The sequence below is a fragment of the Castor canadensis genome, chromosome 13 (assembly GCF_047511655.1).
Source record: "Castor canadensis chromosome 13, mCasCan1.hap1v2, whole genome shotgun sequence".
Lineage (NCBI taxonomy): Eukaryota > Metazoa > Chordata > Mammalia > Rodentia > Castoridae > Castor > Castor canadensis.
In genome coordinates this window covers 29,491,526-29,563,614 of record NC_133398.1, presented here as the reverse complement: position 1 = coordinate 29,563,614, position 72,089 = coordinate 29,491,526, and the positions used below count along the sequence as shown (strand labels likewise).

The window sequence follows — 72,089 nt, the reverse complement described above, 5'->3', positions numbered from 1 at the left end:
CATGAGAATACTATCTGCTAGTAATAGGCATTTAAGAAAGTATAGCTATTATCTGCCTAAATAGGTGAAAATATAGTTTATGCTTCACTATAAAAGAACATATTTTAGATTTCATACAGTTTATCTTATTCTTCTAAATACATAAAGATATTCCCTAATATGTATTAAAGTGTGTGATGCATAGCAAGAAGTTATGTTTCCTCTCTCTCTCATATTTTTTGTTGGTACTGGGGTTTGAACTCAGGGCCTCACACTTTCCAAGCAGGAACTCTGCCACTTGAGCTGCTCTGCCAGCCTTTTGTGTGTGTGTGTGTGTGTGTGTGTGTGTGTGTATGTTTGTGTGTGTGTGTGTGTGTGTGTGTGCATGTGTGTTGGGTATTTTTGAAATAGGGTCCCCTGAGCTATTTGCCCAGGCTGCCCTCAAAATGGTATCCTCCTGATCTCTGCATCCTGAGTAGCTAGAATTATAGGCCTGAGCCATTGTTGCTGGTTCTTTCCTTTCTTTTATAACAAAGGACTTATCTGATCAATCAGAAACTACAGCTATATTGACCACAATTTTATCTTAGGAATTGACACTGCTGGGAATAAGCAAAAAAGTTAATTCTGTTCTGAGACAACCAATTATGTGGAAGCATTTAGATTATACATTCAATCACAACTTGGTCTTGAGTAATTCTATTTGTGTATGGATTACAGATCAGAAAAATGATAAGATACATAAAATATGACCCAGCTATATATAAAAGAACATTTCTCTATGAATATAAGCATATATATAATACATTATCATATATTTAAATTGAGAGAAAATATACTAGAAGGTTATGGCTTCTCCTTGGATTTTTTTCATATACTTTGGTACATTTTATGAATTTCTATAATGAATGATAATTACATAATCAGAAAGTTCTTAAATGAAAAATAAAGATATGCCTTCCTTCCTGTGTAAATTATTTATGTTTGGAATTAGGTATCTTTTCTAACTGATGACAAAGACATATATTTGAGTGTTCAATTTAGACTGACTCAGTACTACACAGAATGTCATGAATGAGGGTAAATTATTTCTGTTATTTCCTGGCTTGTTCCAGCTGTCTGGTGTCCCCTTTTCTCCTCTCACCTTCACCATACCACTATTGTCTTAAAGATAAAAACCAGTCTATATAGACCTATCTTGTTTCTCCTTCTAAATTATGACTTTTTATTAATTACCAAGAATTGACCACTCCTGTCTTTGTAGCACACTATAGCTTGAACATATTACTTGTCATAATCCCAAAAAAGTTGGTTGTTCTATAATTTTCCATGGACATGTTCAAACCTTGAGATAAGTGGCTGTATATAATTGTATGTATTTTCCTAGTAAAGAGAAGATGGGTGCTTGGTAAATATTTGTTGGACATATGAAGGGAAGAAGAGAGAAAAGAAAAGCCCAGGAGGGAAGGACAGGGAAAAAGAAAGAAGGGAAGGAAGGAGGAAACAACCAAATAAATGTTTAGTGTTACATAAAGGAATAGATAACATCTCATGTTGATTTAAAGTGTCATTTTGAAATTATTTGAAGCAAGTCTACAATTCATATTTTTTTCATTCATAGACATACTTGCACGAAATGCTGAATTATTAAAACTAAGGTTCTAGAAGAAAACAAGCCAAATCCAAAACATTGTGAAACTAATCATGGCACCTATGTATTGACATCTGTATGACATTTATAATTTTCACATCTACTTTCAGACTCAGTACTCTTCAAATTTCACCAAAATCCAATAACTTTAATATCACGAATCCCAGTTTAAAAATCAAGAAGTTCAGAAAGGTAAGATGACTTGTCTGAGTTCACACAGGTTTAAAAAAAGTGGCAATTTATATTTATTAACATTATCCCAAATCTGGGTAGTTTAATACAAATTATGGTTGTTTTTTTTCCCATTTTGTGTCAGTGACACACTGACAGAGAAGCCACTATCTCAAACATTGAGGACAAAACTCAGAAGAATTTTCACCAGTAAGGAAATGTTCTACTTCAGAGTGACACATGCTACTTCTGCTAACAAACGTATTGGTCAGAATTACTCACATAGCCTCACCCAACCACAAGAGGGTCAAGAAATACAATGCTACAAAGTGACTGGAAGTGGGAAGAATCGGCAATCTTTGGCAATGTTTCTACCACTACTAAGAACACAAGTACTCTCTTTATTCAAAATTAGAATTAACATGCACTTAGGATTTTTGAGTTGTGAAAGTCCTTAATACTCATATATAACAAAATAAAATTATTTCTGTGATTTAACTTGACTTATTCAAAGATATCAGAATATCCTGAAGCAAAAAAATGTGTGTATTTTAGTCCAGTCTGTGTGTGTTTAGTTCACTTCTACAGTTGGAATTAATACACGTACACATATTCTGACGAACTGGAGTCAATTTATAGAAAGGAACAATTGAGCTTCCATTCGAGAATTTTGTTTAAGGATGAAGGAATGGTATGAAAAGAAAATGGCCTCTTTCAACATTCAAGTTTTTAGTCGTATTCATGCTAACTCAGCTATGATTGTGCATAGATCCAGGGACAACAGGTGGGGTATGTGTCAATTTGTAGGACAGTTTCACTAGAATCAATCATGATTTGGGATCCAAATAACTCTGCTGTGGAATATATCTTTTTACAATAGAATATAGAATTTCTTAGGAGTGAAGGACTGTTCATGTTGGAAGCAGTGATGCTGGCTCAAGTTATCATAGATCAATGGAAATGGTATCTTTGGACATCAAAACTATTTTTCAGGCTAGCATCTGGGAAATCCCCACCAACCAGACTAATTACAACCATCATGACATAGCATATCTCAAATGGTGGCTGATAATACAATAAATATGAGTAGTGGCTGGGCACTGGTGGCTCCTAGCTACTCAGGAGGCAGAGCTCAGGAAGATCATGGGTCAAAGCCAGCCCCTGGGAAATAGTTTGCAAAAACCCACTATAAAAACAGGGCTGGTGGAATAGCTCAAGCAGTAAGAGCACCTGCCTAGCAAGCATAAGGTCTTGAGTTCAGATCCTAGTGCTACCAAATAATAAATAAATAAATAAAGGTAGTAGACATACACTAATTCCAAGGCTACAGAGGGCTATCTCTGCTTATATCAGAGATATATCTTCTTGAAGCATCACCTCTAAGAAATACTGAGGCCTGTGGAATCCTGAATTGCTTAATAGAATTAATTAATTTCCTCAAAGATCTGTTCATTATATACTTACTGAGTACCTATCTATGCAAGTTGTATACCTAAATTTTTCTAGGTGTTACACAAGACTAGTTAAACAAATGAATTTTCTCTTCTGATAGAACTAAAATTTAGTAAGAGGAAGTAGAAAATAATTAAGTAGATAAGTAAACAAAAATGCAATTTCAGGTATTAACATAGGATATGAAAGAAAGGAATTGGTTTTGCTTTTTTCTTTTTTATTGTTTATTCATTTATTCATATGTGCATACATTGTTAGAACCCTCTCTTCCCCCTGCCCCCACCCTCTCTCTCCCCCTAATTCCTTGCTTCCAGGCAGAACCTGTTCTGCTCTCTTCTCCAATTTTGTTGAAGAGAAAACATAAGAGATAATAAGAAAGACATAGCATTTTTGCTAGCTTGAAATAAAGATAGCTATACAGAGAGATTCCTAGCATTGCTTCCATGCACGTGTGTATTACAACCAGAATTGGTTCATCTCTACCAGACCTCTTCAACTACTTCCAGGTCACCTTCCCATAGTGGCCTCTGTCAGTTTAAGATTACTTTATTTGCTCCTCTACAGTGAACACATCAAACCTTTCACATTTTGGGTTTCCTACCTTTCCATATTCCTCCTTAACATGTTCTCCCCTTGCATGTTACCCATTTCCAATAATATTACTGCATTTGTTTTAGGTCTAAAGTCTGCATATGAGGGAGAACATATGAGTTTTGGCCTTCTGAGCCTGGCTAACATCGCTTAAGATGATGTTCTCCAGTTCCATCCATCTACTTGTGAATGACAAAATTTCATTGTTCTTTGTGGCTGAGTAAAATTCCATTGTGTATAAATACATTTTCTAATCCATTTGTTGGTAGTGGGGCATCTTGGCTATTTCCATAACTTGGCTATTGTGAATAATGCTGCAATAAACATGGATGTGCAGGTGCCTTTGAAATAACCTGAGTCGCATTCTTTTGGGTATATCCCTAGGAGTGGTATTGCTGGATCATATGGCAGATCTATGTTTAGTTTTTTAAGAAGCCTCCATATTGTTTTCCATGGTGGTTGTACCAGCTTACATTGCCACCAGCAGTGTATGAGGGTTCCTCCCCCCACATACACATCCTCATTAACATTTGTTGGTGGTGGTGGTTTTGATGATAATTTGACTATGGTATATGGAGCTGTGATCATTAATCTTGATTGCCAAATTGGTTGAATTGAGAAGCACCTGGAAAATTGATAAAGCACACCTTTTGGTGTGTCTGTGAAGACAAGTAGATCATGAGGGCTCCAACCTAATGAATTGTTTAATCCATTGATGGATCTGAATTTCAAATAGACTATTGGGAGATAGTGGAACTGTGAAAGTTGAATAGAGTTGGTAGGTCACTGGGGCCATGCCCTTGGGGGCTATATTGTGACCTGACCCCTTACTATTAGTATTCCCTTCTACTTTCTGGCTGCCATGAAGTAAATAATCTCCTCCACCACATTCTCCCTCAGCCAAGATGTTCTGTCTTACCATGGGTCCAGAATGAGTGGAATCATGAACTAGGGAATGAATCTCTGAAATTGTGATCTCTTATAAATAACTCCTCCCTTTAAGTTGTTTATGCCAGTTGTTGGTCACAGAATGATAAAACAGACTAGCGTGGTCTGGTGATCCCACTTTAATGAAGATCTTATGTCTTCAGTTGCTGGGAGTCCTTTTGGCAGACAACCTTCAGCTGTCACTACTCTCAGAGACTGACTCAGCCATTAAGAATCACCTTCTCAAGGTTATGGCACTTCTAGTAGTGGCCCACCTCAAATGACTGATCTATGTGGGAATGTACATGCTGGGGCATCTTTGCCTAACTTGACATCACTCTGCAGGGAACTCTAATGGTATCTACTTGTGAGGTTGACTGCCATTAGGTTTGTATCATGGCTCAGCTTCTCCTTCTGCCCAGTTCCACTGCTGTCCTCCCATTCACACTTTTTGATGCCAAGGTCAGTCATTAAGTCAGTTTTTTAAGAGAAATATTTTGCACATGAATCTCTATCTTGGCACCTGCTGTCCAGGGAACCCAACTCACAGCACAAAGACCAGTGTTATTTCTCAGCTTCATTATTTATTGTACAGATAGATAGATAGGTAGATAGATGGATGTGAAAATGTACCATCAAAAGTTTTTGATACTTCTATCAAAAGGTGGAGTTTCCACCCTGACCTTTGAAACTGTGTGAGCTTTTATTACTCCTTCAACAAACAAAGGGATATAATAGGATACTCTTCCATATAATATGAGGCCAGGGAGTAGATGACATGTGACTTCTGCTGGTTACCTTTGGGACACTCTGAGAGCCTTTTGTTGCCAGGTAAGCCTGATGCTGCCATCATGAGAAAACATGAGACCATATAGAGAACTATGTCTGAGGTGTTTCAACTTTTCTGGTCTCCACATGTTTGTATTATTCCACACCAGGCACCAAGCATGTAAATAAAGCCTTTGAGGTGACCTCAGTCCCAGCCATCACCTGCTTGCAACTGCATGAAGGACCCCAAGCAAAGACTGTCTAACTGAGCCCCAGCAGCCCTCAGGTGAGAATGAGTTATTTGTTCAAGCCATTATTTATGGTAATTTGTTTGCAGCAATAAACAATGGCAACAATACTTATAATATTTTACTTCCCTCATTCTCCATTTCTCCATCTATTATATGGAAATATTTTACTTAAAATCTCCTGAACCCCCCTTATTAGCATCTTGCAAAAATAACATTAATAATATATGTAAACTTGCTTTATAAGCTATAAGAGGTGCAATTTATTATAATTATCACCATAAATCCTCATTAGCTTGGAACAGATTGTATGGAATACTAAAAAAGCATAGTTGCTAATCTCAAGGAGCAATGATATTAGCTGTCAGTTTACAATAATTGATTCTAACCATAGAAATGTAAATAGAAGGGACTGGAATGGGAAAGGAAAAATGGAAAACAAGTGGATTTAAAAGCAATAATGTAGTATTTGTCTTTCTTGATCTACCTCTTCTGTACAGTTCAGATCAAATACTGAACTTGAAAAGAGTATTTTCAAGTATATTTGTAGAAAGCACTACTTTGTCCTTTCCAGCTTCAAACATGAAAACCTGGTACTTAATTCCTCCTTTTACACTCACTGAACATTCCCCTAAACCCCTTCTCTCTTCACTCTCTGGCTTATACATCTTGAATATTCATATTGCCAACTAGATATAAACATCTTTAAATAAACCACGCAGGAATTCTTCATAGCTTTTCCCTGAGAGTAACCATTATGGTATATTGTAAGTAGGAGACACCTAATACATGTTTATAAAGTAAATTTCAGGGTGCAAATATGATCTGAAAGATAACAAAGGATCAATAATTACCTATTAATAATTTTTAAACTTTTTTAGTTTATCTTATCAAAAACAAGCTAAAGCAAAAAGGACTGGGAGGCATGGCTCAGGTGGTAGAGAACAAGTGTGAGGCCCTGAATTCAATTCCCAGTACAGAAAGAAAGAGAGAGAGTGGGGGAGGGAGGTGGGGGGGAGGAAGGGTGGGAGGGAGGGAGGGAGGGAGGAAGGAAGGAAGGAAGGAAGGAAGGAAGGAAGGAAGGAAGGAAGGAAGGAAGGAGAGAAAATTGAGAATTCAACTACCAGCTTAACCTGATTTTTCTTTTTCTTTTTTCAATTTTCTAGGCTCCAAGATGTTTCCATGGTCTTTATTTCTGCAACCTGCCAAATATTCCAGATCCCCCCAGCTTCTACCCTTCCAGGCACATTTTGGGATTGAATTTCCTGGATCCCTTGTGAATAATTGCAATGAATTGTGAGTGTAGGTGATGAGTGTCACTTTGGGTAGAACATTGAAATTATGGATCCAGACCCTCCCAGAATTCTTGTTCCCTGTGGCAGAGATTTGCAGGATCCCAGGTAGTAGCTGCTCCATTATCCCGCCTTCCTTTGTGACTATAACTAGAAATACTTTCTCCCTTTTATGACCTGAAACAGAAATGTAACATCAAGAAGAAATAAACTATTATTGCTTTTTTAAGCCCTTGAGACTTGTTCCCTTCTTCCTACAGCATAACTTCCTGAAATAGCCTTTACTGATAGGCTCTACCCTTAGTGACCAGAACTGATTGATGAGTTTGGCAAAGTTTAAGAGCAGAAGAATCACAGCTCAGGTACAAGCTTTCTGCTTTCCAACTCTGTGGAATCTAAATCACTTTAGCAATTCAGCTTGTAAGTTGAGATGCCAAATTGTTACCATGGAGATCACAAGCAGGAACTTCTAATGACTGAGTCATAGGTACTATTCAGGTTTTCCAAACTCTGCTTTACATTAAAATTGTGTATGAAATTACATCTGGAGCTGTCTTAGGAGAGTTCCTCAGAGGAAAGACTGAGAGAAATTCGTATGCAGAAAGTTTGCTTTGGAGTGCTGTCCAGAACACTTCTGACCAGGTGTGGAAAATATAATTGGTCAGAGGGAGAAGCCGATAAAGTCAGAAAAAAGGACTTAGCTGATGGCATAGGGAACTGTTTAGAGAATCCTTTATAGCTGCTGTGTTCAAAGCAAAGGACCTGGCCTTTTGTGTCCCTGCATCAGTCATTGGATACCAGTGATCACAGGAGATGAGGTGAAGCTTTCAGGTAGGTAATTTCCCTCAGTGGAAGGCAATGCCCAAGGAAGGGATGCGGTGATAAGCTACCAGCAGCCAACACACCTCCCAATTGGAGGAACTTACATCTCTGTTGTGAAGGGGGATTCTGCACTGTCCAACACAGCTTCTACAATATGAGTAATATAAATTTCTAATAAAACAATTGACAAATTTCCACCATGTTATCTCCTATTAAAACCATTACTTCAGTTTTTGTTACCTTGATGGCCCACTTGGACTGATGTTTCTCTGTTTTTAACTATCAAAAGCATATTTTGCTTTAAGGATTCAGCTCAACCATCATCTAGAAAAATCATCCCAGGAAATATTTCTTCTCCTGGACATTTTCGGCACTCTACATCAATCCTGTTTCATAATTTTGCTTTGTTTGAGGAGAAGAGCCTCTAGGTGATGGCTGCTCCATAAACCTGAGACACAGAGATATTAAAATGGAAGATGGCAAAGGCAGGGGTGGGGTGCAATGGGGAGGGTAACTTGAGGTGTGCAAATAGGGACACTCTAGGTCTCATTTGTTTCTCTGGGGTCCCATGCAGAAAACATTAAAGTTGTGAGTTTCTGATTATTTTGAGGTCCTGTGTAGAGTTTTGTAAGCCAGATTCTTCTCCTTTTTCACTGAACTTGATGGAATGTTGCCCCATTATTCCTAAAGCTTTAGTAAAATATTGTTTACCAGTTCCATTCTTAACTTGATCTTGCACCAGAGATTTAAAGAGAACTGGAGAGTAAATTTCTTCTCAGACCTTTTGTCCCCATTCTTTACTCCATCCTCACCCATGGCTGAAGTCTGCATGGCAGTAGTGGCATTAGCTATTGAGAAACTTCACTAAGGTAGAAGGTAATAATAGGCAGAAGGATGTGAGATCTAACTATTCTTTTCCTAGTAGATATCTTCCCTATAGAGCCAACCTCTAATTATCTGCATTGAGTTTTATTTTTCAGGTAAGCAATGCCTTTATACTTGCAATTAAAGTTATTCATACACAAATTTTATTTCCTTATTAGACCTTAAGTTACCCAAGGTAAAAAGTAAATAGGGAAAATCACCAGAAGTCTTAATTTCCCCATTTGCAAAATAAGTGGCTATAATTCTTCAAGGGCCCCACCATCTGCAGAACTTGATAATTTTATATGTTTGTCTAAAATGATAGGATGTTGTGATTCTAGAAGGGCAGAGACTACCTTATCTGTGGCTTCCATATTAGTTTGTTGGCAGATATGCTGCCTACATCTTTTTTTTTCTTTACTGTACTGTCAGGTAAAACAATTGTTGTAGAACAGAGAGCAAGAATAACACAGAGAAAAACAAGGACGTTTCATAACAGCCATCATCAGGAACTCAGGGGCAATTTGACTTAAGCAGCTTGAAATTTTAAAAGAAAAACAGAAAACACAATATGTTTTCTCATTTTCTTCCTTCTTTAAACAAGTATATTCTATCTCCCCAAAGATTTTTCACCTAAACAGAAAACACATTGCACAGTTTGACCTGTAATTTAAATCACAATTAAGCTTTCAGTTAGAATGTATCTTTGTCATAAATCTACTGTAAATCCCCTGTGTTCTGTTAAATTTCCTTATCCTCTTAAACAATATGACCTCAGTTTTATTTTCCACAAACATAAAATACTGAATTATAGCTTATTTATGAGTTTCATGAAAAACACTAATTTGGTTTCCATTTGTAGAGAAATTTTCACCAGGTTATAATACTCCTACATCCCATTAACTAAGAAATATATACAAAAAATTACTACAAATTAGTCTTGCGAGCAAAATTGTTGTCACCAACCAGAACTAATAAGAACATTCCTCCCTGTCCCCTGCTCAGCACTGCTATCCATGCTAAATCCAATCTGCTTTTTGGAAGCACTTACAAATCTACCTTCCAGCCTGTTATGACTTTTATACCTAATGGACATTGCTTCTTCCACTAAGAATCATTCCCTACAAGCAGTGCTTACAGTGATTCATATTTTATGTTATTGACCTAAACTTAGGTACCTACTATAAATCTAATGTTTGTTAAGAATATCCAAGCAACTGGGGAAATGGGTCAGCTGGGATTTCAATGACTTGAAGGCTTCAGTAATCACATGGGAAAGTGAATTACTTCGTGTATTAAGACTGATAACTATTCCTAGCATAAAATTATTGTAAAAAGCTAGGCTTCAAATTAATAAGATCTGGTATCCACTGTAAGATGCATACAGAAGAAAATTTTAAGATTTTGTTCACTGACATTGTAAGAACTTAAATATTTGTTTGATGAATGAATAGGCTTTTATCCCTGCTCTGCTCTATGTTCAAAGTCTAATTTTAGGATCCAACTTCTTTGTCTGAAGAAAAAGATGATAATAACAAAATTGTATCTCATGAAGTAATTTAGAGAAAGTGGAACTTGTTACAAGTGTTAGGCAATATTTTAAGCAAAACAAAACTACCACTAATAATAATAATCTTAAATGATAACTCAAGCTACTTCTAAAGTAAAACATTATTTTAAATCTTTGAAGAGCAATGTTGAGGATAACTATAAAAACGGAAAGCACTGGAAGGTTTTTGGTCCTAAAATGTGAGCAATTAAACCTTCAGGCATATTAAATTTTTGTTTTCATAAAAACATCTGAATGGATATTCAAGTTTATACAAATGTAGAATAATAGTTCTGGTTGCAATAGAAACATTACAGACATGTAACCTGCTTGATTAATATCAGAACATATGATTTAATGTAGGAAGCTATAGTTTATTTCTTTTAAAAACACCATTTTATTCCGTATGTATGTGTCTATTCCATAGTAGGCCTGCATATTATTGCTTGTCCTTATAAAAGTGTGTTTTCCTCAGGTAGTTGCCCAAGGGAGATTGGGGACAGATGCTTAGAAAAGATTTGGAGATTTGGATGCAAAAAAGATTTGGAAACATAATCTTCACCCCTCTTGATAAGGGACATAAGGAGAACAACATTTGGATATCTGAAGCTTCACATGATAAATGCTAGTGTTTTTAAGAACAAAGAAAATTCTCAAATTCTTAGAACTATATTGGTGCCACACTATTCTGGCCTGAAGACCCTTGAAACCCAAATGTCAATATCACACCCTTACTAATGCGAGTGGGGTGTGAAGAATGGCATATAGGGAGAACGGAGATCAAAGGGTAACAAACAAAATTTATGGATTCCTATATATCACCCATGTAGTAGGATAGAGATGAGGTGGAAGTCAATAGTTGGAGATAAGTCCAGAATGGAAAAAGGAGAAGAGGTAGTGATAAAAGTAACACCCGAGCTTCCATACACATTATTGTTTGAAGGAGTAGGGAAATAATTGCTTAGGAACTTAAATATGGGTAAAATGGCAAAACAATGACCAACTTACATCTGAAAATGTGGAAAACAGAGAATGGTTGTTCTCTGATTTGGAGAGAATTACCAGCTTTATAATCTCTGTATACTCATGTAGTTCCTCGTCCATTGATAAACATTTAGAGCCAATTCTGTCAGGAACTTGTCTGGATGATAAATTTCCAGATATTACTAAGGTAAGATCACTGATGTCAACATACTCACAGCGTGGGGAGAATGAATAGATGTAAGAGGAGTCTGTGTATGTAATAAAGGAGCACAAAGCTTGGTAATTGTACATTGACAGAAACTTAGAAGTAATACTTGAATTTCATTTTTTCAGTCTGAAACCACAGTTATTTCTATAAAATAGCAGACACTTGTTTTTACTTTATAGGCCAGAAAAGCATGACCCATGGAAAACGATATGGTCCTGAGAGCTCTCTGAAGCATTGTGAATGTCACAATAGACACTGATATTATTACACAAATAGATTATTTTGCCACTAGCTAGTTTTTAAAAAGTCTTCAATGTGAGATCAATGAGAAATGATTACCATTAATTTTCTCTACCTGAAAATACTATTTTATGGACTATATTTTATAGTCTAGTGTTCAGTGTTTTTCAAGTCTTTTTTCCTTTTTAAACTATTCTTTACTACAATGAGAAAGCAGCAAATGAACCTCCTAAACTTGTTCACATCTAATCAATGTTTATTGAATGGTACTATGAGTTATGCATGGAGGTATACCACAAAGGTATATGACAACAGGAATAGAAAACAGACGAACAGTATGGTTAACAGTTGAGAATATAGAAGAGGCCATAGATATTTTTAGAAATGGATCAGATCTGGACATTGAGATATAAATAGAAATACATTTGGGGGATGTAGAGAGTGGACGAACATTTCAAGTTGAGCATGTGCAAAGACAGAGATAAGATATGAACATCAATGTTTCAGAGATAACAAAAAGTTAAGTTCTCAATAAAACACTCTGTATTTTGAGTTCTGTGTATCTTTTACACTAAATCTTGCCATTTCTTACATCATACATTATGCTTATTTTTTATTCCAGTTCCTGTGCAGTCTACGCTATTTAGGTTACATTTCATTCTTCTCTTCCGTAGTAAATGTTTTCATATACATCTCCTACACTCAACTACTCAACTATAGACTCCTTGGGATATGTCCACATCTTATTCAGTTTTATATCCCAGCACCTAACACAATTCTTGCCATAATCCATGGTTTCCTCTTCCTTTCTTTTTTCTTCCTTCTTTTCCTTCTTCCTTCTTTCCTTTCTTCATCTATCCATTAACAAAGTTACTGGACTCATTCTTTTTGTCATTGGTTAGCGCTTGGTTCACAGCACTGAACAAAAGATAGTAACCTAAGAAATAAAACACAGGAGTTTGGGAAAGTAGCTTGAGAACAGATAATGAAAGGCTGGCATTTCACTTTAAAGAAAAAACTTTAAAATTTCATCAAAGGTTCATATGGAGAAATATTATATTTCTGATATAGAAACATATATTTAGTAGAACTGAATAGTAAAGAGGGCAGAGATTGGCAACAAGTATTGTTGAAGAGGAAATTAACTTAAAAATTGAAGAGAAAATACTCCTGATTATAGAGGACCTGCAGAATGATGTAACAAGTTGAGGCAATGTTAATTACAGAAGTGGATCTTGTGGGAAACAAAATCTAAATGTGAAGAGTCTGTGTAGATCTGGTATGAACTGAGTTAGGTAATAAAAAGAAGCCAATTATATAGTTTTGAAACAAAAAAGTAAAAGGGACTGCCATGCCAAGGTGAACAATGAAGAGCCAATAAGATTGTGAGAGTAAAGAGAGATGACATGGTAGTTGGGATATTAGCTAAGGATAGTTGGAAAAACTGAGTAACACATATGAAATAGGTAAGAATAAACTTGATTTTATGAATAGTATCTGAAAATATTTTCTTAAGAGCTGGTACCAGACTTCTTTATAGAAATAATTGCTGGGGTTTTGTTTGTTTGTTTGTTTTTTAGGAAAAGCTACATTGAATATAGAATGTGAGAATTCTTTAAGCAAGGCTCACCAGGAGCAAAACAGAGGTCTCTGATGTTTCTCATGAAAGTAAATGAGAAGGCTTCCTCTAACATGGTAACTGAGCTTCCTTTTATGAACTCTTAAAAATACTGATAAAATGCAGCCATCACCATATCAACCACATTATCACCTCAAAAACAAAACAACAAAATAGGTAATTCTCAGTGCCAGACACAAATTGAAAAACTAAAGAGCAGAAAGCAGGAACTAACACCCTAGCAGCTTTCCAACATTTCATACTTGGCTACATGCCTCAGGAGCAAGTAGGTTGGATTTTTTGTTGTTGCTATTTTTGGGGTTTTTTTGTTGTTACTTTGGGTTTTTTTGTTATTTAATCAATTTTACTTGATTAAAGAGATCAAAATAGTAGAAATCATAACATAAGAACAGGCAGATTTCATAAAGATCAAATACATTAGTTTTGAAAACAATAGTTATTGAAACTGTAATGCATGGGTCTAAGATCCTATAGGTTAATGAATATTAGTGGTTAAAATGTGCTGCTACTCAATTCTATTTAAAATAATGAACTTCCTTATCATTAGCAATTCATCCTCTTGAACTCAAAAATTCTCTTTCAACAAAATGCATCACCCCTTCCTTATTTCTGCAAGTCCTTTCATTTCTTCTTCTGTTCTAAGTTCCAGAAAGGGAAGATTTACTCAGGTCCCTTAAGAGATCCTTAGTATTCTCAGATTACAAACATACTTCTGGGAATCCAATGCTCAGATTGCAGAAAACTAAATCTTTCTAATGGGACCCATTTTATAGCTTTTTCCATGTCCTTGCAGGTGCTGCTGTCTCCCACTTATTAAGACTTATCTAGATCACTAGAACTCTGGGTAGTTTGGCCATTGCCTGCCAATGTTGAAGCTTTCAAAAGCTTTTGATCCGTGGAAATAAAACAAGAATACTGCTCTATTTATAGGAGATCTGCTCTACAGTCTTACAGTCTTTCTTTCATTTTCAGTCCTCACCTCTCCAAATCAAGGTGTATCACTGACGTTGTGCCTTAACTTGTTGTGATCTCAGATGGAAGAGTCAGAAGTCAGACAGTAGTGATTTTCTCAAGTCCCTCTGTATTATATTTAGTAGAAACTCCTGTTTTTCTGGCATGTATCAAGACTAAAACTGTTTTAACAGTAGACAGAAACTCAAAAGTCCTTATCTAGTATAAGTACATTTACATATAAGTTTTCATCCATGACTTAAGGATATCACAGTTATTAATCCAGTAAATTAGCTAAAAGGCTGATGATGTCTGCTTTGACACTTATCCCAAAGAAAGTTTTAAAAATTGATAAAAATCCTCATTAGGATTTGTTGGCAAATTAAAACTCTTTATTTGGAAAGTGATAAATGGAAGAGGACAGAGCTGAAAGCAAATGTGTAAGATCCAACAAAAGCCACTACGATTGAATAGCTGTGAAGTAGAGGATGCAGGAATCAAGACAAAATATCTGCTTAATCAAATTAATGGCAGCTTGTTACTCCTGGCTGGTATCACATGACAATTGGATAGCATATCAGAGTAAATAAACTCTTTCTTCAACAAACAAACAAAAAAACCCCACAAAATTTAACTTAAACCAATAGTTAAGAAACAGTTTCCAAACATAGGCCAATTTTTGATAGTTTAAAATTGGTTCCAATTACTGCAAAGGTCAAGGCAACAAGCAGCTACATGCCCAGTGCTATGGCCGTAATGTGTCCCCTCAAAATTCGTATTTGAGATCCTAACCCCAAAAGTAAAAGAATTAACAGGTGGGGGCTTCGTGTGAGATGAATGGGATTAACCTTTTAAAAATAGGCCTGGGAGCGCTTCTACCCTCTCCACCAGTGAGGACAGCTACAAAGAGCAGCTTCCGTTTTCTGAGCAGTACGAGCAATTGCTGAGGCTTCTGAAACAGAAAAAGAGAGGAAGCTTTCCGCCCCCATAGCCTCTGCAGCCGAGCACAGCAGCCAACCACCACCCCCAACCTCGATCCGTTCTGATGGGGGCGGAGCCTGCAGAAAGCAGCTCGCGGCCGGAAGGGCCCTGAGGAGGGGCTGGGCGGGGCGACGCACAAGGCCCCGGGGAGAGACTTGGGGCTGCCCAAAATGTGCCGGACGCGGATGTCAAATACGTACCAAATTTTCCTTCAGTCCCCATGTCCACAACATTGTACTCACGGAATTCCCACTGTCGTGACTCTCTTTCCGAGTCCTCTTTCTTTCCGATTGTTCAAATGGAGAGAAAAACTGAAACTCCCAAGTTCAGGCAGTAACTAGGCAACAGCTCAGGCGATCAGCCTCTGATGTGGGGGTCCTTTGCTCGCGCCTAAATTCAAAGGAATAAATAGTTCCGGAGCGAGTGTTGGGATTGGGGCTAGTGCTGTAGTGGGTATGGGAGAGTTCTCGTAGTGTCCGCTAAGGTGTGGTTAGTCCCTCTTGGCCTTTGTGACCCGGAGGGGCTTTGGGGGCGCCGCAGTCACGGCGATCTGAAGCAGTGCTGTGGCAGGTGGGTTCGTGCGGCCGGCTGGTCCCGGCCTGGTCTTCTGGCGGAAAATGGGATGAGAAGAGGGTGAGCAGCAGGGAAAGACTTCAGGCGATAATTAGGGACAAAGATAGGATGCTGTCCAGCATTGGAGTGGGTCAAGAAAGTGTGGAACGAAAGATTTGGGGGAGCGAGGGAACAGTGGACAAAAGCAAGAGGCTGAAGAATAGGAGATTGGATTTATGTTAATATTTGCTAGCTCTCCCAGGCGTCAGAGTCAGGCACTGTTACGGGATACAGCGATGGACATAGGCGAAGATACTACAGAAACTTATATTATAATTTATGAGTTTGATAGACAAATGTGTGCTATTTAGTGGCAGTTTTGCATTCCATAAAAGAAAAAGACGGTGGAGCTAGAGGATGGGTAGAGGTGCTCTTTTACTAGGGAGGTCAGGAAGGAGCTCAGTAAAATGGCATTTGTGCAAAAACAGAAGTGCGGTGAAAGAGGTAGTGTGAGCCATGCCAGTAACACGTTGTAGTGAAGAATGGGATGTGAAATAATCCTAGTATTTTTAGATAGATAAAGGTGGATTGCAAACCTGGAAAAGTAGGTATAATTATTAATAAAGAGATCTGACTTCCAGATTGAATGATTTAAATTCCAAGTAGTGGGTAGCTCTTGCGTATTTTGAAGTAGAGGAAGATATCTTCAAGTCAGAGAAGGTAGTTTGCCAAATGGCTGTTTTATTTCTGCTGACCTGTTATTACTGTTATTTAGTCTCATGTTCATTGTGGTTCCAGGCTTATCATTCCACTTACATGGTGTTATTTCTGTTTTATACAGACTTGAATTGTTTTTTCCATACCTAACGGAAATTTACTGGCCCAAGACAGTATCAAAAATGCATATTAAGTCAATCATTCTTGAGGGATTCAAGTCCTATGCTCAAAGAACTGAAGTCAATGGTTTTGATCCCCTCTTCAATGCTATCACTGGGTTGAATGGTAGTGGAAAATCCAACATACTGGACTCTATCTGCTTTTTGCTAGGCATCTCCAACTTGTCTCAGGTAAAGTGTAAACTTCCTGATTTCTGTGATTAAATTTGCCTATTGCCATTATTTTTTTGTTTGTTTGCATCTTTGTACTTTATGTGAATTAACTTATACCTCAATGTAACCTTTTAAGGAAAGTATTATTACTTCTATTAGATGAGAAAATAGAAACTTACAGATGTGGCCTAAGGTTCATCCTCAAAGGTGTTTGGGAATAGTACACAAACTCAGGTGTTGTGACTTTAAGGTAGTCTCATTCCAGAATCTGCACCCTCTCTGCTTTTGTTATATTGCCTTTGTCAGGACATATTAATGGATGACTAATGAAATTCTTAGGCCCTGGGTCTTCTTCCCTTAAATCTTGCAAACTAACTTTTATTAGAAAAAATTTCAATTTAGAGTTGAAAGAGTTCTGTAGAGAAAGATTGCTGTCCTTGACAGTGGGTGCTGCAGGCTGTCCTTGTCAAATTAACAAATACTACATGGGTGGATTTTGCAACACAAGAAACCCATTTTTAGTGCTACTCTGTACAATATGAGTTTTGTAGCTGACAGTTTCTTTCACTTTAGGTTCGAGCTTCTAATTTACAAGATTTAGTTTACAAAAATGGGCAGGCTGGAATTACTAAAGCCTCAGTGTCAATCACCTTTGATAATTCTGACAAAAAGCAAAGTCCTTTAGGATTTGAAGCTCACGATGAAATCACAGTAACAAGGCAGGTGAGTGGCTATTAAATATTTTGATACCCTATGAAATTTCATGTCTAATGTATTATTTGGCAGTATGGCTTTGCAAAAGTGCCAGGGACAATGCTCATGAACAAATCAATGCATCACATGCTGACTGGAGTCCTTAAGAATATCTTCCTTATAGTCTTGCACTTCACAGTAATATTTCAGTTAATGATGAACTGCATATATGACAGTTACCCAAAATTGTATACCATCTAGTGATATTATAGCTGTTTGAGATTCTGTAAGTACACTGATGCTTTCACAGTAATAAAATTGTCTAGTGGTGCATTTCTCAGAACATGAACCCCATTCTTAAGTGATTGATAACGCTATTAAGATTTTGATTGTGCAACTTCCACTATAAACTAAGGATTAAAAGAGATCTGTAAAGTTTTCTGTCTAATAGATGCACTGAACCATGCTTGAATCTTAAACTATACTCAACAATCATCCATGGCTGTGTTGAATATTCAAGTTACCTGATATCTTGCTGTCTTTTGAAAAAACCCATTCTGATACTGGACAAATCTTATTAAAAAGCTACTATTAAGAAATTCGGCCAAAGTCTACCATCTTAAAGTTTTGCACATTAATCCTGTCCTGGTTATCTTAAGAGCATCAAGACCAGATCTAGTTCAATATTTAAATGATCTGGAAGTCTAAAAGTTTTGTAAGTGAAATCTCACCAGTTCTGTCGTGCAGTACCTGTTTCTAATTCTTTCAGTTTCCTGATCATACCAAGTATGCACCAGTCTCCTCCTCCACATACCCATTTATCTGTTTATCTTTTGCTAATGTATTGCGCATTGAATTGAGCATGCAAGAATTGATCTAAGAAGAGAATTGGGAAGAGTTAACATTTCTTTCATTTTAGATCCTCTACTTGTCTTTCCCAATTTGACATTGTAGTGTTCATATGTTATAAATCCATAACAGACTTATTTGATACTACTCTAAATTTGTTGTGCATATTATTATTTAGCCATGTAATTGCCATGTCTGTCTGTATGCAGGTTATTGAAATCAATAAGGACTGTACATTTGTCCCTTAAATTTTTTTTCTTATACTGAGAAGATGTTTTCAGCTTATCAGTTGTTTTTTCAAGTTCAGTTTATTCCATTATTTATGTCATAGATATTTTCTATTTTAATAAAAGCCTCTGGTTAAAAAAAGTATTGCCTAGATTGGGATGGAATCCTGTTCTTTGCTATTAGGCAACCAACAGATAATCACCCTTTAAGATTGTCCATAAGTTATTGCTAATAGACGTTTTCATAGGTTATAAGACTGTGTCTTTACCAGTATTTTTCCATAAAGTCTTTGTTTATTGTGAACATTCTAGATTTGTTGTTGCATTATAGTAATGTATTAACTATCAGCCTAATAATGTGTCAAGGAAAGAAATAATATAGCCTTTATTCAATATTTATTAATTGCTTGATATGTACTGTAGATTCATGAATGCACCAAGGTATACACACAGAAAGAAGTGTTAGAAACATCTTGTCTGTAGGGGCCTCAAAATCTGGTGGATGAGGCAGTCATACCCATTAAATAACAATTGAAGTGCTATATATAGAGTATGAACAAATCAGTCAAATCATTATCTGGCATGCCTTCTTTGTCAATGCATGCTGAAGTTCCCTTACTCTTCTTCTTTTAAGTGGTCAAGTCATGTCTTTATCAATTCCTTTTCAAATCTTGTCAATAATTGATACCAAACTACATGTCTTTAGCTTTTGGTGTCTGACTTCCATTCTCATGGAAAAGTAGAGGAAGACAGGTTAACCTCTTAGCATGAAAAAATTGCAGAGGTAAGGAAATTACATTTTATACATACTTGGAAACAAAGCTAGGAGTGATCTTAGAGACCTGGTCCAGTGTAGGGAAAGTTAGAAGACTTAGGCATGATTATATAACTAGTTAGCAACAGAACTTGGGTTGTCCTGACTCAAATTAGTATTATTTTTGACCATGACATACTGCCACTGTTTACTCAGGATTTTTTTTTTTAAACTCTAATTGGACAGAAAAAATAAACACAAGATAGTAGATTTTGTAATTTACTATCAGTTGTGCATGTATGTTTATGTTTTTAAGTGCTTCCTTTTTAGGTGGTTATTGGTGGCAGAAATAAATATTTAATCAATGGAGTCAATGCAAACAACACCAGAGTACAGGATCTCTTCTGTTCTGTTGGCCTGAATGTTAACAACCCTCACTTTCTCATCATGCAGGTATTTTGTTTATGGTCTTTATAAGTCTTTCAGAATAGTTTTAAATCTTTTATTTTTAAGTTATAATAGAAGTATCTTCTTTTTTGGATTTTCCTCTTTTTAAATTTTTATTTATTATGCTATATTTATACACCTTTTAAGAAATGTGGTTTAGTTAGTTGTATTCATGTGTTCTACCATATTATGCATATTTAAAATTTCAAAGACATCAAAAAGTAATTGGGACAATACACATTAAGTATACAAAAGTTGCCATATGTATTAATAATACTTTGTCACTGTGGCAAAATACCTTGCAAAAGCAACTTCAAGGAGGAAAGGTTTATTTTGGCTCACAGTTTCAGAGATTTTAGTTCGTGGTTGGCTTCATTGCTGTGGACCCTGAGGCAAGGGTGAAACATCATACTGAAACAGCAGGGTACAAGAAAGCTGCTCACTTTGTGGTGTCTAGAAAGTTGAGAAAGACAGTGAGAGGAAGAGGGGAAGAGGCGGAGGACAAAAAAAATCCTTAAAAGGCATGTTCCCAAACAGCTCACATCCTCTAATCAGACCCCACCTTTCACAGTTGCCTCTACCTATGAATAGTCCATTCAGTTATGAACTCCTCTGTGGATTAATCATTCAGTTCATTAGGTTATTGCCCTTATGGTCCAATCACTTCCAAAAGCACCACTTGTGAACATTGCTTTCTACATGTGAGCTCTTTTGGGAATATACTTTACATCTAAATCATAGTATTATAATGTTAAATTATTAGATTAAACCATTTTAATATTTCAAGTATTAAAATCTGAATAGCTTTATTTAGAGGAATGCAAATGAAAAATAAAGGCTGATATATCTTATACTTGCATTATTTCACTTGACTCATCCAGTTATCTTTTGAAAGAGTCACTGCAAGGTCAGAGGCCAAATCTTGAAGGGACCTTGTATTTGTCCATTTTGTGTTGCTATAAGAGAATACCACAGACAGGGTAATTTATAAACAGTATAATTTTTTTGTTTCTTGGTTCTGGAGGTTGGGAAGTCCAAGATAAAAGAGCATGACACTAGCATCTGGTGAGGGCTGGGTCATCCAATGATAGAAGGGCAAGAGACATAAGAGAGCAAGGAGGGCCGAACTGGCTTCTAACACAGGCCCCAATCACTAAATAGCTAACATATTCCCAATTCATCTCTTCATGGGAGTGGTGCTTTCATGATCTTATCACTCCTTGTAGGTCCTGCCTTCCGAAACTGTTGCATTAGGGATTGGGTTTCTGACACTAATTTTGAGGGCCACATTCAAACTTAGCTGACCAAATAAATACATATTTAATATATCCTAGCTTCAAAGCTGAATATTTACTTTCAAATACATCTGCTTCCTAGCCAGTATGATTCTCTGTGGCCTGGTTGTATAGGTTTGTGTTTTTGTTTTGATAATGAATGAATTTGATGATTTTCTGGCATTGAAATAAAATGTTCTATTTGAGGCCTAGATGTATGTCATCTGTTTTGTGAAATTATCTCAGAAAGCTATCAAAAAATCAAATGTATACTAATTATAATAAAATTTACATTCGCATTTCTTCATTTTAGAGAGGGTACTTTTACATGTTTAATATTAACTATCTCAAAAGTATAGTATGAGTTAATTTTGTTTCATCTAGTAAATAATCTCATTTGTATCATTTAATAACTTTGTGTCACTAATAAGTAAGCTACAACAGCTTCCATGAACATAAAGGATGAATACCTTTGGGCTATATTTTCTATAATTTGTTATCTTTACAGAAAGTTTGCTTTTTTATTTTCAGGGTCGAATTACAAAAGTATTAAATATGAAGCCTCCAGAGGTAAGAATGCTATTTACAGGCAGTAAAAATAATGATTATAGATTCTCTTTTAATCTTTGAAGCCATCAGTTTTTTAAAATAGTTTCTTTCATTAAAATCCTTGAAAACATTAAGAGCAAAGAAAATAGAAAATAGCTTAATATTTAACACTGTCCAGTGTAAAAAAGAGATTTTGACTGTATAAAGCAGTCTTGCTCAACTTGTGCTCCATTATCATGATTAATCCAACAGAAAAATCTGACAAAGAGATTTATGTGAAATTGGTTTGTTTCATACAATAGTTTATGGGGTCATTAGGACTTAAGTTTCTCTTGGAACTACCTTGAAAGTAGTTAGTATGAAGAAATGAATATTTTTTCACATGAACAAAGGCTCTTTAGATGTACCTATTGAGAAGAGCTAAAAATACTGATAGATAGTACTACTCTTTTTGAATGAGGTCATGTTTATATTCTTTGGTTAACATCTTAGAAATTTCTCATTTGAAACGTGGCAAATACATAGACATCATGTGGGTTCCAGAAAATAAATAATCGTCTTGAGATAGGTGAGTAGAAGCTTCTCAGAAAAGAGGGCTGACAAAACTGCTCATCTGATACAAAATTATTATTGATTAATATTTCACATTTTCACTTGAATTACTTTAATTCTTAGCAGTGATATTATCATTACTGTAGTGAAGAGACTGAGGCATAGAGAAAATGAAGTTACTTGCCCAAGTTGGCAGGCTAACATTATGCCATGCTTCAGTCTTATTGGCATACAATGACTAAAATTTACCTTGAAAGAATTTTAAGTAGAAAGTTCCAAAGTAAAAGCTGAATGGGGCAGCCTTTTCTTTACTCTTTTTAGATTTGGATTTGAAGGAAAATGGAAGGAATCATTGGCTTTAATTTTAGAAGAGATATATTTTGGAGACCACGTAGCAAAATGCTTGATTTTAGATTAGAAGTATTGCCAGAAATGTTTCTTGAATGTATGGGATATGGTTAACATGTGGATTTTTTTATTAGCATATAATAGTTTTACAGGAAGACACATTGTGACTTATGTGCTTACAATATATATTAATTAGCTTACATATGTGCTTACAATATGTATTAATTAGATTCACCCTCTACATCGTTCTCCCTTGTCACATTTCTACCCATTCTTAGAACACTTTCAAAAGTTTCATTATTCCATTTTCATGACAACAAATATATCCACTATATTCACCCTCTTTCACCCTTTTCTTATGTCCTCCCACTGGTACCCACTCCTGGAAAGGAGCTGTTTTATCTTCCTGTTCTTCATTTCCTTTTTACAGTGTGTATTGATGGCCCAAGGGGGTTTTTGCCTTAGCATGTTGACATATATACATACTGCTTTAATCACATTAAACGCCCCCCATTACTTTTTCTTTCTTTATTTGCCCTGCTCCCCTATTATCCAACAACAGCTTACAGTGCATTGCATTCTATTATCTTCAACATACGGATTTTTATCTGTTTAACTTTTATGGTGTTTGGGAGGCTATTTGGGAAGCTTTAAGTGAGGTCAATATAGCAGTGATACTTATTCCATTGAGACACATTGTCTTAGATTCTTAAGACAATATAATTGTCATTCCAGATTTTATCCATGATAGAAGAAGCAGCTGGAACCAGGATGTACGAATACAAAAAAATAGCAGCCCAGAAAACTATAGAAAAAAAGGAAGCTAAACTGAAAGAAATTAAGACGGTAATTAAATTAAAAAATTTTGGAGAAGAGTATAATTTTGCTTTTGGAGTTTCTGATGTAAAGAGGAAAAATTTCTTTCTCTTGGTTCAGTTTTCTAATCTTCCATGTTACTTGTCTTTTTACAGTTCTTTTTTTTTTTTTTAATATGCTTAACATACTAAAAATATTGGTTTTCCTTTATTTTCCAGATACTTGAAGAAGAGATTACTCCAACTATTCAGAAATTAAAAGAGGTATATACCATATATGTAATGACATCTAGTTAGGATGACTTTCAAAAATGGTGGTGTATAAATAAATGGTGTATAAATGGCAAATAGAGATGAAGCATATACTATTTCTTGGGGATTTTTCTCTGAGATAAAATAAGTTCTCATTGTTCTGCCATAACTCAGTCTTCTGCTTGCAGAGGATATGTATTTTTAAGTTGTGAGTTTAGAGACTAGTCTTCATAATTTCAGGAAATGATATACTGAATTTTTAAGACTGTTGAAGAGAAGCAAGTCTTATTTTCCTTGATAATTAGAATTGACTGGAACAAAATTTCTTAAAGATACTCTATTCTTAGTGATGCTCATTGATAGAGTTAGATTACTTCTAAGGTAATGGTGGCTACCCCCACACCTATTTCTGTCAGGGTACTTGTATGCTAAAAACATTGAAACAGGTTTTTTTTATCTGTAATATTTGCAGCTCCATGCATCATTAAACTTGGCAATGTTTCATTGAAAGAATGCATATATAAACACATTGTTTTAAAAGGTGTCCACTTAGGAATTTATTAAATGCTCATTCAAATTTGCTACTACTCAAAGCAGTCTTCTGAACCTATATTGTAGTGTAGACGATACTGGAAGAGCTGACAAATTTTGACCTTTAAGATACTCTCTCTTACATGCATGATTAAATACAAAACACTAGATCAGGAGGTTGAACTTAGCCTTTATACCTGATTTTGCCACATTCTGTCTAAATCTGGTTACATGGACAGGTCATTTAACCATTCTGACTTTGTTTCTTCATCTGCAAACTAGGAATTTTAGTTGTTACTTTGTCTGTTTCAATAGATCCTTATGTGAATCAACTTTAATTATATGTGAAAAAGTGCTTGTAAGAATGCTTGAAAGAATGGTAGGTAGGCATCATAGTAATACTACTACAAAATAGATTATGGTATAACACTTGTTGGTGTGTGAATTGTCTTCATAGACTCCTTATTATCACTAGTTTTTGCACCTTAGGGCCACAATTCCTTGTTAATCCCAACTGTGATAAGAAAAGCCACATAGTTTTCTTTCATTGTGGTACATTGCTTTCTAAAAAGCCATGTTATTAAAAGTTTCCAAAAATTTTAAATGACAAGGTCACTTAAGAAAAAAATCTGTTACATCATATAAAGGGAAATTTGATACGGTGCTATAGCTTGATTCTAACTTTATATAAAAGTATAAATTTTTGAGTAATTTACTTTGACTTCTTTTTCAGGAAAGATCTTCCTATTTGGAGTACCAAAAAGTAATGAGAGAAATAGAACATTTGAGTCGTTTGTATATAGCTTATCAGTTTTTGCTGGCTGAAGATACCAAAGAACGTTCAGCTGAGGAGTTAAAAGAAATGCAGGATAAAGTTGTAAAGCTTCAAGAGGAATTGTCTGACAATGATAAAAAAATAAAGGCACTTAGTCATGAAATAGAAGAGTTGGAAAAAAGAAAAGATAAGGTCAGAACATAAAACAGATATGTAGTTTGTGGGAAAAATACAAAATAACTATTTAGAATTCACTGGGCATTGTTTTCCATACTAATTTTTTACTTTTAATGTTGGACAGTTAAATAGATCATAAAAGCTAAATGTATAGAAACTATAAAAGAAAATTAAAACCCAAACAGATTTTAAGTAATTTGAGTTATGTGTGTTTAATTATAGGAAATTGGAGGCATACTCCGATCTTTGGAAGATGCTCTTGCAGAGGCTCAGCGAGTTAATACTAAGTCTCAAAGTGCATTTGACCTCAAGAAGAAAAACCTGGCAAGTGAAGAAGGTAAACGCAAAGAGCTGGAAAAGAATATGGTTGAGGTAAGCAAATAAGAACCTTAACTTAATTTCCACCAGTACATTTATCTATTCTGTTAATGTTTAGTGAGAATCTGCTATGGACTAAATATAATTGTTTAGTCTGGAGCAGTAGAAAATAAAGTCTGCCTTGTGAGTTCAGTCAGGGAAATAAAAAAGAAAATGAGTAAGTATAAAGTATATGACACGTTATACAGTGATAATTGGTGAGGAGAAAAATAAAGTAGGGACATTAGGAGTTTAGGAGAATTAGGGTATAGTTTGGAGTTTTAAACTGTGTAGCTATTGAAGTATGGGGTTACTGTTAGCTAAAGTAAAGCATTAGGAATAACAGATTTCAGTAGGGAAAGTAAAAAGTACAGTGTGAACGTAATAGGCTTAAGGTGCCTATCGAGACACCTTGAGTCATGATATTGATTAATAGCTAAATATGTGAATATTAAATACAGGCTAAAAATACAGATGGGGGGGTCATCAGTTTATAGGTGATGCTTGAATTCATGAGACTGAATTTATCAGTGACATGTAAAAGGAGGAAAGATTGAGTGCTACAGTAATTCATCATGTAGAAGATAAGGGAAATGAGGAAGAATGAGTAAGAAGATAGAGAGGGTATGCCAATAAGTTGTCCTAGAGACCAACTCAAAAATACTTCAAGAAGTGATCATGAGATCCTCCGTAGAGTGTGTTTAGAATAAAGAAGGAACTAACTGAAGGGTAATGTAGAACATTGTTTTTGGCTTGATTTTACATGGAATAAATAGCATTATGTATATCAATGGAAAAATATAGTTGGAAAGGCAATATTTGTGGTTCAGAAAATACAAATGAGAGAGTTGTTAAAAACAAGGTTCTTCAGAGGTGAGTAGGATAGGAGCTAAGGTACAGTTAGAGGAGGGTAGCTGTCACAAGAGGTGGTAAGTAGAAGTAATCCACAGTCACAAGAGTCAAGTATTTAGTCTCACGCAGGTAAATGAATATACGGTAAGTGAGGGGAGCCCATGGAAGTGCAGGTACAGCAGGTACAGAAGGTGTTGACAGTCATACATACTCCTTCCATTTGGGCAACAGAACGTTTAGCGTAGTTGTTTTTTTCTCAAACCTGTTAGGGGGAGTCAGGGGATATCTCCTGGACTTGCAAACAATGTTTTGGTGAAAGCAGTATCTGCTGTTTTCTCATGAGCAGTGGCTCCTATGTATGATTTCAGAGATCGCATAAAGAACATAAATCTAGAGTCATTTATATCTTCTGGTAGGTCCCTAGTAAGCCTGGCCTACTGCTTTAGGCTCTTGATCCAATAGTAGCTTTTCTTTCTAGGGGTGAGATCTAATGATACAGCATACCCAGTGTACAGAATTCCACTATCTGTCAGCTTTCCAGGTATGCCATTGCCCATCCCATATTTAGGTTACACCTAGACTGCCCACAGAGAAAGCTGTAGCTCTTGGATGCACATAGCACCCTATGTTATTGTTCAGTGACCCATTTATAGGTATGAAGACATTGGCACTTGCCAATACACGTCTTCAATGGTATAGTTATATAGAGTTCATTTTTCTTCATACAGAGTTCTTCATGAAACTCCCATACAGCACCAGTCCTCTGTCCTGTTCTCATCACCACAGCTGATATACATTGTGCTCAAGGTTTTATTAATTGTGACATTTGCCACAGTGTCAGTTAAGTTAAACCAGGGCTTTTCTGGCTCCCTTCTCTGAGACATGGACCATAGACTGTCTTAGTAAACCAGGGCATAAGGTCTCTTGGTATACACTGAGGAGTTACAATTGCTGATATAGTTTACTACTGGTAGGACTAGATGGTTTGTGACAGAATGAGATCTGACGTGGCATATTGAAACTTTTCTTAAGTACCTGCAATGGCCACAACTTAGGAATTGTTTCCACTTCTCTGCTGCTACATGCTTACAGAAAAAGCATTTTAATAACCCCTAGTCCCCAGGGTCTTAGGTATTTCCTGACTGTTTGGTAGGGATTGATATGAGTTGCATAGTGATCAAGTATGTGTCTCTGTCCCTCTGTAGACATCCATTGTTCATGTGACTTTACCCAGATCTATCAGCCTCAGTTGTCCAGTCCAGTAGGGAGAGCATATGATGTACAGACTTGACATGTCTGATAACATCACCCACTCAACTGCAAGGACCAGATGTGCTTGGCCTTGTTAGAGGGTTCCTAGCACTTAGGTGTTCCTTGATCCTATCCCTTACCTCTGTGGAATCCTATGGAGGGGATATACCTGGAGAGAGCATCTCCAGATTAGAGTTAGGAGACCCTATCTGGGATACTATGGCAGCCTGATCTGTAAATGACCCCTGTATTCTAAAGGGAGAAAGGAGGGCTGGGAAATCTAGAAACACTGATAACTCAAATATTGGGATTCTTGTAGATGCTAAAGAATAGTTGAGAAAATGGAGTAGGATTTTACAGGTGCATCCTAATCAGATGCTGCCTGTCTGGTCCCCACTTTCACTACCACTAAGTTCAGTATTTCTCAACATGTACTGCAGTGCCATGTTTCTCTTGTGCTGAAGTATTCATATTGACTTAGTTCAGTGACTTGCTCGCTGGCAGGCCATCTTGATGTCCTGCAGTTGTTTCAAGTTGGCTTATGAAGTCACTTCCTAAGTGAATAAGAGGGTATCCAGAAAATCCATCGTATTCCATGTCAAAAATGGCCATCCTTTGGCATGATGTTTGTTGCTCTCTGGTAGACAACTTCTTTGTTTTATAGATCCTCCATACCATACTGTTAGTAGGCATATCTCCAAAACATAGGCTCCAGGTCGCCAGAGAGGAAGCCAAAGTCTCTTCTGGGAATTACTCCCTCTCTTCTGGTAAGGTAGCCATTTATTCAGGGAGCCTGCTGGGCCCAATCTTGAATATATAATCCATTTGATAAGAATACTGAGCCTGCCTAAATTTATTGGTGAAGTTTATAAGCACCCAAGTAAGAATTGGCAGTTAAGTTCTCAGTCATACAGTGCTCCAGCTTTAAGATGCTCAGTCTGTACCAGGGTACATTAGAAACAAGGAAATACCCATTCAAAACAGGTAAATCTGGTGTCTGCCTTAAACACCTTACATGTCCAAAATCAGAGACTAGTATACCTCAGCAGCAGTTTTCTGTTGCCACAGACCCCAATCAGCATGTATGGAGGTTGAAGACACCTGTAGTTCCATCAAGCTGTCAGGCTCTAAAGGTGTTAAAAACAGTGATGGTGCCAGGATTTGTTGAGTGACTTCCCAGGCCTGCTACTTAGAAACAGCCCTCTTCAAAATTAGCAACTTTAAGGAGGTCAAAAGAACACCCATGTGAGATACATGCTGTGCTGGTACCCAAAAAGTCTACCAGCTATTGGACTTCCCTTTTATTAGTATGTGTCACTAGGGTGAACAGTTTTGTTTGACTGTGTCTGGGATATTTCCTTGACTTCTTTTCCAGGTGGCTTTGGCATTTAGCTCGTTTTGGTCCACTTAGTCTCCATGCCCTAAAGACCTTTTTGACCAGCCATACTAGGTGGGTGCATTGTAACAGGATGGTTTGTAACGTTTTAATCTGTAGCAGGCTTTTAGTTAATAAAGTTATGCCATATTTTCCTTAGTATATAGTAATGTTTTTGTTGAATTAGCTACTTGGCCTTAGGTAGTTTGGGTGGTAGGCAGAAGAAAATATGCTCCACTGCTATGACTTGTTAGCTATAAGGGAACATATCCTCTCAGGTGTTGGTGATGTTCTGTGCCATGAGCAGCCAAAATGTTAATGCAAGTAATATACTTAGAAGTGGGAGCCGTAGTCGCCAACACCCAAAATGGCCCCACAGGGTAAATTTCCCTCTTTTTCCCTGTCATCTTGACAGGCGTGTATAGGGCATTGTCTTCCAGTGAGGATGTAGATGCCTTAGTCCCACACACACTTGGATCCACGTGGTTCCTTTATCAAACAAACACTTCAGCCAGACTGTGTATGATTTTCCTGGCCTTTCTCCAAATCTGTACTCTAGATACTGTCTCATTTCTGTAAAGGCCTGTGTTAAATATGTTGGTTCCTTCTTAAATGCCTATGTGTCCAACTGCCCACTTCCTGAGGTCTCTGGCAATTGGATTGAGAATTATAGAGGTGTCCCAAAACTGGGGTATTGTGTGCTGAAACCTCTCATTTCTACATTTCTTTCTACTACCCATGCATTCACATGCATGAGAGAATGACCTGTCTCTTAGGCTTCCTTCCCCATAAAACATCCTGCTGCATGTTCACCTCCTGAACCCCCTGAGGCTTACATCTGTCCTCTGAACTGCGAGGTGGTGTGGGGGGTGGGGGGATTGGGAGGGTAAGGCCACTCTGACTTTGTAAATATGCCAGACTGGACCCTATTCACCGTGCCAGTTTTGTGAAGCACATTTACTATACACTGTTTACCAACTTGTCTATGTTCAATAGATTAAGCAGTCATACATTTATATAGCAGATTTATTACTTACAGATAGGCAGTAATTGACAATAGAAGCAAATAATTCATGCTGGGTCACTCTACTAGGCTCAGGAAAGGCTGTTGTGGACAGATGGAGTCTCACATGTGTATGCCCTACTTGACTTGAAGTAGGACTCCAGAAACCAGTTTAGCCTAGGACTTAACACCCCAGAGTGATGTGAGTGATATTTTATTCCTTGGGGAGGACTGGAACAGAGCATGGGCTATTTAACTAGAGAGCTAACAAAAAGTATGAAACTTAACATATCCATAGTGGAATTTATAAACTTTCCCCACCTATCCAAATCTACATTAATTTTACTGTGTACTAAATTTTGCATTTGCCAGTAAACAGCACCACCAGTTACCAGAAATCCTAGCATCTTTCTAGATTCCCCTTTTTCTCTCAAATTCTGTATCAAGTCCATCAGCAAATTCTATTGACTTTAAAATAATATACAGAATATAGCCACATTTTATCACAAATAAAGTTTGATTCATTGCCAGCCTCATTCAAGCCATCACCTGTGTGAGGGCTACTGCAATACTGTCCTTCTTAGTTGCCCTATTTTTATTTACTCTTAAAATTTGCTCTTTACAGAAGATGAATTTAAATTGTATCACATCACTTCTGTGCTTAAAGTCCTTCAATGGTTTCAATTCATGTGTATAATTAAATCAAAAGATTATCATAGCCTGCAACATGTTTCATGTTATAATTCCTGGCTCCTCCTTATGTTATCTCACTGGTCCAACCATAGTTCCTCAAATACCTAACCATGTTCCCCAGGGCTTGACAAGTACAGTGCCAGCTATTTGCTTGTTTGTTGCTTTTCATCCTGACTTCTGTTCAAATGTCATCTCACAAAGGTTTTCCTTTATTCTTAAAATAACAGTTCCCATCACTTTCTGTCCCTTGACCTTGCTTTATGTATTTGTTTATCATGTCTTCCATCCTAGAATGGGTTCCTTGTGTCTTGAACAGTACCTAGTAAATATTTGGTGAATCATGAGCTAATCAAATGGTCCAGAATTTCCAGTCACTGTCATGTAAATAAGATGATTGAATTTTTAAAACTTTTCGCTACTGGTGTCTTGTACAGTGTTAGATATCTGGTTATTATTGTTGAAAAGATGTTAAGTATTAGCAGTACTTTTCCACAATATTCGCTATTTAGATCTTATGTCCCTTAATTCTTCTTAAAATATTTTCATATGCATGCTCTTAAATTCTAAAATCACTGCATTTAAACTTAGTGTAAGGTGGCTGTTGTTTCAGCTTTATAGATTTACAAACTTGTTTTTAGCTTCTTCATGTGGTTTGTTTAAATATGCAGGATTTGTTTTTTTAAGCACATTATCTCCTGGGTTTTACTATCACACATGGAATGAAAATATTTCAGGTGTGGTATATGAGTTATATCCCCAAAACACTGAATTTTAAAGAGAAATTCAGTGTTTAAAGTTATCATGGTTGAATTATTTTCCTTATAATGGCCACTTCAAATTGCAATGAAATTTAAGACGTATGGATATATGTGTATAAGAAAATGGATGTTTTTTGTAAAATGTAATATTTTCCAATTTGGAATTTCTTCTTAAAGGACTGTAAGACTTTAACAGCAAAGGAGAAAGAAGTTAAAAAGATAACAGATGGACTGCATAGCCTTCAAGAAGCAAGTAGTAGAGATGCTGAAGCTTTGGCTGCTGCACAGCAGCATTTCAACGCTGTTTCTGCTGGCTTGTCCAGCAATGAAGATGGAGCAGAAGCAACTCTGGCTGGTCAGATGATAGCCTGTAAGAATGAAATAAGTAAAGCTCAGACAGAGGCCAAACAGGTAAAGACAGACACTAAGCCATTACTTTCTTTAAGAGCCTGCTTTTCATGTTATCCTTTGGCAATTGTTAAATGTTGAAAATAATTAGTTCAAACACATTAGGGAATTTGTTAATCTCATTCTGCCACTCTAGTGCCTTATATAGAAAGATTCAAATATGTTGATTAATAAATATTGATGTCAGATTGTCAAGATGCTATAAAACATATATTATCATAATTCAATTTGTAAGTGTAGTAATGTTTGCAATATTGGAGGCTAGCCAATTCTCATTCTTTTTGGCTGTTACCTGTTTTATTGACATCGTAAAGTTGAGGGCTTAAGCTTTAACAGGAAAATAAAATTGTTGTTTTTATTCCTTGCCTACCATTTCTAATTCTTAAAAGTATATTTTTGAAACTTTACACCATCCATATAGACATATATCTACCACAGGTTTATTGTGCACATTCCAGTATTTGGTCTTACTACTGTGATGTCGTAGTTTCAGTCTTGTCCATCTATTAACGGTTCTCAAATTCATTTAGATAGTATTGTAGGTTGTAACAATATATATAAACATACATATATAGGTTGTTTTGCTCTTGTTTATGGAAGACTCAGTTTTCAAAACATATACACGGAAAGGTTTGTGTGTTTGTTAATCCTACTCATGGTTTTTGTTAATCCTTTTCAGTTTTTTTTGTTTGTTTTTCAGTACTGGGGCTTGAACACAGAGTGTCACATGTGCTAGGCAAGTGCTCTAATACTTGGGCTATGCATCCTCTCCACCACCCAGCCCGTCTGTTTTTATCTGTCTTTCAGACAGGGTTCTTCTGCATTTTTCCTGGGCTGGCCTCAGGTTCAGGATCCTCCTGCCTTCACCTCTGAAATAACTGGTATTACAGATTGTACCACCACACCAATCATTACTCATGTTTTTCTGCTAGTATATATTTGAAGAACTCCACAGTGAAACTTTAAATTGCTTTGTTTTTCTGTTAACTTATGTATGAGAGAATTTGAGAAAAATCTATCATTCAGTTATATAGAGAATATCTCAATCTAGGTCTTAGGTTACAAAATATAAACATGGCTTTAGGAAGCAGCATTCACTTATATAAACTTCAGATTCCTGAAGCTCAGAAGTTCTAGCATTTAAATATCAGACTTCTAGGATTTAAATTTCTCTGTCAATTTAGTTTTCCTTTTCTATTTTCTTATTCTTCATCATTCAGTGTAGCTTCTCCAGTGTTGCTAAACAGTACTCCCAAAGAAAGAAGCACAAATACATATGTGAATACTGCAATGAAAAGGAAGGGAACTGTGTTATTCTTTGAGAGATTTTTTTAAAACTCTGTTAATGTTAATGTTATATCTTATAAATATTAAAAATACAAACATGTTCTAAATTATTTAATGATGTACATTAATCATGCATTTGTTTATAGTCTGAAGGCTTTTGGAGGAGGAAATACTGGGAATTGAGAGATCTTTTGCAATATTAATCCAGTGAATCAGTTACATTTTCAAGGCTGAGGTTTCTTATTTAGACCAATCTAAACATGTGACCATTTAATTATGAGCACTATCTGCCTCATATAGTCTGTTACATTTTCCTTCACAGGCTCAAATGAAATTGAAACATGCCCAACAGGAATTAAAGAATAAACAAGCAGAAGTTAAGAAGATGGACAGTGGCTACAGGAAGGATAAAGAAGCTTTAGAAGCTGTAAAAAGACTCAAAGAAAAACTTGAAACTGAAATGAAGAAACTAAATTATGAAGGTTTGCCCTTAAAGACAGGATAAATCATTAGGTGATAGTGGTTTTTGATAGAGACTAAAAGGAAATAAACAAGTACAAATTTTTCATCCTGTTAATGGGCATTAATACAAGAAGTGTTTGTAAATGCAATCACAAAAATGTCTTAAGTATAAATCTGCTCTTTGAATGTTTGAGAATTCAGCATTGAGATTTTCCTGCTTCTTTTATTTGAAACCACAGGAAATGCCATTTTACATTTTTGCATTAATAGGCATTAAATACGTATGTTATTTGTAATGAAAATTGTGTAGTTGTGGTTAATATGTCTACTTGGCAATTGATAGAAACTTGAAGCATGCTTTTTTATTTAATATTTACCAGAAATTTATATTTTGCTTCTAGGAATGCTTTAGAAATAGGGGTTACTTACATTTTCTTTGATCCTGTTGCAGTTTTAAAACTTGATTTCATTTTGCCTATGATTTCCTCCTCAGAAAATAAGGAGGAAAGCCTTTTGGAAAAGCGCAGGCAGCTGACCCATGATATTAGTAGGTTGAAAGAAACATATGAAGCTCTCTTGGCCAGATTTCCCAATCTTCGATTTGCATACAAGTAAGAGATTTAAACCTTGTATTTTAACATAGTAATAGCTAAGATATGTTTTTACTTAGGATGGAAGATAATCTGAATGTTGTTTGACACCACAATTTTTGTATGAAAATTCTTTTAAATTGCTTTTCTTTAATAGGTGTTTTTTTCCTTAAACAGTTATTGAAGTATTTTAAATGCCGATAAGAGGAATTCTTGCAAAATTTAATAGCTGCTAATGTCACTAATCTTAAAACCAAAATGAGAGGAATTTAATTTCAGTTAAAGAATCATTAAAGTTATTCCATCATTACTGTTAAATATCTACATTTACATCTTCAGATTTGTTTTGCTATATGAGTGTTTTATGGCATACTTAACAGTAATCATGTGAATTACAGCGATTAGACTATCAAAGATGTTTTTGTTACATGAAAAACTTACTGAAAAGATCACTTAATTGATTAGAAAACATTAGCTGACTAGTGATCTGGAATTGAAATGTTTAAATTTTGCTTTTAGTAAAACTGTGAATCTCTTGCCTTCATGTCAGTTGAACATGTCCAAAAGAGCTCTTGAATAGGAAAGAATAACTTTCTCCATTTTCTTATCTAAGACTCATTTTCTCAATTTTTCTATTTCAGAGATCCAGAGAAGAATTGGAATAGGAACTGTGTGAAAGGACTTGTAGCATCTTTGATTAGTGTGAAAGACACTTGTGCAACCACAGCTTTAGAATTGGTGGCTGGGGAGCGACTCTACAATGTTGTAGTGGACACAGAGGTAAGTTGATTTTATGTAAGGTTAGAGTTAATGTTTCTCACTTTAAAACAGTGTGCTACTATAAGAATTGGGTGCTTTCTTAATGTTTGCAGGTCTCCCAATTCACTTACACGATAAAACCATTCATTTAATAATTTTTTGGAACTTTATCCCAAAGATTTATTTTGTTTTTTGCTGTGCAAGTGTTTATTTTTTTAAATTTGTAACAATAACTTGTTTTTAGTGTAAGTCCTCCCATCAAAGTAACATCCAATTTAATGTCTATATTTCTTGATTTCCCACGGTGGAATGTTCTTACTCACATGAATGCTACATTGTCCGTTACCAAATTTACTTCCTGGGCCTTTTATTTGTGTCTTGTTTTTATTTTAATTTTATATATTAATGGTATACAGTACTAAATAAGAAATGATTATTGTAGTTGAACTTACAGCCTTCACCTTTCATGCTGTTTCCCCCTGACTTTGATAGTAAGAGCACCTGCAATCTATTCTGTTAACAGATTTTCAATGTATAATACAATATAATTAATTAATAGTTCTCATGCTGTCCATCATATCTCTAAACTTAATTATTCTGCCTAACTGTAGTTGTCTACCATTGTACTACCCCTATCCATTCTTCCCACTGCCCTGTCCTGGTAACCCTTTGTTCTCTGTTTCTTTAAAAATTTTTCTTCTTACTATTCTGCATGTACGTGATATCATGCAATATTTTGCTTTGTGTCTTGCTTGTCACTTAGCATAAATATTTTTCCAGTTGATTCATGTTGTCACAAATACCAGCATCTGCCCTTTCTAAGTGTAAGTAATAATCTATTGTGTACATTCTTAAACTTTTGGTTGTTTGGGATAGAATGCACTAAACATTTATTTAATATGGATTCCTAAACTTTCATACTTTCCATTTTAATGAGTTCTGTCATCATTAATAATTTTTTAAATTTTGAATTCATATTTTAGGTTACTGGAAAGAAACTACTAGAGAAAGGGGAATTGAAGCGTCGTTACACTATAATTCCACTTAATAAAATTTCAGCCAGGTGTATTGCTCCAGAAACGCTGAAGGTTGCTCAAAATCTTGTAAGTCTTTTGTCTTATTTAAGCATTTAATCTATATAATTTTTTTTATATTAGAAGATACTGACTTTATGGGACATAACCATGCAGAATCACACAATTTTTAATTTTGTTACATTCAAAAGAATGAAGATAAAATAAACGTAGGGTTGCCTCTTCTGTAATTACATGGCAAGCGAATAGAAGTATTGGAATATTAGAATTCCCTTTGAATGGTATTAGAATGTCTTCAACCTTAAATCAAGTCACGTAACTATTAAGTGACAGTGAAAATTACATTTCTTATTTCTGAAGTTAGAATTGAGTTTACAGATAAATATCTAGAACTTTCAAGGTTTTTTTTAATACCAGGCACACTTAATTTCCCACAATGACAAACATTATAGAAAGCCATCCATCAGTGTTTCAGAGGTACTTATTTATTAGAGCTCTTCTAGATTGCTATTCACCCTGTGAGCACACATTCCAGATGACTGGAATCCTAGTCAAATGCTAAGGAGAATGTATAGTGGTTGCCTACTAGTAAGAAAATAGAAGTGTATAAGGAAGTAACATTTAAAAAGCTATTGTGGACTGTGTACTAGTTGATAAAAACATGAAGCTAATAATAACACTTACTAGCAAAATTAGTTTGATATTGAAAAGGCATTCCAGGTGTGTGAAAAGACAGTTGTATAAAACATAGAAATAGCATTTGTAATTGGGTTGATACCCACTGTCCTTATTGAAATTGAGAAGTTTTCAATCAAAATGACTTCAAACTACTGTTGAATTAATAAGTATACTGTGTATAATCAGGAGAGGAAGGGTGAATGAAGAATAATGGAAAAATAGTGACTTTTTGTTTGGTACCCTTTACTTGAAAAAAATCAACTTTGGTGAAGAAGTTCAGCAAGTTACTTCAGCTGTAGGTCAAGTCCCAGTGTAAGTAAATTGGGATTTCAAGTAAGGGCAAAAATTCTTCTCTCAGATTTTGTAGCCAGACCTGTTTAATGATAACTGCTATCTCTAAGAACAAAATTGAACCGTGTTGCATAGAGTTGTGATTGCAGATGCTACTAAGTTCCATAGGGATGATTAATTTTTCTAAAAAGATAATCACAGAAAGACATTCTATAAACAAAGATCGGAAAGAGGCGGTTGGATCAAAGTAAAAGACTGAGGACTTTCTCTGTTCTTTTTTGCTATTTCGGGTATGGTTGTGTTTTTATTTCTATGTTTGGCAGATGGCTGAACTTTTATCTTTAGTTTGAATAAAATAGTATTCACTGTGGAACAAACTACTAATAATTAAGACACTTTGCATAATTATCATCTGGGAATTACTGTAATTAAGAAAGCTGTGTTTACATAGTCCATTTTAGATTTAGGAACTTGGTATTAGTTCTTTCACAGAAACTCAAAATGCCTGGTTTTTTTAGCTAAATATTTTGCTTAGCAATAGATCTTTGAGTGTTTAAGCCTATAATTTTCTCTGAAACTTTAAATTTTACAAAGCTTTTAGATAAGTTCAGAAAAATTTTAATACTAGGCAAATATTACATAAACGTCACTGGTTTATGAGATAATGTTTCAAAGGAGAGGAAGTCATGTGTACTACGGCACATCTGTTGTTCCCGCAGGTTGGTCCTAACAATGTTCATGTGGCTCTTTCCCTGGTTGAATACAAACCAGAACTTCAGAAAGCGATGGAATTTGTCTTTGGAACAACATTTGTTTGTGACAGTATGGATAATGCCAAAAAAGTGGCCTTTGATAAAAGGATAATGACTAGAACTGTAACTTTAGGAGGTGATGTATTTGATCCTCATGGAACATTGAGTGGAGGTGAGTTTTGTTTTTTTGTCTTCACAATTCTGATTCTTTTTAAAATGGGAAATAATGGAGCTGGGATGATTTAAGAGTTTTATTCATAATTTTTATTAGAAACAGGATTGGAGCCCAGGTTTTACATTTCAGGTCAAAGGCATAGGTCTGTACCATTAGTTAAATGTAAGATTTGGATATGACTTTGAATAGCCAGCATGTATATTTTCTCATTATTAACTAGATAGTTAATAATGAGAAAATAGTCAGTATTATAGTCCATAAGAACTCAATCAGTCCTATAGCTTCTTTTATTCAACTCAAATCTATTTCCAGTTAGTTTTGGATTTTTGTTCCGTCAGGCTATTTCATCTGCTGGTGTATTGATAATGGAATATTCTTGCTTGTTTTATGCTTTTTGCTCAGTTAGTCACAGCTAAATTCTTTTATTATTAAGTGTGTTTTTATCCTAACTATTCACTTCTTCAGGAAACCTCTTAACTCACATGTCATTGTTGCTATTGCTCCCATTAAAAATAAAAACCTTTGAGATGGTGCCTTTTTCATAGACAGTGATTTTCTGTGTGTGTGTGGTATTGGGATTGAACTCAGGGCCTTGCACTTGCTGGGCAAGTGCTCTACATTTGAGCCATGTTCCCATTCTTTTTGCTTTTACTTCATTTTTCAAATAGGGTCTAATAACTAACTTTGTCCCAGCTGGCCTGAAACTGTGACCCTTCTACCTCCTCCACCCAAGTAGCTGAGTTTACGGAGATGCACTACCACATCAAGAATCATATTCTTGTTGTAATATCTACCACATTGATTTTCCAAATCTGTGTCAAGTGATACTATAATAGCAAATAGTAAATAATACTCCTAACAGGTAGTGTTCCAAGACTGTGCTGTTCACTGTATTAGTCACTAGCTATATGTGGCTCTTTACATTCAGTTTCCTCAGTTACACTAGTTGCTTTTCAAGGTCTGGCTCAATAATCATAAATGGTTAATGGATAATTAGTGCAGATAACAGCACATTTCTGTCATTCTGTAACAACCTATTCTGTGGGCTTTAAATAACTCATTAATAACAGCTTTATGGCAGGCTTGTTACTATCATCTCTAATAGATAGTTGCACAGATTAAAATACAGTTGTTCTGGAAGCAATAGGTATAGGCAAGGACTTCCTCAGTAGAACTGAAGCAGCCCAGCAACTAAGAGAAGGGATGGACAGATGGAACTACATGAAATTAAAAAGCTTTTGCACAACAAAAGAAATGGTCTCTAAACTGAAGAGTCCACCCATGGAGTGAGAGAAGATATTTGCTAGCTCTACATCAGACAATGGACTTATAACTAGAATATATAGGGAGCTCAAAAAACTAAGCTCCCCCAAATCAATGACCTAATAAAAAAAGTGGGCAACTGAACTAAGCAGAACTTTTTCAAAGGAAGAAGTCCAAATGGCCAAAAAACACGTGAAAAAAAAATGCTCACCGTCACTGGCTATAACGGAAATGCAAATCAAAACCACACTAAGATTCTACCTCACTCCTGTTAGAATGGCCATCATTAAGAACACCACCACCAACAAATGTTGGTAAGGCTGCGGGGAAAAAGGAACCCCCCATACACTGCTGGTGGGAATGTAAGCTAGTACAACCACTGTGCAAAACAATATGGAAGCTTCTTAAAAAAATAAACATAGATCCAACAAAACCACTCCTAAGGATATACCCAAAGGAATGCAACTCAGGTTATTCCAAAGGTACCGGCACATCCATGTTTATTGGAGCGCTATTCACAATAGCCAAGCTATGGAAACAGCCAAGATTCCCCACTGCTGATGAATGGATTAAGAAAATGTGGTATTTGTACACAATGAGATTTTACTTAACCACAAAGAAGAATGAAATTTTGAAATTTGCAAATAAATGGATGGAACTAGAGAATGTCATTTTAAGTGTAACCCTGCTTAGAAGGCCAAAAGCTATATGTTCTCCCTCATATACAGATTATAGATCTAAAACAAATGCAGTAATATTATTGGACTTGGGTCACACACTAAGGGCAAAACGCATATGGGAGGAATAGGGAAAGGGAAGGAAACCTAAAAGTTGAATGTGGCTGATGTACCCACTGTAGGTGAACAAATATAGTAATCTTAAACTGGCAGAGGCCACTATGGGAAGGTGACCAGGAAGTAGTGAAGAGGTTTGGTAGGGATGAACCAGTGTGGGTTGTAACACACATATGTATGAAAGCAACACTAGGAATCTGTCTGTATAGCAGTCTCTGCCTCTAACTAGCAAAAATGCTATGTCTTTCTTATTATCTCTTATGTTTTCTCTTCAACAAAATTGTAGAAGAGGGCAGAACAGGTTCTGCCTGGAAGTGAGGGGCGTAGGGAAGAGGGGGGAGGGAGCTGGGAGGAGAGATGGCCCAAACATTGTATACACATATGAATAAATATAAAAACAGTTTTAAAAAAAAAGGTTCAAAGGAAAAAAAAAATACAGAGTTGTTAATAGCTTGCTGGTAAGTGTCAAAATTAAAATTAGTCCCAGACAATCTGCTTTCAAATTTTGTGCTTTTAACCCAAAGGCTGTACTAAGCCTTTTGAGATAAAAGTGATTTAATGTCATTCTAGGCCAATTAAATAAATTCTGTGTTCAAGTATCATATTCCCCAGTACACAGTAAAGTGACTAGTATCTGCAAGTGGAAGAAAACTAAGTATTTTTAAATCTGAAATGGAATAACTTTTAAAGCTTATACTTAAGAGATAGCATCTTTTAATAAATGTATGTATCTTTTTAATAAATAGCAATGATAGTTGACCTTGGCATCCTCCCATGAAAACTGCAGTTTTCCTGTCAATGTAATACTTGAAGCTTCAATGCCAGATGATTATGGTTGCTGCTATAGTAATGTGAAATCACTGTATTCTACTTGCTCTGCTGTATCAGAGCTTAGGCCAAGTTATGATGTAGTAACAGCCCCCCAACTCTTAATCACTTACAAGTTTATTCCATAATTACTCTGCATTTACTGCAGATCCATTGCCTCTGCTTCATAATGTTCTTATTTTGTAGCTCAGTCTGAAAGAGAAGTGGTTCCTATCTTCAACATGATTTCATGGCAAAGGGAAAAGAAATGTTCTACCTCTCAAAGCTTGCTTTCCTAAGAGTATATTGCCCATTTCATTGGCCAGAGCAAATCACGTGTCCACGCTCAGTGTCAGTAGATGGAAAATGGGCCTTTAAATGGGCCCAAAACACAGGACTGTAGTTATTTTGAATAAATCTACTCCATCTACTTATAACTGTTTCTCATTGCTTATGTGTTTTAAGTTTCAAGTGATGGAATGATTTCTTTACCTTCATAAGTTCACGAATGGATTTGCTATTTAATTATTTTCAGTATAATTTCCTTAGAAAGAGTTTTATTGTTTAATAAGCATATGTAGCATAATGTGCAAGGCTATCTGAATTTGTCTCTTGTCAGGTGCTCGATCCCAGGCAGCTTCAATTTTAACTAAGTTTCAAGAACTCAAAGATGTTCAGGATGAGCTGAGAATCAAGGAGAATGAGCTTCGTGCTCTAGAAGAGGAATTAGCCGCTCTTAAAAATATTGCTGAAAAGTAAGACTTTTATTGGATTAAACTATATATATTTTTATGTATATATATATATATATATGTACACACACAAACATCAAAAATTTGCATAATAGGAAATAGTTGAAAATAGGTTTATTTGAAATATCTAAATAAATTATGAGTAAATAACTTACCTGTTACTTATTCATTTTTTTTCTGATAAAAACAATGTTTAGAAGAAATTAGCAAAATGTAATTGAGCAAAAAGAAAGGAAATCGGTCAAGTACTCTGTCCAATCTTTTCTATGAGAAAGTTGTAATAATTTTTCTGTGGTATATGGAAACTCAAGGTAATTTATTTGCAGTCATATTTGGCTTAGAACCATTAATATTGTTCAGTAATGTTGGGACATTTATTCTCCAGAAGTGGCTTATTGAATTGTGGCTCTGAGATTAGGTAAAGGAAATTGATTTTGAAAAAGATAAAAATGTTAGGATCAGCTAAAACCATGTTTTCACATCATATAGAAAATTAGTATACTTTTTTCTTAACGTTTCTATATTCTACATTTTTTTAATGATTTGAAGTTAAAATTATTGTCAAGAACAGATTCAGGCAATAATACTCAAGATAGTGTTTATGAATTGTTTGTTTTATGAGTTGTATCATTTTCCCCTCAAACCTCATGAGTTTCTAGTGACAAAGGTATCTTGTGAATTTATATTAACTTGAAATTTCACTGTAATTGAGTTAGTTAACTACCTTGCAAAGATGTGACTAAGAAGCCAGAATGAAAGTAGAATTAAGGATTTGCAAGAAAATGCATTAAGAATAATTATGGTCAATACTATGTCTTCTTAAACCAAATCACATTTCTAAAAGCATAGAACATTATTATTATTACTAGCATTTGTAAATAGGAATTAAGTAGATAATCAGATTTTTTGTATTTATGTAATAGTTATAATTAATTTTATTCTTGTGGTTAATAGTGGTTGTGGAGTTTTTCTTTTAGATAATAATTAAGAGGAGGGATATTTGTAAGAAAGCTTGTTTATTCAAAGATAATTTCTAAAATTAAGACTTATAAATAGTATAATGAGTCTTGATCACTGAGTCTTTACTTTGAATGATCGAATCAGACTTAAACTTAGTTGATACCTCAAAAGTTTCAGAGTCATCACTTCTTGATGACTACTGGCATCTTATATTGCTTATATCGTATGTGAGTAATAGCCTCAAGTTTGAATGCATGTCTCAAACACCAGGAAAAATTCATCATTTGTTATAAACTTCTCTCTTTGTAAGGTATTGCCAACTAAAACAGCAGTGGGAGATGAAAACAGAAGAGGCTGATTTATTACAAACCAAGCTCCAACAAAGCTCATATCATAAGCAACAAGAAGAATTAGATACTCTTAAAAAAACTATTGGTAATATTAAAGAATTTTATACTTTATCGGTAGATCTCCTTTACCTTACATTTAGAAAACTTATATTTAAGACATGTGGGAGCATTTCTACAGGGTGAATTCATGTGTGGGACTTCTGGGTCTTATGATATGCTCAACTTCATCTCTATTATCTATCACCAAAATCTACTTTTTCCAGTATTCATTTCTACCAGTGACGTGAAAATTTTCATTTCTTCAAATCCTTTCCAGACTTCTAAAATTCTCCAATTGTGTGGTTGTGAAGACATAATACATTTTAATTAGGATTTAATTTGCATTTCCCTTTTCACTGGTGAAATTCGGGATCTTGTATGCTTACTGAACCTTTGAGTTTTTACTTCTGAGAATTTCTTTTTTGTTTTTGTCCATTTTTTCTGTTTGTAGTTTGTGTTTCCTCCCATTGTTTTCATACTTAAGAGTTATAATTTCTTGTAGATTATATGCATTGCAAATTTTCTTTGGCTTATGTACTTGTTTTTTAACTGTGTTTATAATATTTTTTGTTATACAAAAGTTATTAATGTTTAGTATAGTTTATTTTATGGCTACCTTCCTAATTTTACGATGCTGTCTTTCCCTTTTTTTAATCTTAATTTAATTGTATGTGGTAGTTTTTATTTTTGTCATTCATTAGGACAGTATCCACACATTTGTTTCCCCACTATTATTTTTGCTGTGCAATGAAAAATAGTGTAGAAAATTGTCCAGTCATGGTTTCCAGGGCATATTTGCACCTAGGTCCTAACACTTAACAGTAAATGTCATGTCTGACATTGACATGTCCATGCCTTTTTGCTCTTTTATTTTCTAGTATATTTTCTTTACTTCATCTTAGGCATGTTCTTACAATATTTATCCTGTGAGGAAGGTTCCTCTAATGTGCTTAAATGGGCAGAGAACCACTGTAAGCATTCTGGCAACTAAAATTATGGAAAAAAATACAATAGCTGTACTTTCAGTTCTGGTTTTAGGAAGCATAAATGTATTTTAAAAATATAAGTTGTGGGGCTAGGGATGTAACTCAGTGTGCTTTCATACCTGAAGTCCTAGGTTCAATTCCCAGGACTCTGAAAAAACAAAACAAAACTGTGAATATAGATACATAGGCCCACACATATATATGTATATAATGCATATACAGCACACTCATATACTCACACGTATCAACTGTGATCTTTTTAAAATTAGGTAAATTGTAGGTAAAGTTTATATAACTCAATTTCAAACTGTTAGAAATAATTTCTCAGGTCTTTAGATGATTCAAATATGACTCTTACTAGGATTTGTTTTTCAGTATTCCATTTCTAGAATATAGTTATAATAATTAAAATTTTTTTCTTAAAGTGTAGTTTATAATTTCTGAGCCATTTCTTATATTAAAAGGTGAATTTAGAGATCAGGAGGATGGCAGTTTGAGGGCATCCCTGGCAAAAATGTGAAACCCTATCTGAAAAATAAGTAGAACAGAAGGACTGACAGTGTCACTCAGTTCAGTCCCCAGTACTGTTTTCCCAAAACAGTTGGATTAAAAACCTTTATCTATGATTGTTAATTTAGCTTCATTTAACTACTTTATGATTCAGAGGAAAGTGAGGAAACCTTAAAAAACACCAAAGAAATCCAAAAAAAAGCAGAAGAAAAGTATGAGATATTGGAGAATAAAATGAAAAATGCAGAAGCTGAAAGAGAAAGAGAACTGAAAGATGCTCAGGAAAAACTGGATTGTGCTAAAACAAAGGCTGATGCATCTAGCAAGAAAATGAAAGAAAAACAACAGGTAATAATCTTTCTTGAAATTGAACCAGTCTTCTAAAGTCAACCTAGAGTGGAAGGTAGAAGAGCATCACGGGTTGGCCTTATTCTTCTAATCCAAAATTCATTTGGCCTTATTAATTTGCTTCCAAAATCTAAAAGCAAGTGTGTTGTTTAGTAAGTAAATAGGTATAATACAAGGCAAAGAATTGTGTCCTCCAAAAACCCTGTGATTGAGTCTCAGATGTTGTGAATATGGGTTGCATTGGCTTGCTGATTTTAGGGAATGAGCAAAGTTGCCTTTTGGTAAATGGTTCAGGAGTGGATGTGATATGGAACTATGTCATATCAGAGATCTTTAGTTGTTGTAGACTGATGCCTCATGTCTTTTGAATAATGGCAAAGCTAGAATTTGAACTACATTTTGTCTCCAAAGCCTAAATTCTTCTAACTCTGATCTTCAATTTTACAAACCTTTCTTCACAGTTTATTTTTTCTGTTGTTACACAACTTAAGTTTCTGTCAGTAAATATCTGCACAAAATAATTTTGTATTGAATTAAAAGGCTATAATGGGAAAAAAATAAACTGCACATTAAACAATTTTGTTTATTAAAACTCCACTAATTCATTCTGTATTTAGAATATTATGTTCCCTGTAAGAAGAATAAAATAATTTATGCAGTTATTTAAACCCATAAAAATTATACACGCATTTTTCTTTTTTGTTGTTAATATAGGAAAATAAACTGGCATTTACCCCTTCTTAGTAAGCAGCTTAACATGTCTTTGGTAGTGGGTAGTAACTAAACTATCGGTTGTACTTGCTTAAGAATCATGGTAAGTTTTATCCTTGAATATATTTATTTATCAGAAGTTAATAACCTGTGTGAATATCTGTTTTGTTTTTGTAGGAGGTTGAAGCTATCACTCTAGAGCTAGAAGAGCTCAAGAGAGAGCATATATCCTATAAACAGCAGCTTGAAGCTGTAAATGAAGCCATCAAATCCTATGAAAGTCAGATTGAAATAATGGCAGCTGAGGTCACTAAAAATAAGGTAAGAGTTATCAAATTGGAAAAATTAAAAATGCTGTCTATGAAATGTTGAATCAAGTAGTGCTCTTGACTTTTTTTTTTTTTTTAACTCTTGTCATGGTGAGTGTGAGGTGAAAATGGTGATTACTGATCCAGAATAAGTCCTAAATTAGCATCAATAATTGTTGAAGTCTAAATCAACTTGAAGACAAAAATCACAGAGTAATTCAAACAGGCAGAGTTTAAGTAAAAAATTGACTATAATAGACATTTGGGATAATAAGGACTGACTACTAAGGACTAAAGAGAATTCTAAAGAATATAAGAACAGTAGAAAGAAGGGGTAGTTATTATCCTTAGGCATGAGATGCTGCGTTGCCCCCCTAACCTGATTTTTTTAGTGGTAATCCAGGTTTTCTTTTATATAAATTCATTACTTATTTTAATGGGGAGATAGAGTGTAGAGGATTAGATGACCATCTGTCTAATCATATTGTCATCGTCAGACAAACTGTTAGTAAAATAGAAATATATATGTGTGCCCTTACTGAGTATTCTCTGTATTTTTGTTGTTTTTATTTTAGGAGTCAGTAAATAAAGCCCAAGAAGAGGTGACCAAGCAAAAAGAAGTAATAACAGCCCAAGACAATGTAATTAAAGATAAATATGCAGAAGTAGCAAAATATAAGGAGCAAAACAATGATTCTCAGCTTAAAATTAAGGAATTAGACCATAACATCAGCAAACATAAACGGGAAGCTGAAGATGCTGCTGCAAAGGCATGTTTGTGTTCATTTTTACCCTTAATAATCCATTTTCTTTATCTGGGCTGTTAAAATTCTAGTAAACGCTCATTGAGAAACTTGGTATAAGCGTCAAAGCAATAGCCGAGCATAATTTCTAGCTTACAGCTATGGTAACTGTTTCTCAGCATTGCTCATTTTCAACTAATGATACAAATGCTTTACTTTTTAAGTTTGATTTCAGATGCTCATTCCCATCTACAATATGTATTTAATTAATGTTTAATGGTATCCCATGGGATTAGCTTTTTTGGTCTTAAATATTGATAGAACTACTTACTAGTGTATTAGTAATGATAATATATATATATTTACCTTCAAATTGTATTTAAAGAACTCATAAATATACACACACATCATTTTTTAAAAAGGCAAGGACTTAATGGATTTCTAGTGTCTGTATAAGGATCAGTACTGTCAGTTTTTACATGAGAATCTGATTTTTTTGCCAGTTTTCTTGATCACTTTAAAATTTTCTTCCTGTTTCAGAGTATATTTACTTAAGTATTTTAAAGAAAAGACATACTTTGAAGAAATTTATTATTGATTCAGAGGCTGTATCCATCCACATGGATCCATTATGGTCTCAATAATTCTTTCACTAGTGTGGATCGGATTGGTGCATTTTTATTGCCCAGGATCCTTTTAGCATTCTAAACTGCAGAAACTAATTACAAAAAGATCATCAAGAACATGCAAAAGAGTCTCCTGTTCTCTGAAAGAACTATAGATGCCTGTTCAGGTTCATTACTTGGTTTAAAATACATTTTTTATGACTACATCATAATCTCCCACTTTATTTTATTACTATTGATTTCCCATTAGCCTGTAGCTAGTTGTAGTAGGGTTACTGAGATATTACTAATACCAGTGTTACTGAGCATAGATTTTTGCTAATTGGAAATGCTAGGATTGGTGACTGTTAGAACATTTTATTTAGTATTAAGGCGATAGAAGGAGGGACTTACAAGTGTAGGTGCTAAAAACTCAGGGATTCTTTGAAAAACATTTATGCAGACCTGTTATTATCAGATACTACCATATACTGAAGATACAAGATTAAGTAACATGTGGAACAGTGCTTTCATAGAACTTACAGGTCAGCAAGGAAGATGGACTATAAATTATAAATGATTTTTCTTCAAGGTCTAGAGATAAGGCCATGCCCATGGAATTAGTAATATTAGACAAACAAGGATTGAATCCCATCTGTCAGAAAAAGTCTTTAATAATTATTGTAGAAGAAAGGTTATAGGTATAAATCTGAAGATTTTAATTGGTATATTATGTGAAAAAGTATTATACTGTGTCTTGACAAAAAGGGTAAAAATGGGGATAGAGTCAACATTCAAGATAATTTTTTTCCTTAGATTAATGCTAAGAAAATTATTACATAGTCAAGATTAGGCTTCCATGATTTTACCAAATCTATGATTTAAGGTTTTCTAAGCAATTTTAGCATCTAATAAAGTTGCTTTTTAAAACAATAGATTAAATTTAGTAAAAATCTGAAGGAGCCTCATCTGATTACATTTCATTTTAATGGTAATAGTTTGCATGTACAGGCAAACTGTCCTTATTATGAAAATCCTAAATCCTAAATGTTCAAAAATCCAAATTTTTTGGGTTGTTGACATGATGCCATAAGTGGAAAATTCCACACCTGACCTTCTGTAACAGATCACAGTCATGATTAAGCTTCACTAAAAATATCGCATGAAATTACCATCAGGTTATGAATATGAGGTATATAAGGAACATCATTATGTAGGTATTCCAGAATTTTTAAAAAACCCAAAACAATTTTGGTCCCAAGCATTTTAGAATAAGGGATACTCAAACCTGTACTTTCTGTACATATTTCTGTATGTTATCTCCTCTTCTAATGCTTAATAATAGGAACATCTTTTTTTATATAATTTGCTGTGTCTTTAGTCTATGCTTGGTAAAAATATTCATCCTATGGCTGAAGTGGCTCAAGTGGTAGAACACTTGCCTATCAAGTGCAAGGCCCTGAGTTGAAAGCCCAGTACCACCCTCTCCCCCAAAATGTATCCTTATTCCTGTCAATGGTGAGTCACTGTATTTTCCATCCCAACTATTTGATTTAAAATTAATAAGTATTTAGGAAACTGGTTTCTAAGTGTTGGTTTGTAAATGTTCTTCTGTTTTCATGTGTCTAGGTATCCAAAATGTTGAAAGATTATGACTGGATTAATACAGAGAAACACCTCTTTGGCCAGCCCAATAGTGCCTATGATTTTAAAACTAACAACCCCAAAGAAGCTGGTCAGAGACTTCAGAAGTTGCAAGAAATGAAGGAGAAATTAGGAAGAAATGTCAATATGAGAGCTATGAATGTACTGACAGAAGCTGAGGAGCGGGTAAGTCAATTTCCTATGAATTTGTAGTCTCATTTGAATGAAGTAGTATTGTGGCTGTGTAAATCCTATGTAATCATTAGATTCAACCTTTTGCCTAATGTCCTAAGATCTAAACTTCTATTTTCCTCTTTCTTCCATTTCTTCGTTTCTCTTCATATTGTTTTGTTCTTTTTGTATCATCAGGTATTTTTATATTCTATCGTATTGATGCTTCCATTGGATTTTGCTCTTTGTCATAAACATGTTTGTCTCTTTTCTGATTCTTTTTTTTTTTAACTTGTGCTGGTGGGGGTACACTGTGACATTTACAAAAGTTCTTACAATATATCATACTTGAATTTACCCCCATACACACACCATTCTCCTTTATCCCTCCTCCCCTCATTCCTGGAATATTTCAACAGGTACCATTTTTCCATTTACATGCATGTGTACACAGTATTTGCACCACTTTCACCCTTCTACACCTTTCCCCACCTCCTCCTACTGGTGCCAGCCTGCCCAGGCAGGACCTGTTCTGACTTCCTGTTCTCCAGTACTCTAAAAGGAAAAAAAATGACATTTTTGCTCATTTATACATGGAAGTGTCACAAGGAAATACCCTGTGTGGCTATCTTTTCTGATTCTTGGTATAAATAAAGCACCACTTTTGGATCCTGTTTAATTCTTTCAGTTGCCTTCAAAGGCTTTGAGAAATATGGTATCTATTTTTTAAGATGTCTGCCTCCTTAGCATTAATTCCATAATTGATATCTAGAAAAACCCATTCAGGCCAGCAGTCCCTAGTCTTGGGGGACCCTTGGAAAAAGCAATAGTAGTAATTTTGTAGTAATGCCTCATACTTTAATTCTGAAAAATTCCTTTGGAATTTGCATATTAGAGTTAGTTGATGACAGATCTGCAAAACTGTTGATACTATGAGCTCAATTAGTGTTAAGAAATTTTGGTATGAGTATTTCTTATTAGTGTAAATTAATTGTTCAAAGGGGTTTCATTGTAATATTTCCATAGTGTCATCAAACTACTTAACCTTCCCTATAAATTCTCAGTTCTACCAAATGGATTTTATTCTGAAAAATATATATAATTTATAGTATTTGATTATATACATATATATATATATATGTATGAATGCACACAACAAGCACATACATAATATAGCTGTGACCAGAATACCTGAGAGTAGCTTAAGGGAGGAACGATTCAAATACTGGCTCATAGTTTCAGAGATTTCTGTCCATAGTCCTTGGTTCCATTGATTCTGAGCGTGTGATAAGAATGTAGAAAATCTAGGAAGCAGGAACAGGTTGCAGAGGTTACTCATTTCCTGGCAGACAAGAAGTGGAGAGAGCAATGGAGAGGGGGATATAGCCCCAGAACCTCCCAAATTAGTATCACCGGGGTGGGGAACAGACACATTTTATATTACCGTAAGTCTTAGTGCATTGTGTCTCTACTGAATATATTTTGTCTCTACCGTATTTAAGAATAATGAAACCTTATTGCAGACTAAAATGCAAAATGTGAAGGAAATTTTATATTTTCCAGTAAAGGATGCTTTTTATTTCACAGTATAATGACTTGATGAAGAAGAAAAGAATTGTAGAAAATGACAAATCAAAAATTCTTGCAACTATAGAAGACCTTGACCAGAAGAAAAACCAAGCTCTAAATATTGCTTGGCAAAAGGTATTTGTACCCCAAAATATTTTCCTTCATATGAGGCAAGTATGAAGAGTATCATTGGAAGAATTTGATATGGCTAATTGGTGTTCGAGTGAGGCTTGTGCTCTTACCTTAGTTAGGAATCACATAGACTTTTTAATGCCTTATTGGACTTAACTATTACTGGATTCACAAAGGTAAGTTTATGTCACTCCATCATTTACTAGAACTGTTAGTTTTAAAGACAATGAGGTTTCTTTCTTTTTTATGAGTCTGTTGACTTTTGTCTTTGGAAGAAACCTAAGGTACTATCCAATATGTACTATTCCCCACTCTGCCTCTGCTTGAAACTAGAAGCAATTTCATATGGTAGAAGCTCTAACTGTTGGGAACTAAAAACCCTCTTCCAGGGACTCATGCAGTTTTACCAATGTATGTTTTTAGCTCCTTGACCAAAAATCAGTTGGCTGCAGTTGTCAGCGTTCACTTATGAATTTTCCATTCTATTCCATTGGTTTGTGTTCACATTCTATTCCGTTGGTTTGTGTTCCTGTTTAAGTCAGTACCATGCTGTTTTGGTTATTTTGAAGTCAAGTATCGTAGAGCCTTGAGCTTGAGTTTTTGCTTAGTATTGCTTTTGTTATTTAGGGTCTTTTGAATTTCCATTTAAGTTTTAGGACTGTTTTTCTATTTCTGTAAAGAATGTCATTGGTATTTTTGATAAGAAGCACATTGTATGTATAGATCACATGGAGTAGTTGGGTATTTTAACAATCCATGATCACCGGAAGTCTTCCAATTTTGGGGAAGTCACTTCAGTTTCTTTTATCAGTGTGTTGTAATTTTCACTCAGAGGATTATTTACTTTCTTGGTTAAAGTTATTACTAGATTCTTTTCTTTTTTGTGGCTATTGTAAATAGGATTGCTTTCAAATCTTTTTGTGCAATTATGTTACTGTTTGTTTTTTGCTTTGTTTTTGGTGGTACAGTGGTTTGAACTCAGAACCTCATACTTGCTAGGCAGATGCCCTACCTACCACTTGAGCCATGCCCACAGTCCTACATTATTGTTGTATTAAAAATATCCTGATTTTTGTTTTCTATATCTTACTAAATTTGTTTATTAATTCTAAAAGCTCTTGGGTTCAGTTTTCAAGGGATTTTTATTGTTGTTTTATTTTGGTTTTGTGACAGGATCTCATTGTGTAGCCCAGTCTGTCCTTGAAATTGCAATCCTCCTGGCTCAGACTCCTAAGTGCTGTGATTACAGTCATGTATCACTGCTCCTGACTTAGGTTTTTGTATATATAAAATCATATCATCTACAGGTAGGGAGTTTGACCTCTCTTTTCCTATCTGGATGCCTTTATTTCTTTCTCTTGCCTTACTGCTCTAGCTAATACTTCCAATATTGTATTAAATAAAGAATGGTGAGAGTGGACATCCTTATCTTATTTGTGATGGCAGAGGAAACACTTTTACCTTTCCCCCATTCAATATGGTGTTGGTTGTGGATTTGTCATATATTACCTTTATCATGTTAAGGTATTTTCCTTCAGTACCTAATTTTTGAGGGTTTTTATCATGAAGGAATGTTTATCAAATGCTTTTTCTCTGTCTGTTGTAACCATTTTGGTGTATGGTATATTATGCTTATTGATGTGTGCCTTCAATTTGTTAGTATTTTGTTGAGAACTTTTTTCACCTGTGTTCTTCATGGATATTGGTCTATAGTTCTTTTTTTGCTGTTTTCTTACCTGGTTTTGTTATCAGGTAATACTAGCCTTGTAGAATGAGTTTGGAATGTTCCCTCCTTTTCTGTTTTTGGAGCAGTTTAAGAAGAATTACTGAAAGTTCTTTAAAGGTCCTGCAAAATTCAGGAGTGAAACCATCCGTTCCTGGGCTTCTCTTACTGGGAGACTTCTTCCTACCACGTTAATACTGTCACTTGTTACTGGTCTGCTTAGGTTTTCTGTGTCCTCATGGTTCAATTTTGGTAGGTTATAGGTGGCTAGAGATTTAGCTGTTACTTTCAAAGTTATTGGTAAGTAAAGATGCACTCCTTTTAATGTTTTTTGTTTTATATATCCTCTTTTATTCCTCTCTTATTATCTCTGTGGTGTGTTGGTTTTCTGTATTAATAGGATTTGATTTTCTTCTCTTATTTGTGTAGAGGAGTTTTGAACTTTTTTCAATATTGTGCCTTTTTATTTATTTATTTATTTACCTTTTTGGTGATACTGGGTTTTGAATTCAGGGTTCCCACTTGCAAAGCAGACACTCTACCACTGGAGCCATACCTCCAGTCCTTGAACTTTTTTCAAAACTGTTGATTTTTGAACTTTGTATGTTTTCATGATTGACTTAACGTCCTGTCATGCCTAAGGTAGAAAGAATTCCCTTAAGCATTTCTTGTAGTACCAGTCTGATGATGAATTCTTTCAGTTTTTGTTTATCTTGGAAAGTCCTTATTTCTTTTTCATTTCTGAAGGATAGCTTTATTGGCCATATAGTATTCTTGGTTGTAATTTTTTTTCTTCTATCAAGAATTTAAGAGTATTTCATCCCATTCTCTCCTGGCCCATAAAGTTTCTGTAGAGAAGTCTGCTGTTAGTATAATGGGGATTCCAGTATATGTGACTTGATGGTTTTCTCTTGCTGTTTTTAGAAAACTTTTGAGATTTGATTATAGATGCCTCAGAGAGGACCTTTTATAATCTAATCTTGGTAGTTCTTTGAGTTTTCTGGATTTGAATGTCCATATCTTTCCCATTATTTGCAATGTTTTCAGCAATTATTTTGTTGAATAGATTTTATATGCCTATTTTCATTTTGGGATATCCATAATGTGAATGTTTACTCACTTAATAGTGTCACTTAAGTTTCATAAGCTTTCTTCATTCTTTTACTATTTTTCTCTGATTGGGTTATTTCAGAAGATCTGTCTTCAAGCTCAGAATTTCTTCTGCTTGATCTATGTTGTTGATGCTCTCAACTATTTTCTTAATTTTTATTTATTGTGTTCTTCACCTGCAAGATTTCTATTTGGCTTGTTTTTATGATTTTTGTATCTTTGCTGAGTTTCTCATTCATGTAATAAATTATCTTTCTAGTTTGATTGTAGTTTTTCTATTTGTATTCTTTTATATCTCACTGGATTTTCTTAAAATCATTTTTAATTTTTCATCAGGCCATTTATTGATATTCTTTGGGGGCTATTAGTTAGAGAATTATTGTATTCCATTGGAGGCATCTTGTTTCTTTGTTTTTTCATGCTTGTATCTCTATATTACTATTTGTGTATTCTGGTGAATCATTTGCCTTTACCAGTTTTATTGGGTGGATTTCATAGTAAAAGACTTTCTCCTAATGATGCATCCTAGAGTGACAGTAGAGTTGACTGGGTTGGCTTTGGTTCCAGGTGGGTGCTATAGTGTTTGTATAGCTTCTTCAGATATATTCAGTATCAGCAATGTCTACAAGTGTTTCAGTGGCCTAGGCTGCAGACATTGTGAGATTGCACTGACAGTTTGCATGCAGCTCATTTAAGCAGGGCAGGTCTGTTGGTGACTGGGTACATTGTGCCCTACATGGGTGTGGGCTATCTATCAGTTTCCATGGTGGTTCACATAGGGGTGGGGCTGCTCTCATGGGCCCTTATAGACAAGGCACAGGTGACAGCAGTAGAGTTATGGCACCTGTCAGTTTGTGAGGGTATATATGGGATGGGGCCACTGATGGACCCAGGTTGTGTGGCACAGTACCCAATAGCAGGCAGGGTGCTTTTCCGTGTCTGAGGGCCACATGAAGACAGGGCCCCTGGTAGCTAACCTGTATAGGGCAAATTGTCCAGGTTCTTCCTGGAATTAAAGTAGTTGGTCAGAAAACCTGGCTTGTATAGGTAGCTTCCTGTCAGCTTCATAGGACCCTGAGTGGACAGTATCTCAAGATGGAGCTGTACAGCAGTAGCCTAAGTGGGAATTACACAATATAGCCTGGCCTCTTTCTGTAGATCAGTTCAGTAGTATGGTAACCTTTCAGCTCTCCAAACTGAGCTTTGAAATTCTCTAGGAGTAAATGCTTCAGGTGTCCATGGTGTGAGCCTCCTGTTTACTCTCTTCCTTCCAAAAGACCCTTTCGGTTCAGAATTGATCTCAAGACAGGGCAGAAGATGCTGTGTGTATAGTTTCCTTCTTTATACAGCTTCTCTGTCATGAGGCTTGTACTTGCCAGACACTGTTCTACCACTTGAGCCACACCCCATCCTCAGACCTTTTTTGTTTCGTTATTTTTCAAATATGGTCTTGTTTTTTTGCCCAGAACTGGCCTCTAACTGCCATTCTCCTAACTAAGCCTCCTGCATTGCTGAAATTGCAAATGTAACCCACCATGCCAAGATGCCCAGCTTTTTGATTGAGATGGGGGTTCTCCTTAACTTTTTGCCCAGGCTAGCCTTGTAGCATGATCTTCCCAATCTCCAATCTCTGTTTCCCAAGTAACTGGGATTACCCATGTGTACCACCTTGCCCAGCTTTAACCTTTCAAGTAGTTGCACTGCTAATTTTTTTATACACACACATATATCTTAAAATAATTCTGTGACTATGAGAGATACTCCTATTTTATAATTGAGGAAAACAAAGCTTGGAAGGAAGTCTGCCTTACAGCATGTAACCTAAAGGTAGAAAACCTGGGATTTTGTTTTGCTAGATAGAACCAAAGTTGAAATTGACTGTTGTTGCTAATTGTTGTCATGCTCATATCTCTTTAAGAAGTGGACAGTAAGCAAGTAAGTTTAGTAGTCTCTTTTATAATGCTTTTAATTCAACAAGAATGCTAATTGCCATTTTTGTTTGTTTTACAGTAACTTTAGCAGGATTTCAAGCTTCTTTACTGTTATTTCTATTTCCCTTGTGTCATCTGTCTCCATTAGAATAGTTCCTTATCCTTTCATGTGGAAATTTTCCCATTTCATCACAGTAGAAGACTTAACTAAAAAGATTCCGAAGATAATTACTGTGCTGTTTGATACTTTAGCAAACCTGTGCCTTCAGTGATTCATTTGGACACCTGCCCTCTTTTTCTCTAATCTGTAGGAATTTTACTTTTAATAATGGGAGCACAATTATTCTTTCACTTCGTTTTCTCAACTTCAAGACTTATTTTCAGTGTTGCTTGTCCTTGTAGTATTTGTCTATTAAAAAAAAAAAGCATGCAGAGATGTGATGCAATTATTCTTATGCAACATGTAGAATTAATACTGGATGTAAGAGGATTTGTTTCCATCAGAATCTATTCTTTAAACTGATTGTGCTCTTCCCCAATTCCCAAGATTCTTCCAAAGCAAGTGACATATATCAAGTGCCTATTATGCCAGTCACTATTCACAAGTTTGTTTTCTTAAGCTTCTGATAATCTAACCAGGTAGATACTGTCATTCAGCATTATTTGGTATTGTTTTGCCTTCTTAGTCTATTGACTTTACAAAATTCTATTATATTTCATCTTTGTATCAGTATCTTAACATCTCTGTATAAATGTATATGTATATATATATAATACATGCATATATGCATACACACATGGAGAGGTATATATATAACTATATTCTTTCTCAGAAACTGACGTCCATTGGTTCCCTTTTGGAAGGAATTATAAGTAGAGTCCATAGTTGTGTTGAGGGTTTAGTAGCATTTTTCTTAGTTCTAAGCTGCCTCTACCCCATCTGCCCAAAATTATAAAGTACAACAACCTTTGGTATTTATAAATCCTGTGCTGCCTTCTATCCATTCCCAGCAGACAGTAGTCCTTTTACTATTTTGTGAGGAGCTCTGCCTGGTTCTAGAAATCTGTCCCAGGTAAAACTAGAGTTGGATACTTCCTGCTTTCCCTGTGTCATTATTCATCAGGTGAGCATTTGCTCTTAAAATGTAAATTCCTGTAGTTAGGTCTTTATTCACTGCTTGTGTCCAGATTTCCTAAGTGTGTTTTGTGTACCTGTACTTGAGTTTGAAGATTGCTCTAGAGAACATGACTGTCAAGACCTGGAGACTGCGTGTGTTTTGGAGAAGGAAGGAATGTAGTATGGGTTTGTATGTGTGTATACTCTCAAATTTGCTGCTGAACTCTCTATGATTATATGTTGTTGTGTCAGATGACCAAACTTTGAAATCATTGATCAACTGTGTATACACAAAAATTTACCCTATTACAAAGTAGAATTTTGGCCCAGTGTTTGTGTGCATTCTTGAGACTATGGCAAGATACAGGCAGGACAAACAGCTTCTTCAACCTTTTTCTCTGGGAATCAGTGCTATTCCTGACCATCAACACCTTACCTTCTTTGGCAATAAGACATAGGAAAGAACCCTTTAATACCTTGAACAGGTCTTCCCTTTGAATTTATGCCTCCTTTTCTTCTGGATCTCATTTTGATTGCTTAAGCATGTATCTGATGACCCATGGTGTCCCATTTGTCAACAGAAAAAAAAGTTTTCTAGAATAATATTTTATACCAAAAAGAGATGCTTCCTTTGGTTTGGTTCTCTATTTTTTGTTCTCCTATGTGGTATAATCACATATGTGTTGAGGATTCCTACAGTAAATTCTATAAAAGTAACAAAATTTGAGTAGAGGTAGAAGTACAGCCTCCAGTTCCACATGGAAATTAGACCAGGACTCAGTAAACAAGTTCTTTATAAAACCAGATAATAAATATTTCTGGCTTTGTGAGTCATCCAGTCTTGATTATAGCATCAGTAGTCATTGATAATTTATAAATAAATGGACATGGCCATATTTGTTATATGGGTTATAATTTATCAGTCCCTAAATTAAAGTAACAGACAACACAGTGGACTTTGCTGCATTGCATGTACATATAACAATCGATTGTTCTTTTAATGTGATTTTTTTATCCAGGTGAACAAAGACTTTGGCTCCATTTTTTCTACTCTTTTGCCTGGAGCCAATGCTATGCTTGCACCACCAGAAGGGCAAACTGTTTTGGATGGTCTGGAATTCAGGGTTGCCTTAGGAAATACCTGGAAAGAAAACCTAACTGAGCTTAGTGGTGGTCAGAGGTAAGTAATCCCTTTACAGTATTATAATGCCTCATTGATCTTATTTCATTATAATCCATCATTTCATTACTTTACAATTCTGTTTCAGTTTTGATTTGCTTAGTTACTATTGCAAGTAGATTTTAGGAGCCTAATATATAGATCTAAGACTTTTGGTTGGAAATTTGATTAAACTAGGGAACAATAAAGAAGTAAAAATAAGTGATTAGAAAACTAGACAAAATATTTTCAAACATTGGAAAATGAGTAAGCCCTTTAGGACTATGATACCTACAAGAAGAATCAGAAGTGCTATCCCCTTGTGTTTATCCCAACTTTGTCCCTAAGTGATAATTTCTGAACATCAGAATCAGGTAGAGGAGTCCAACTAGAACTCAGTAGTTTCATGAAGTTAAGGAGATGTGGTTTAGAATTTTGAAAGACCATGGAGGGCTATACCTTAGAATTAGGTCCATATTGTCCTTTTAGTGAATTTACTTTAGATAGACCCTAGGCCTTAAAGAGGTCATGTTGATCTACACATTATTTAATTGCTTATCAGAACAAAAGTATTCTTTAAAGAAAAAAACAAAATTGAGATCCTAAACAATATAATAATCACAGTGTCTAACATCTAATGCACATCCTAAGACAAGAAAATAAGTTGCTTTCAGAGAAAACTCAGTCAGCAGTGAAACCGACAAAGAAATGATGAAACTAAGAGATGAGGAAATTAAGATTAACTTTTTAAAAAACTATGAGAAATACATAAATAAGAGGAATAGGGAAGACAAAACAGTACTTGAAGAAATAATGTCCCCAAGTTTTTCAGATTTGATGAATTCTGTACCTCAGACTTCAGTTCTGTAATCTCCTGGCAGGATGCACACACATCCATACTCATAATAACATAACAAGGACACGCACATAAATGGCTGAAAACCCATAATTAGGAGAAAAATTTTAAAAGCAGCCAGTAGTAAGATACTTACTTTTGCCGTGGGATAAAGATAAGAACTAGTTTGTACTTGTTAAAACTATTCATGCCAGATGTGAAGAACATTTATAAAGGGCTGAAAGAAAAACATGTCAAACCTAGATTTTACATCTAACAGAAACATTTTTTATATTGAAGGTAAATAGGCTGAAAGAACTTGACCCAACAGAATTATGCTAGTGGTTAAGGGGTATTCTCAGGCAAAAGAAAAGTGATACCAGATGGAACTTTGTATCTGAAGAAAGGAATGAAGAGTGGTAGGAAAAGTAAGAATGTAGGGTTCTGGGAGCCTTACACAGTAAATCAGAAAATTAGCATATTGATAGAAATTTCAAAGGTGATGTGGCCTAACTCCTTTGCCTGCAGACAGGTAAATAATTAAAACCTCCTGAGGGAAAATGGTGATTATTCACGTAATTGAAATTGGTTATTAATTAAATATTTGTTTTTCCTCCTGCAGAGCATACAATTCATAGTCCTTGGGTTGTTTTCATGTGTTCTATAATATCATGATGTAACTCCTTGTATTAGAAAAGACTGAGACCTTTAATTTTCTTTCTGAACTCCTTTGTCATTTTTATGGGTAGAAATAAATTTCTGCTGATGTTTTTCATGATAGATAAAATCTCTAAACATTTAAAGATTCTTAGGCTGGAGGCATGGCTCAAGCAGTAGAGTGCCTTCTTTGCAAGTGTGAAGCCCTGAGTTCAAACCCCATATCCAAACAAACAAACAAAAAAGTCTAAAGCATGGCTCTAGTTGTCTGTTGTACACTTTAGGTCTCAATATCGTCAACTATTTTGCCAAAGGCCTAGAAAATGTTTTGAGGAAAACAGTAAATGAACGCCTCTCTTTTTATTGGGATCCACAAATTATTTTCATAGTTAAGTAGATAATACCACAATCTTATCATAACAGTTTAACTCAATCTTTCTGTGAGATTTATTCTTGACAGTGAAGTTTAAAGTTCCATGCCTTGGCACAAAGAAAACCAATGAAAAATAATTTTACTTAAATAAGCTCAGCTTCTTTCTATAGTGGTATATATCAGTCTCAGTATTCCTTGTTTTTTATTCTACTATCATTCCTTTCCTTTGCTAGAAATCTTGGTTTCCCCTACACTTGTGCACTCACTTCTACCTCCCTCAACTTAACATTTTAAAATTAAAACTGTATTGGAATTCATTAAACATTTGAAGTTGTAGGATGTTAAAAATAATTACTATAGTTTTTTTCTTAATACTAGATAATTATAAATGTTTTATATTAAAATGAATGAGACTTTAATAGGATCTGTAAATATTATAAAAATGTTTGATTCTTCATACTAGACTAGAAATGTAGTTAAAGATGATGGTGAGCTACAAGACAACTAAAAATAGAGCTATGGAACTGGGAATAGGTATAACTACAAATTTTAGGTAAGGATTCTTTGAACTTCTGATATACTGCAGTACTTGGAGTAATGGATCAGAATCTATGTAAGTTACCTGCAAATGGAGACAGTAGAAATATATGAAATACCTGTTTATTAGTAAATATATACATGTATATATGTGACACATATTCAACATATGCAGTATGTATGTGTGTTTGTTCATGTGGTGCATACATAATAAAAGAGTTTAAAAGAGTGTACCTAAATAAACCACTATACTGTTACCAAAACTGTAGCTGTTGTCCTAACAAATATATAGCCCTCACTGAACTCTAAATAACCTACCTTTTGGAACTCCAAATAAACAATTGGGATAGGGAAAAAGAAATCATTCAAATATGATTTTCTGAAAAGGACCAGTGCCAAACATGAGAATGTTAAAATTGTCTTATGAGAACAGTATGCTTAAAGGGAAGGTTGAAATCTAAGCTGCTTTTTTATATAGCTGTCTTTCATATGAATCCGTACCTAAAATAATAAGGTTGCAAATTTACTTCCATGTTTTGGTAAAAATGATAAAATATTTATTGCTTTTCTTCCAACCAACCTCTTCTTAGGTCTTTAGTAGCTTTGTCGTTAATATTGTCCATGCTCCTCTTCAAACCTGCTCCAATTTACATCTTGGATGAGGTAGATGCAGCCTTGGATCTTTCTCATACCCAGAATATTGGACAGATGCTGCGTACTCACTTCACACATTCTCAGGTAAGAACTAGAATAAAAGATGCCTCACTAGTAGTTTAAGTAGAGTAATTTGCTTTTCTAAAACTATTCATTAGTAGTAGTGTTTGTATGACGTTTAGAATTGAGGTGGGAATGTAGTTCATTGGTAGAAGTCTTGCCAAGCATGTACACGGCCTGGTTTCAATGCCCAGTGTGTGTAGATAGATAGATAGACAGATAGATAGATAGATGTACACGGCCTGGTTTCAATGCCCAGTGTATATAGATAGATAGATAGATGATAGATAGATAGATAGATAGATAGATAGATAGATAGATAGATAGATAGATAGATAATTTTAGCATTGATTGAAGAATACTAAAGCATTTTATACCTATTTATACAGATTTATTTTCAAATTGTCATAGAATCCAAAACAAAGGTTCAATCTCCCTTTAAAGAGATAGCTGGACCTTAAATCTGTTGGTTGTAGCATGAAGGAGAATCCAATTTAGAAGTGACTTAGTGTTAATGTAATTGTTTTCTCTAACTAGCTGCTATAAGGATGCACAATCAAAGCAAAGCTGTTTCAGGGATATATTTGAGGTTTCAGAAAATCATGTGGCATTCAATGGGGAACTTTCATTATTCCTGGCTAAAAGGTAGATAAAAGCCCCTTGAAGCTAAAGTTAGTTTGTTTTTATTGTACTATTGCTGTAGGAACTGTAGCTGCCAAATATGGTTGTCTAAATTATGCGTTGTACAGCTCTGGAAGCTCCACATATGATAGTATCATAGACTGTAGATTTAGTTCGGCAGTTTGTTAGCATGGGAAACCATTAAAGTGGTTCTGGTTGGGCTAGGGGTAATGCTGTTGGAACTGGTAGTCTTCTTTCATTTTACTTAAAATATCACAAAGAAAAGGCAGTTAGAACTAGCAACAAAATACTGTAGGCCAACTACAAAAGACAGAAATAAGTAGTCAACCACCAGGAAATAGTACACATGGGTGATGAGGCACTCAAGGTAAAATGAAGAGACTTCTAAAACCAAATATGGAAAGCTAGCATTCATTTTGGTGCCTAATGTTACTTGGTGTTTGAGGCTGTGCATATCCTTGGAGTTAGGTATTTAAAGAAATAAGAAAAGATAGTTCTTAACCCCAGTAATAAAAGAATTGAACTTCAGTAATATTGCAAAAAGTGTTTTATGGTTTGGTTTGGTTTTTCATTTTTCCTTAAGTTCATTGTGGTGTCCCTAAAAGAAGGCATGTTCAACAATGCAAACGTTCTTTTCAAAACCAAGTTTGTGGATGGTGTTTCTACAGTGGCCAGATTTACTCAAAGTCAAAATGGAAGGATTCCAAAGGAAACAAAATCCAAGGCAAAAGGACCCAAGTGAGCACATAGCGGAAATTTAAAGTACAGACTCACTCCTTCACCTCAAACTGTTTTTAGACACAATCTTTCAAGAACTTGAAACCTAATTTCTTTATATAACAATCTTAATATTATTTTGTTACTTAACTCATATGTTCTTTTCCTTTGTATTATCACTTGTAAATGAGTATAGGTTTCTCTATCTTAATTAATGTAACTGTGATCCAGTTAACGTGGTTGTGATTTTATGTATGTCAAATTTTTTTTACATAAGTTTTTTTATATATTACAGAGCCTGGGATACCTGGTTGGTGGTAAATTCTGTATGTAAAAGCAAAAATACGAAGAGACATTAAATTATACAATAGGTATAGCTGACAGTCAGCTTTTAATTAGTTTAATATTTGGCAGTATTAATGAGTTTTCTGTTGCTAATAAAATCATTTAGGTAAGGAAAAATTATAAACCAAGTAGCTGGACCAACAAGGGAACACAAAATAATGCAATTATGTGTGCACTGAGTGATTTGAGGCTAGTGCCCTAAGGATACAACACCAAAGCCTGAGATAGAAGACAGATCTTAAGAAAATTTTTCATTTTAATGATGTTGGAGTATCATGTTTCTAGATGTATAGTAATTGGCCTCTGCAAACTTGATTTGTTTTGGGGTGTGTGGTTTTGGTTTTTGGTTTTTTGTCTTTTTGAGCTTTGATTGTATTAATAGAAGCTTGGGAAAAAGTGTGTTAACATGGTGCTTTCTATATAGGTTATTTGTAGTCCTTTAATATTTCTAAAGATTTTTGTCAGCCTTTTCATATTCTAATCCATAACTTATTGGTAAATGCAAATATAGGACTCAGACTAAATCAAATTTGTCTTTTTCTTGAGTCTGATAAAACATATAAATAAACAGATGCCTCTGTTCTACCAAAATATCTCCAAAGCTTGATTGTTATAATTCTTAATGCCTTCTTTCTAGTTCAAAGGGATGAAATTCCTTTAGAACTCAAAGATGGAGCTATCAAACACCATAAGAATACTTACTATCTCCAGTTCTTATTATCTCTAAGTACATTACCAGAACAGTGACTCCACACTCCACCCTCTGAAGCCAAAAAGCTCTGATGTGATCTGATATGGTCTTGCATGTGCTATTTTGGTCTCATACCCCTTCCTGATATTTAGTCTTAGTTCCTTGGTGTTATTATAATCCTTTCCCTGATACATGCTCATACTTCCTGATCCTGGGGTTGACATTTTCATTCTTTATTTGCTGAGATGTTGCATAGCACCCAAGTAATTGATATTATGTAACAAATTGGAAAAGATTTAATCTGGAATTGGTTCTGTATATTGTGGGAGGGAAGGAAGACAAAGTTGTAAACGCTGAGTTACAGAAAGTCTGATATTATAGATAACATACCTACAAATTTTTTGTTTCCTTTCAAAAGTATTATAAATTGTTTGACAAAACATTTGTATCTGCTCACACTATCACCAATACAGTATTGCAATTTGACCACAAGCTAATTATTATTGGCTATTAATTTTAATATTTTTATAAATTATAAAATTGGACTTAATTTTTGTTGTGTTTTTTGTTTGTTTGTTTAGTGATACTGGGGTTTAAACTTTGGGCTTGCTAGGCAGGTACTCTACCAATTCAGCCACACTTCCAACCCTGAGCTAAATTGTTGTTTCAGCCAACATTTTAAAAAATAACTTCTGGGGTTGAATATTTTGCCATATGTACTAATTTTCTTGCTATCAATTTTCTGCTTGTGTGCTAGCCTGATTTTTATCTTATATGTAATTTTGGTCTTTAATGAAAATTCTCAAATAGTTAATATGTTTTTGTGAGTAATGTTATTATTCTTTGATTAGAGGGAAGGTGTTAAGGGAAATGGGAACATTCATTTAACACATCTGCATGAAATAATAGGAGTTAACATTTATCAAGCTCTTTATATATTGCACTGTTCTTATTTGTGTTTCATTTTGTCTTTTTTTGTTGTTTGTGGTGCTGGGATTTGAGCTAGGGCCTTATAATTGCTAGGCAGGCACCCTACCACATGAGGCACACCCCTAGGCCTCTTTTGCTTTGTTTTGTTTTTTGTTTTTCAGCTAGGTTCTCACTTTTTCCCAGGACTAGGCTGGGATGAAGATCCTCCTACCTACAGCCTCCTGTGTAGCTAGCATTACTGGCATGAGCCACTGTATCCAGCTCATTTGCATATATTTTCATATTTAGTCCTCCTAATTACCAAGTGACATAAGTACTGTTGTTAGCAGCATTATATAATTGAGGAATTTGAATTGCACAAAATAGTTAAGAAACATATGCACAGTAATAACACTTAGTGAGTGGCAGAGCCGGGCTACATCATGAGAGAAGTCTCCAAAACCAATGGATGTGTAGCCTCACTATTCACAATCTAAATTCTTGGCACCAGAATTGTTTCTGACTAAAAGTTTTTCAGATTTTAGAGTTTTTACGTAGATTGCACTGGTTTAGCATTAGGATTAGTATTTCTAATCTCCAAATCCAAGTGCTACAAAATCTGAAGTTTTTGAGCATCATGTCAGCACTCAGTTTCAGATCCAAGATGTGTGTATTGGGGATTCTCAACCTATACCACCTTGCTGGCAGCTTGAACATCATTTTCATTGTACAAAGTAAATGTAATGAACACCTTGTTGTGAACAATATGTAAAATGTGTCGATATTATGTTCAAGAACTTCAGACATTTGAAGAGAGGATTCCTTGTTGCTGTTTGGCATTTCAGATAAACTAACAGCAAATGTAGAACAAAGACTTGAAAATTCCTCCTCCAATAAAACTATAATAGAAAGCCTACTGTCTTTTTTTGAGTAGAGAACTAAAGGATGAAGTGTGGAATAAACACAGTTTACAGAAAGTGCAGGAGTGATCTGAAAAGGGAGAGCTAACACAGGGGGGGTCCTCAGATTAGGTAGCCTAATAATTGACTCCTAGACTAGATAAATAGAGACCATGACAAAGATACAACAAAGCTGCTATCTAGTATAAGATGAAAATGACATATTTTAATCAGTGATATGTAATGTGGAACACTTACAAGGATAAGAGTGTAACATGAGTTGAACTCAACTTCAATTTCTATAGAGATGACATAAGTATTTTTTAAAAGCAAGATTGAAGGGAACAGGGTAGGGGGACTCAATAGAGCATAAGAAGTAAAAAAAGTTTTTAAAAAGTGGGGAATGAGGTCCATATGAAAGCCAGTTGAGTTTGTTAACCATCTCTTATTTCCAAGCTAGGCTTTTAACCTTCTACCAAGACAGAGATACTGGGACTCTAGGTATTGGTTAGAACAAATAGTAAATTCTTTTGACAAACTTGAGTTATCTCAGGCAGGCATTTTTAAAGAGGGCTTTATCTGCTGTAGTGGTCCTATAGCCAGTCTTGATCAGAGATACTACAAAGATTAAAACAACTTTGATAATATATTTTGATCCAAATTCCTATTCCAAACTCATTTTCTACCATTGCTTTAGGCAATGGGGCATAAATTGTCCTTACTTTTTTTCTGTAGAGTGCTTGGTGGGTGAGGAGGGAACTGAGCTATATAGAGAATAGATGTGCTTAGAGTTTACAATATCTCAATGAAACACAGAAACCATTATTAAGCCAAGTGAATCTTTTGCAGAAGTGTGCCCCTCACTGTATGTATGAGATCTTGTAGGAATTGCTAACAGTATAGCTTAATCCTTCAAGGCAGATAGGTTCATTATTTATTGTTTTATATATATGGCCTCCCATGGTTTTAAACAAAATATAACAAAGATTAGTTAATATGGGTTTGTTGGGTGTAATAATAATGTAGTGTTCTGACAGTTATTTTTTTATATGAGAGAAGTGGGAGACACTAAAACAAAATGGGTTGTACAGACATCATTCAACAAGACAGTCTTAACAGCTGATGACAGGCAGTGGTGTTTCTTTAAAATGATGGTTTTCAAATTATGTTTCATGGGATTCTATAGATACATTGCAATAGAATTGAGCAGAGCCAAATGGTTTTGAGTTCCTGGCCCTGATTCTATCACAGATGTTCCACTGTTAATGGGTTACAGTTTGTAGAAAGGGTACATATAACCTTACATTTTTTTGAGTAAATTTAAAGTCAAAGCAGTACTTTAAAATAGGTAAGTATAGTATTTAGCCCTACTATGTGTCTGTCTCTCTTATCATAGAGTGCCAAAAAGGAAATAGAAATGAGAGGCTCAAGTGGTAGAACATCTGCCTAGCAAGTGTGAGGCCTGAGTTCAAACCCCAGTGCCACCAAAAATACAAAAAACAAAGAATGCATGGAGATTCTGTCTTCTCAGTTTAGAGTGTGATTCATGGTATCTTAAGGATCATCTTAACTAAAAACAAAAAAATAACCATGAAAGTTAACTCATTTTTTATTCATTCTGTGCCTGGGTAGGTTCTGTTAAGTGTCAGCTGTTATCTCTAACAGTGTTAGATGTTAGAAAAGGCACAGTCCTTGCCATGTTGATTGAGGTTTGGAGGGTACAGTAGTGGGTAGGTATTAGTAGGGAAGAGAGGGCAAACACATAATCAAGTACAGCAATCAAATTATCTGATACATGCCTGTTGAATGGATACATGAGTGAAACAGAGCTATTTCTCTGAAGAGACTATCTGAGAACTTGCTCTTGATTGATAGGTGAAAGAGTGATGATTTGTGATTATATTAAAGTTTACATTCTTCCATCATAGCATTGTTAAAGCTGTTCTAATTACTGGTTCATGCATCCTCTGAACAGAGGTGCTTACCATCCTACAAGAGCAAGAACACTAAGATAGAAACAGTGTCTTTGTCTTGAAGAAACTTAAAATCCAGCTCAGGAATTTATGATTTTTCAAATCTGGGTATGAGCATTTTGTTTCTTGTTTTCCGTATCTTAGTCCAGTTCTTAGTGTATAGAGTACTCAAGAAATATATATTAAATGCATGAATTCCATTTGTATCCCTGGAAAGTGACTTATTTGTACCTTTGACTCAGTTCAACTCATCAATATAAAGCTGTCATTGCAGCCTTTTTTATAAAACAACTGGTCACTAGAAACTGATGAAATGGTTCAGTAATTTTTTAAAGGGAGAACACAAGGATTGTAAGCAGAGCATCTAGATAATAGTGCCACATGGACCATAATTGGCCCAACCCTCTGTACAGAGATAGGACAAGTGGCAGCTATTAGTGGTGGCTGGGTTTAATCATGAGAAGATATGGTAATAGTATGGAGAGTTGATATTTCTGTTTTAAACTTTAATAACTAAGTATGCCTGTCAATTTTACAGGTATTTAATCTTCAGTTCTACCAACAACCATGTAAAAAAGTGAGGACTATTCCAACTTTATAGCATATTCCAGCATAGGCAGGTGAAATAACTTGATCAGAGTGACAGGCAAAATACACAAAGCTTTTTAATTAAATTTCATTATCAAGACTAAGATACTTATGAGCATTTAAAAAGGTAGGAGATTATAGGAGATCAGAAATAGAGTTGTTTCCTTTTATAAAAACCAATTTAGTGCATCATCAAAGGATAACATTGTGGTGACGTTTTCTAATTCATTATATTTTTAAGTTGTACATAGCATACAGATGCTATTTTATAATCTATGAAATATTAAGGATTAAGGCATTTTGCCAGGAAGCAGTTTATTCTCAAACAAGACTAAATTCCTTAACATTTAAGGAGTCATTTCACACATGAAGAAAAATTAAGAGATCTTTACAGTTTGTAGTAGAAATGCCAAACAATTGCATTTATTCATACATAGGTTAGGTTAAATGGACCATTTATCAAGCAGAGCACTTAAAGTCCTTGTTATGTCAGGGAGTCATGAAATCAGTTAATGCTTAAGAAGAACTGAGAGGAAGGATTCCAAGATGGCAACTAAAGTAAACTCTTGGAGACACGCTGGAGATCCACCTGGCAGGAAATACCACCAAGAAGAGGCAAAACTCTGACACCTCCACACTTCCAGCCCGCGCATAGTATCCCCAGGCCACGTTAAACAGAGAAACCAGGAGGGCTGCTGTGCTGCCAGACGCCAGCTCCTAACCTGCTTGGGAGAAGCAGACCACCAGGTGAGCAAATAAGCGGCTCCCAGTACTCCCTGGGACAAATCAGCATAGCCCCCTGGACAGACTCACCCCCGCCCAGGGAAAAAAGAAACAAGCCAACCTGAATAGTAAGCAGCTGAAAAAAAAAAAAAAAAGACATGTAGCAAAGAGGGCAGGGCGCCCTGAGCTCCGGAGAGTGGGAGAGGGGCACTCCTTCAGGGAAACTATGAATAAACAACCCAGAAAAGGCAGGAGTGGCAGCCCCCGCCCACCAACCTTGGAGTGGGGAAGGCTTGTAACAGTGGCTGTCATGTGGAAAGCTCCACGGGAGAGGGCAGAAGGGGCACTTCCCCATGCGAACTGTAAAAAAGCCAGCGGGAGAAGGCGGGTGTGGCACACATCCCCCAGTATGCTGGGAGAGGGGAAGGCTTGTAACAGCAGCTTAAGTGTGGCATCCACTGGAGAGTGGGGGAGAGGCACATCCCCATGAACTCTAAATAAAAAAGGACTGTAATTTCAACAGGCCGGTAGGCCTGTATACTGGGGAAAACAAAAGGGGCATGCATCCAGGAAAACTCTAAATAAACAAAGCCTGTGGGGCTAGATGAGGGAAAAGCTCATTCCTCAGATCTGCGATAAATAAAGCCTGCAGCAGCAACTGGCTGACAGTAGGTGGCAGGTGAGCTGCAGCCTCAGGTAGACATTCACAAAGCTGTTTCCAGACTCCATTTTTTTTCTTTTGATGAGACTGAAACTGTATTGCATTCGAACTTGGGAGTTTTTTTTCCCCGCTTTGATGAGACAACAGAACTACTACTCAGATCCCAACACCAGGAGTGGATGCTGAAGTACTAACACCAAATCTATTAAGACTGAGACTTTATTGCATTTGAACTTGGGAAATTTTATTTTTTTTAAATTTTTTTCTAAATTTTATTTATTTATTTATTATTACTATTATTTTATCCTCTCTGTCTTTCTAATGCCTGTTAAGCTCACTGTTGATTAGTACACCATCTCTCCCTGTTTATTTCTTCAGCTCTATTTTTTGTTTTGTTTTGTTTCTTTCCCTTTTTCTTTACCTTCTTTGCTTTCGCCCTCCTCTCACCTTCCATTCTAGATATCATCATTGTTACTATTAAAAGCTAGACAATACTGAATTACACACAGCACAGGGACAGTAATAGTAGCAAGGGGAATGATGGGAAGACAGAAAAAACAGGGAAACCATTTTCCCCCCAATAATAAATTATTACAGGAACCAGAGGGAAATGAAGAAAACAGATGCCCAGATCCAGACTCCAACAAAACAAAGATAAACTATGTCAAACAACCCAGTGAAGCCCACAGGAACAACTGAAAGAAGAAATCCTGAAAGTAATCAATGAGAATTTTGTAGAGAAGATACTGGATATGGTCAACCAAAGTGTACAGGAGACACTTAACAAATTCCAAGACAACAAAAATAAGAGAACTTGAGAAAGCACAAGAACAAATAAAAGACCAAAGTGAACAAAGAACATGATAAATAAGGAGGTAAGTGACCTCAGGACGAAAATAGACAATATTAAAGAGGAGGTGACTCAGGATATAGAAAACCTCAGAAAAAAGAATGAAACAAGTGCAAAACAAAATGGAAGGCCAATCCAGCAGACTAGAACAAGCAGAAGACAGAATCTCAGAACTCAAAGATGACATGGTAATTAAAGGAAAAACCAAAGAACAGTTAACTCAAGACCTGTGAAAAGAAAATGCAAGAACTTACTGACTCTATTGAGAGACCAAACCTGAGTCATGGGCATTGAAGAAGGAGAAGAGCTGCAAGCGAAGGGAATGTGTAATATATTCAACAAAATAATAACAGAAAATCTCCCAAATCTAGAGAACACTATGTCAATACAGAAACAGGAAGTCTCCAAAACACCAAACAGAACTGACCAAAATAGAACTACCCCATGAAATATTATCATAAAAATGACAAGTACAGAGACTAGAGAAAGAATAATGAAGGCTGTAAGAGAGAAAAAAACAAATAACATACAAAGAAAAAGCCCTCAAAATCATAGCAGATTTCTAAACAGAAACATTAAAAGCAAGATGAGCTTGGAGTGAGGTCTTCCAGGCACTGAATGAAGTAACTTCAACCCTAAGATATTCTACCCAGCAAAACTGTCATTCAAAATAGATGGAACAATAAAAGCCTTCCATGATAAGCAGAAACTAAAACAATATATGACCACAAATCCACCACTGCAAAAGATTCTTCAAGGGATTCTGCACACAGAAAGTGAAACTCAACATAACCATGAAAAGACAGGCAGTACCAAACTACAGGAAAAGTAAAAGCAAGAAATTAGAGAATAACATCAATTTAGCTACACACAATCAAACCCCCAAACAACTACAACAACTAAATAACAGGAATCACCACATACCTATCAGTACTAACACTTAATGTTAACGGACTTAACTCCCCCATCAAAAGGCACCATTTGACAAACTGGATTAAAAAGGAAGATCCAACAATTTGTTGTTTATATGAGATGTATCTCATCATAGAAATAAGCATAAGCTTAGGATGAAAGGCTGGAAGAAGATTTACCAAGCCAATGGCCCCTGAAAACAGGCAGGAGTAGCAATACTTATCTTGGACAAAGTAGATTTCAAACCTACTTTGATCAAAAAGATAAAGAAGGACATTCCATACTAATAAAAGAGGAAATAGACCAAAAGGAAATAATAATTATCAACCTATATGCACCCAATTTCATCAAACATACCCTGAAGGACCTAAAAGCATATATTAAATCAAACACAGTGGTAGTGGGAGAAGTTAACACCTCACTATCATCAATAGGTAGGTCATACAAACAAAAAATCCATAAAGAAATCCTAGATGTAAAACATACCATAGATCAAATGGACCTAGTTGATGTCTACAGAACATTTCATCCAACTTCTACACAATATACATTCTTCTCAGCAGCCCATGGAACCTTCTCCAAAACAGATCATATCCTAGGGCACAAAGCAAGCCTCAGCAAATATAAGAAAGTAGAAATTATACCATGCATTCTATCTGATCACAATGCATTATAACTAGAACTCAACAATAAAAATAAAGACAAAAAACATGCAAACAGTTGGAAACTGAACAACTCATTGCTTAATGAACAGTGGGTCATTGATGAAATAAAAATGGAAATTAAAAAGTTCCTGGAAGTCAATGAAAATGAAAACACAACCTACCGGAACCTATGGGAAACAGCAAAGGCAGTCCTGAGAGGAAAGTTTATAGCCATGAGTGTATATATTAAAAAGACTAAAGATCTCAAATCAATGACCTAATGCTACATCTCAAACTTCTAGAAAAATAAGAACAAGCAAATCCCAAAACAAATAGAAAGAGAGAAAGAATAAAAATAAGAGCTGAAATCAATGAAATAGAAACCAAAAAAACCATACAAAGAATTAATGAAACAAAAAGTTGGTTCTTTGAAAAAATAAAAAAGATCGATAGACCCCTGCAAACCTGACTAAAAGGAGAGAAAAAACCCAAATTAGTAAAATCAAGAATGCAAAAGGGGAGATAACAACAAACACCACAGAAGTCCAGGAAATCATCAGAGACTACTTTGAGAACCAATATTCAAATACTTTGGAACTAATAGGTATAGCCAAGGACTTTCTCAATGGAACCCCAGCAGCTCAGTAACTCAGAGATAGCATAGGCAAATGGGACTTCATAAAACTAAAAACCTTCTGCTCAAGAAAAGAAATGGTCCGTAAACTGAAGAGACCACTGACAGAATGGGAGAAAATATTTGCCAGCTACACATCACACAAAGGACTGATAACCAGAATACAT

General features: G+C 35.3%; 1 protein-coding gene and 1 long non-coding RNA gene across 3 annotated transcripts; one reads left to right on the top strand and one right to left on the bottom strand.

Moving 5' to 3' along the window:
• Positions 1 to 11,981: 11,981 nt before the first annotated feature.
• Positions 11,982 to 15,403, bottom strand: LOC141415632 (uncharacterized). The gene is made up of 2 exons (XR_012440622.1): positions 15,185 to 15,403; positions 11,982 to 12,683 (listed from the first exon to the last, which is right to left on the bottom strand). It is a non-coding gene; the product is annotated as an uncharacterized lncRNA (long non-coding RNA).
• Positions 15,404 to 15,697: 294 nt separating this feature from the next.
• On the top strand, positions 15,698 to 63,197 carry Smc2 (structural maintenance of chromosomes 2). Of its 2 annotated transcripts, XM_020155249.2 has the most exons (25): positions 15,699 to 15,887; positions 16,711 to 16,936; positions 17,492 to 17,641; positions 19,772 to 19,894; positions 21,694 to 21,732; positions 23,347 to 23,457; positions 23,646 to 23,690; positions 24,943 to 25,176; positions 25,384 to 25,533; positions 31,628 to 31,861; positions 33,468 to 33,627; positions 34,101 to 34,218; positions 34,839 to 34,977; positions 35,940 to 36,059; positions 37,679 to 37,883; positions 41,370 to 41,505; positions 42,773 to 42,897; positions 44,502 to 44,695; positions 45,584 to 45,727; positions 46,290 to 46,484; positions 48,692 to 48,892; positions 50,465 to 50,581; positions 57,479 to 57,639; positions 60,611 to 60,758; positions 61,960 to 63,197. In XM_020155249.2, the coding sequence occupies exons 2-25, from the start codon at positions 16,769 to 16,771 to the stop codon at positions 62,116 to 62,118; spliced, it is 3,576 nt and encodes a 1,191-aa protein (XP_020010838.2). In that variant the 5' UTR covers positions 15,699 to 15,887; positions 16,711 to 16,768; the 3' UTR covers positions 62,119 to 63,197. The 2 variants fall into 2 exon arrangements, with proteins under 2 accessions (XP_073907445.1, XP_020010838.2); XM_074051344.1 differs by lacking the exons at positions 17,492 to 17,641; positions 19,772 to 19,894 and having other exon boundaries at positions 15,698 to 15,887.
• Positions 63,198 to 72,089: the final 8,892 nt, after the last annotated feature.

Coding starts and splice junctions, on each gene's coding strand:
- Smc2 (XM_020155249.2), top strand. CDS start 16,769: ATGCATATTAAGTCAATCATTCTTGAGGGATTCAAGTCCTATGCTCAA. Junction 25,177..25,383: donor TGGAAAAAAGAAAAGATAAG/GTCAGAACATAA, acceptor GTTTAATTATAG/GAAATTGGAGGCATACTCCG. Junction 42,898..44,501: donor TACTCTTAAAAAAACTATTG/GTAATATTAAAG, acceptor TTTATGATTCAG/AGGAAAGTGAGGAAACCTTA.